The sequence below is a fragment of the Electrona antarctica genome (assembly GCF_951216825.1).
Source record: "Electrona antarctica genome assembly, chromosome: 12".
Taxonomy (NCBI): Eukaryota; Metazoa; Chordata; class Actinopteri; order Myctophiformes; family Myctophidae; genus Electrona; species Electrona antarctica.
In genome coordinates, this window is record NC_136793.1 from 24,270,545 (window position 1) to 24,335,089 (window position 64,545).

Below are 64,545 nucleotides of genomic sequence, written 5' to 3' on the forward strand. Positions count from 1 at the left end.
GCACACGTCCAATGGGATCACCGGAAAAAGTCCTTGCGGTCTTGTTTCCATTCAGGTCCTGGGTATGGGTATGAGATAAACAGATAATGATAATCCAGTGACGGCGGTATGGCTGATTAAGTAAACAGCTGATGAATTGACATTTCAATAAGCTAGTTCAATTAAGCTATTATTAAATGTTTCAATGTTTCAATTCATCGTCCTCTTCATCTTTCTTTAAATATCGTGGTTGATTCTTTTGTGATGTTTGTTTTTATTTCATACCTCAAGGATGGGATGATAAGTACCTTTTTTATATAGTACAGCCAAGCCCTGGGGATAGCAGTGAATATGAAGAGAGCATACACGTGTCTCCACATGTGGAAGACATTAGTATACAGAACTGAAACCAGTGTTTTCTATGAACAGGAGCAATGATGAATGTGACAGGTGAATTTGAAATATTGTGTGTGTGTGTGTGTGTGTGTGTGTGTGTGTGTGTGTGTGTGTGTGTGTGTGTGTGTGTGTGTGTGTGTGTGTGTGTGTGTGTGTGTGTGTGTGTGTGTGTGTGTGTGTGTGTGTGTGTGTGTGTGTGTGTGTGTGTGTGTGTGGCGCGCCGGAGGGGGGATTATTTGGGTCTGAATGTCCCCACACTATTGGGGGATGCCTTGTCTATTTTTATTTATTTTTTCCCGACCGGCACTGGTGGACTAGCACAGTTTCCATTTTGCTGCGCAATAGTCGTTGTGTATTGGCTGCATACATGCAGTAACTCGATCAAGGTGAAAGACAAGCTAATACACAATCTGAGTCATGACTCCCAAATAATGTCACTTTTTACGTCCTGGGTAAAATGTTCGTCAAATGTTTGCCTATTTTCAGTTCAAATGTTTTCTTATTATGACATGCAGGGATGGATTCATGAGGTTAATGCACAGACCACATGGTCCTCGAGTTGCGAGGACCCGAGTTCGAATCCGACTCGCATCCTCTGTTTCCCATACTATCTAATAATACAAAGAATAAAATGGCCAAGATAAAGATAATAATCTTACAGAAAAGAAAAATGAAAAAGAAGACTTCGCTCCACTTCTGCAGTGCCTTAGATCCTGACGTCTTTGGTTTACTTTCCTCGCCGCAAGAACACTTAGAGGTGACATCTGATATAGTGTGTGTGAGTAATATTCCTTGTTCTCTATTCCCAGTCCCCTGGTAAAGCACTCACATTCATGTTGATCCATGCCACTGCCAATTAGGGGCCCTGGTCTGTGCAGTGGAAACAAGGCTGGTGTCTCATTGGCTCTGCAAAAGGATGAGGAACTGAACGAGAGCATCGCCACAGGACGCAACCGCAGATGGAGAGGGGGTGTCTTAAAATGTCAAAATGGTCAAATATAGTATACAATACAGACTCATAATATAAAGACTTGCACCCACGCACACGCACGCACGCACGCACGCACGCAGGCACACACACACACACACACGTTAAATAGCATGCAAACTATTGGTGCTTGCTTGGAAGCCAATTTCATCATTATATGCAGAGAAACTAAATGTTCTCATTAGTTCCTAGCTTGTGGCCTCACATGAAGTCTGAAACCATGTCAGATGATTTAGGACCTGTCGTTTGTGTTTATTTTGCTTGTCAAAGTGACCCCGCCACTAGATCATGTTTCTCCAATATACAGTAGGTTTTCCAGTGGACAGTAATGATTCCCACGCTTGATTCACAGGCTCAGAATCATACCTGACAAGATAGTCCATTAATTAACCACATGAACCCTAGCTAGCGTCCATGTTTCGGGCATGTCATACTATAGCCGAACATTCACTAAGAATGCTGATTCACAAGCTCACAACACGTTGGGTTGTGAATGCATTTTGAGTTTGTAGATATAGTATAGACCTCGGTCAACAGGTTTAAGTGGTTAAGAACATAGTTACTCAAAAAACAAATACATCTTATAGCCCACATAATTTCTTCTTATGATGAGATACCATTTTCAGAGAGCACTGATCTTGTTATGGACAAATCCACAGAGGGGTGCCCTGGGTGCCGCCATTACTGAGGTGTACCATTAACTGATTAGCTACACCTGGCCTACAGGGCACTGCTCCATAGATTCGTGCCTTGGAAATCAGTTAATGCCTCGACAACCTTACAGGCGTATTAAAGGCTCAACTTATGTAATTTAGATAGCATTTGATGTAGACATAGCACTCTATATATACTATGTATACGCATAGTTTCATTATATAGATATTCCACTGTTAGGTTCTTAGCTTACGTATTTGATATTTATTTATGTATTTTACCATGTTTTGTTCTTTCTTACTGTAAATCGCTATGGATTAAGAGCGTCTGCTAAATGCCTAAATTGTAAATTGTAAAATGAATGGTACATCTTAGTCATGTCCGATTGTCCGTGCCCAGGGCATCCCTCTGTGGATTGTCTATACAGGATCCAATGAAGCAGTAGCATTTGACTACCCTTTCTACTTATTGAACTATTACTGAGTTGATGGGGTCACCCTCATTTATGTTATCAACACTGTTTTAGAATAGCATTTCCGGTGCGCTGCACAGCTGTTGCACTCTGACTCAGCGTGCCTTGTATGCCTTAATGTGTTTAGTCTATGTGTGTATACCGGTATGTGTTGCATACAAGGCCACTGGGTCGCAAGACAAATTACAGTGCAAACTGACAAAGTACTATCGTACTATCGTACTTCAGTGAGTTAAGCAACCTATTAACCTGCTTTTGTGTTTAATGATGTGCAACCCAAAAGTAAATTATGGCCGTTATGTGATAATGTGATAGGTAATCTGTATGGATAATACCATTTTTTTATTAGGCAGCTATAAAACTCTTCTGACTTCTCCAAAACAAATCAGTGAAGGGGCACCAGAGTTGGCCAGTAGAGTGGTGTAGGTTGGGAAATGTTTTATCATTTCCAGTATCCTTGGACACATGACTTTCAGTTGCTGTGCCTCTCCTCAGACCTGAATCAACACTGGGAATCTGTTTACTACAGCACTACATTGCTCATCTGCCTGATCCTGATGTAGAGATTATAATGGCAATCGAGGCAAGTGCCATTAACAGGTCAGGGAGCGTGTCTATTTGCATACATGGTATTGATAGAAAATAGTTAGGGGCTACTGCTAATGGTACATTTTGAAAATTGTTTAAAAGTAGCGTCTTAGGAGGTCTGAGATCTACAGTACATAGAGTTGGAGATTTATGGAGATTTTTTATTAAGAATGACTGAACACTGAACACTCTGGCTTCCCTTCCGCAATTATATGACCTAGATTATGGGAAATGGTTTCACAGTATAAATCTGACACTCATACATAAGTGCATGCACGCGCACACACACCACCACCAGATGCTTTTATGCTTTAATTTGTAATGGATAGCCATACCTGTCCATCTTGGTCTTTCACAACTCTGGACAGATGACATACTTCTTGGCAGTAAAGTCCTCCATACCCTGGAGTCTCATCAAAATGCCACCCCTTTCTTCATCTCTCATCTCTTCATCTCTCAGCACTTTGCAAGAAAAGGTGTTTTGACGTGTTTGTAAGTAAATTATTCTCAAAAGAAATGGAAAAATTGGCAAATGCCATTTGAATGTATTTCTACTCACGTATTTCTACTCGTACATAAGTATGCGCACTTACAGGTATGTATGAGTAAGTTATGTAAAATTTCAGTTTAGTTTTTGGTTTCACATTTATAATGGCAGAAAGTGATCAAATTTAATGTAGTCTAAAGTTTAAAACTGTAAAATTAAAATGAGTAAAATTAATTAATAAAATATGAAATATTAGTTTTGTAAAACAATGGCAATAACAGATTAAAATATTCTCAGATTGGCTTGTCATCTAAACTCTGTGGGCGATCTCATTTGGCTATTTCCTACTGGCTTTACCTAGAATTGTGTAGCAATGAAGATCAAAGTTATTAATTCATTGTTTTTCTTGTGGGAACAAGTTGGTATGTAATGCCACTTGAATTTCAAATAATTGCGACCAAAGGTCGCAGTTAACTATGGAATCGTGCATTTCCTGTGTGTTGGTCGGGCACCATGGTGCCCAGGTCTCGTGACATCATGTGACATCATCAGGGATGGAGATGTGGAGACCCTGATGTCATAGTAAATGCGACCTGCTGTCGCAGGCCCATATATGGAGATCCCTGATGTCATCAATATTGGCCATAGCAACTCTACAGTACATCTGACCTCAAACCTCAACACTTATAGATCTCCATATATGGATATATATCAGAACCTGTTCTGACATTCAATATGTTGATCCTTCCCCATCCATCCTTCCTCTCCGATGTCTCCCTTTTGACTTATACCTGTCCATTCAAATTTCAAACTCTAGACGGGCCTGCCCCAAAGTTATTAGTGCAGCCGCGCCCGGCAGCCGGCGAAAACTAGAGTTCTCAAAAGGCCCGGAAATTAACGTCCGGCCCTACCTGGGCCCTCATCAAACCCTGTACACTCAAGAGAATGTCCCCGCTACCACCCTTAGATCTCCATATACTGTATGGAGCTCACCTGTTCTGACATTCCATATGATCTGACCTCATCAAACCCTGTACACTCAAGACATGCCAGTGCAGAATTCATTCCATGTTGATCTGACCCCCCATTCCAAAGCACCAGCGCTCGTCCAGCAGTCTGCCGTCAACGAGGCGGATGCGTGCACGCTTCTCGCCCTCAGGTGTCTTAATGGTATATAGATTGTGTTTACTGTATATTTGTTTGAAATTAAAAAGAGTCATATACAGTAAAGGTTGACTAATTCTAGCTAGTCTGGAGCAGTTATCATGACCACATGCCTATCAGAGTGAATGTATATGGCTTGGAATAAGATGGGTTGCATCAAAACAGGGCAGAATACAGTAAACCAATAATCCTCCCACAAAACACCACCACAACAACATTAGGGCCTTGGGTTTACTCAAGTGGTGGAGCAGTAGATCACTGAACCTCTGAGTTATGCCGCGTTAAAAAAGGAAAAGGAAGCCAGGGCGCCTGATGGAGGGGAAAGGAACTGGTTGGAATAACATGTTCCACACGCTGCGTCCAATAGGGGAAACTCCCCCCTCTCAGGTGAAAAGAAGCGGCTTGGACTCCTCATGCATTGAAGGAAGCATGAGGTCAGTCCGTTGCTCTCCCCAGGTTGGCAGAGGGAGTGTAGAGCCCAGGATTTCATTAGATAATTGACACTGGGTGAAAAAATGGGTTACAAATTCGTGGGATAAAAATGATAAGAAAGAAAAAGGAACCCATTTAACCAGGTTATTGGAGGGATGGATAGATGCTTTTCTCCATACAGTGACAGACAAATGGGAATACATGAGTTAGTGGTAAGGATATGCACTGCTGATCAGATCAGTGGGTCAACATCCCTTGTTTGATTGTGGCTGAAGACTTGTGTTGCATGTTTTCCCCCTCTTGTCCCTCAGTGACCTATACTGACAGTGAGTACACTTGTCAAAACAAAAAATAAAAAATACCTAAAAATTGTCTTGAGGTAAGAAATTGTGTTAACATCGACATAAAACAATATATATTATCATAATCTAATACAGTACAGACAGTGGCCTTGTGGAGAGTGTCCCTGAAACTGCATGGTTGGGTCCCCGGCTGGGTCATACCAAACACTGTAAAAAAGGGACCAAATGGATCCCTGCTTGGCACTCTGCATCAATGGGCTGGATTGGGGGGTCAAATCAACTAATGAAATGATTCCCGAGCGCAGCACGGCTGCAGCTCACGGCTCCTTGGCTGCGGCTCGCCGCTCCAAGAGATGGGTCAAATGAGGGGATTGGTCCACCTCCTCAAGCCACTGAATGTTCAGTCTCATGTTCAGTCTCTACTGCCTCCCCTACCAGGGGACCCCTGGTAATAGTGCTCAGGAAGAAAAGTAAGAAAATAAATTCACAATAAGGCCTGAAAACATGGGTCAATTGCTAAACTATACTGTACACCTGTTCACACCTACAGTAATCACAGCTGTCAAATACAAACTTAAAGCCAATCCAAGTCTGACAAATGAAAGGCTGTTTTCTGAGAACTGGTGTTTAATGGTAGAGCCTAGGCCATAGGTCAATCTACACACTACGGTTCATTCAGAACTGGTGTTTAATGGTAGAGCCTAGGCCCTAGGTCAATCTACACACTACGGTTCATTCGGGTAAACAAAATTAAAACAGAGGTCTCATGTTTCTTGACCTTATTTGGTTTCCATCACCCTGAATTACGTCTCAGCATTTACTTCATCACTTTCAGGGCAATAACACATGCACTTACGTCACTCTGAGACCTTAATCACTGTTCCCTCCATACGCTCTGTTCTGGCTCATTCACATTGACATATTGGGATTGGCTTTTGTCCTTTACTCTCAAGCATGTCGGCAGATGCAGCGTAGCAGCAGGTGCACTCTGTTGTTTATCACTGTCAGTGCCGATGTCACAGCCCACAGGCGACAGAGTGCAGAGTGACAGGGTGATATAAATGTATAAATCTGGTTCTTATGTTTCGTCCATTACTTGTGATGCACATAGATCTGCATCATAATGTTGTCTCTTCCTAATTGTAAGTAGATAGTTATGTTATATTGTTGTATGTTATATCCCCTTGGGGAAACTTGTCCATTACATTTGGCCCATCCTAACTCATTGTAAGTTGATATGAAGCACAGAAAGCTGTGACCTGATTATCTGATTAGCCTTCAACACACTCCATAACATACAAAAACATAACACTCATCACTCTATTTGCTGTTTAGAATGGACCAATTTCCAATGGAGGACAGAGGTCACTGAGGCTACTGTCCGGAGCATTTGTGAATGGACACTTCTTCACACACAGTCTGTAAATGTCATCATGTCTCATTGGTTGGCCATTTGCACATCTAATGAGGCACAGCTTTCTGGTAAGAGGAGAGAATATTGAATTGCTCTGAGGTAAAGAGAGCTTGTTCCATGCAACACGGCGCCTTGCAAATTCAACACTTTTTGCAGTTTAATTTAATTTATGTGGTACTTTCCAGTGTCTGGAGATTACTGTGTTTAAAGCCTTCTCCACAGTGTTTGCCCACACCACTGCATTGCTTGTTTAAGCTTAATCACATTGAATTGGAGCCATAAACGGTGTTTATTGTTTAACGAGAGGAGCTTTTTTTTCTCAGTTTAGCTCCTTGGGAATTTTGCTCTTGCTCTTGCTTGTTTTCACACATTACTTTCGTCTCAATATTACAATGCAAAGATTTTCCTCTAAAGTATTTATTTCACATAACCTCAGCCCAGCGTGTTAATAAACCCTAGAGATCTTGCCCCTGTCTTTTTCCCCTCATAAATCTGCTCTCTGAAAATAGCCGATCTCTACAAGCTTACAGTGCATCACAACTCTTGTGACTTGTGAGCTTGTACTGTAGAAGCTTGTGGATCTTCTTTTTGCTAAATGTTCGCCTATTTTTGACAAATGCTTGCCTATTTTATGCCATGTCCAGAATAAGGACACTCGGGTTCATGCATAGTTAACTTTCATTCACTCACTTTTGCTTGTGTCAACTGGAAAGTGGTGGCCTGCACCTCCAAGGGGCTGTTTGTTTGCGTAAATGGGGGTCATGAGATGATCTCAGTACAGTTGGAAAAGGGCAGCGAGTGTGAGAACATTATGTCATCAATTTCCATATTATATTGATAACAGTGGTGGAAAGTATAAAGTACTCAAGTAGGACTGTACTTTTTTTTTTAGGTTTCTTTGTTTTCTACTTTACTGGAGCATTTCCAATTTTAAATACTTTTACTTCTACTCCACTACCTCTCAGAGGCAAATGTTGTCCTTTATTCCACTGCAATTATTTAAAAAAATAAATACAAATAAATTGTGGTTACATTGTAGATTTCAATTATCATTACCGTAACATACATTAACACTTCAGCCCTATAATGGCTACAGTATACTGCGGCTATTATATCCCTAACCCAAGATCACAACGCATCACAAAGCCTTGTGAGCTTGTATATCTGCTCTTTTCAAAAGATTTGTTTAAAGGACAACTTTGTTTTTTTTCCCCAACCAAGGTTCATGTTTAGGTTGTTATTAGAGAAAGTAAAAGATAAGTGTTAATTTTTTTTTTTTTCATTTGCTGCTTTATTTTGTTTTAGCAATTTTAGCTGTTTTTGACAGGGGGCGAGGGTATGTATTTTTTGACAAAGAATTATGGCGATGTCAAAAATAGCAAAAATCGCTAAAACGAAAGAAAGCAGCAAATGAAAAGACCACCCATCTTTTACTTTCTCTAATAACAACCTTTAAGTATATTTTGATGCCAATACTTTTGTACTTTTACTAGAGTCAATTTGGAATAGCAGATTTTTACTTTACTTTATTTTACTTTTACTATTAAACAGAGCATTTATATTGTGGTATTGACACTTTTACTTTAAAAATGTGAGTTCATGATAATAATAACATGCAAAAGGTTCTACTGATTATGCTACACATCCTATGTGAAGCTGACAAAACATGACATTATTCCATGGTTGGTAATTTGCCATATTATAATTAATATAATATATACACTTGCATCATGTATGCATGCTCATAAACACATGCACAAATAAATACACACTATGTTTTTTACTCCTAATGCCGGTGATGCCAGAGGTGTCAGAGATGATTTGTAACATAATGACACAGATAAAACAGTAAAACAAATAAATAAATATACATCCTTATGACTCATAATAACTTTAATACACTCCAATCACGTGTAAGTTCATGTAGAAAGAATGCAATAAAAGCACATACAATTTATGAAGTGATTTAAAGTGTTTTCAGTATATCAGAACACAATATTCTTATTCATAAAAACACTATTTATCATAATGTCACCATTTTCATTACAGCATAAAGTCTACGTATAAACTGAATTCATATACATTCTATTTTTTATTTTATTTCTGGTGCCAGGCTAGTCCAGATTTATGTAGCCTATGAGTTAACACCATCAAGACAAACCAGAAGGGCTAGACTGTAATCTGCTATAACACTAAACACTTTCAAAACAGAATTCATGTGTCGGGACTGTTGGCCTAATACATTGATATAAAGTTCAGTTAAAATATTCTATGAAGCCAAAGGTTCAGTCTCTCACAACATGCGAGGGACTGAACAGTATCTGAACAGCATCGGTGTAGCTAAATAACAATATACCTGTATTGTCGCTGTTGGTGGAAGCCTTGCATGTCCAAAAACTGGAAAAGATAACCTGTGTTCCAATGAATCTAATGTAGTTTTTTGTCACAAGCTCTTATTAAAAATAGGTTTATTATCTATAAAACCTCACAGCATGGATGTACACACTTTCACTTTAATTTTCAACATGTTTCAAAAATAGCGAAGATCGATATGCTGTGAGCTTGTAGATCAGATATTTTTGCTACTTTTGTATGACACCGTGTATGATGAAGTAGGACATTTCAACAAAAAGGTTGAATGCAAGGTTTCTGCTCTACAGCAACAATGCATTTATTGACAGGGCTGCATATCTTCATTATTATAGAAGAAAACAAAAGCCGAAACTCTGTTTTAGGATGGATTTTCCCGCCATGTGGTGAGATTTATTATTTATTTACCTTCTCATAGAGAAGAATATTCTTTATTAATCTATACACATTGATTTTGTGAACATTTTCTATTCTAAAATTGACTCTTAAGTCTTAAAAGTGCTATTTGTAAAGATGCAGAATAGACATTCAAGCATTAACGTCTAGACTCTAAACTTTCAAACCACCCAGTAACTGTCCACCAAACTGATAACACTCTGTAGCAGTGGAAAGATGTTAATACTTTAGCACTTGTGTTGCGAACAGACATATGATAGTCTTTTTATAAATATGGCACTGGTAATAATTGTACACTTGGAAGATGGAAAAGGGAACATGTTCAATGGAGATTACATATTTTGTATGCACTCCAAGTCCGTGGAACAATAACACTCTCTTCAGAGACACATCATGGTACCACACTGTACAGTACATTAGTCATGGAACTATAAATGAACATACGGTAGGTTATGTGCTTCAAAACTACTGTAAAACAGAGTGCAGTATGAATTGATGCTTAGCTAGCAAGCAATACAAAGGCAGCACAAATACCAGTGCTTACTCATCAAGATTCAATGATTTTCTATTTACCATAAAGACCACAAGCATACTGACTCAGGCATTCTAGTTTACTGGACATATGGACTTTCACATTCAAGTTTTCCACGGTGTTTGAGCAGTTATTTAAAGTTAAGGCGACAGCTCTGCCGTCATTGACATGTGAATCATGAGATGTATCATCTCTGTCCTTAACATCTGCTGTGGTCGAAATAAAAGAAGACACTTGCGTTATAGTTGCGAACGCAGTGAGCATTTACTATGAGACCCAGCAGATCATGTCTGTCTGTCTGTGTGTCTGTCACGCTGTAACACCACCCGCCCACCACCAGAGGGCGCAGCTGTATCACACACAAAAACACACCCACACACACACACAACTTAACTTTAAAAAAAAAAACGTAAAAAGGAAAAACTTTAAAAGGAAAAACTTTAAAAAAAAAAAACTTAAAAAAAAATTAACACAAAAAAAAGAGAACTTAAAATTACATAATTTATTCTAATTGTTGTTTTTGCAATTTACGAGCTGCGTTCGCTTCCCGCGTTCGCGCGTCTTACTTGTTATCCATCATTGTACTAAATTTGCTATATGCTTTACTCTGTTTTTAAGCCTTAAGTGGTTTTCAATGAAATTACAGTCTTGTTTGACAAGTTAGCTTTGACCAGTCTTTAGGAGTCTCACCAACAATTCAGTTCAAACAATAACAAGGATCGGATGTCAGATTAATTTCTCTTCCACTGTCTCTGTGCTGAGCGACACTTGAAGTGCTTGGTCTTTTGCGCATGTCTGCATAACAGTCACAGCCGAGATGTCCTTGGTCACATATGTACCCTCTCTACTCTCTTTTTCCATTTTCTCATCATCACTGACCTGTTCTGTCGAGTAAGAGCACTGGGAGTCTCTGACTGAAGGCTGTTCTGTCGAGTAAGAGCACTGGGAGTCTCTGACTGAAGGCGGTCTAGAGTCAAACTGTCCATCTAAATGATGGAAGCCAGTGTACATTTCACCTGCTTTGGGCAGGTAGAGAAGGGTCTGAGAGGTACTGGATATGGATCCATCTCTCAGATCGCGGGACATCAGGATGTGAATGTCCTTAGTAGAGATGATGGAGGACAGCCGATTAGTGTCCATGCAGTGGAAGTGTCCCTGTCTTTGTTGTCTCCGTGCTCCAATCTTGCAAGAGACGCATTTGATTTTCTCCAGCAGCTTTAGAAACACAGCCTTGCGAAGCAGGATGTAGATCCAGGGATCGAGGATAGGATTGAAGGAGGCGAAACGAATCGCTCGCAGATCGGGATTCTTTTCCAGCCGTAGCTCCACTGGAGTCTTATACAGCTGGTTCCAAAACACCTGAGCCTGAAAGACAATATATAAATTAAATATATAATAGGGCAAAAGCAGGATAGTTAAGTATATATGTGCAATGCTCGTGCAGCAATCTGGGAACCCATTTGCAAAAAGGGGGGGGGGGGGGGGGGGGGGGTGGCTGCTTTTGAGAGATTAGAATCAAAGTGACTCAAAAGAAAAACACAATTGAATACTCAAATCTCTCAACAGCACCAGACATCAATGACACAATCAGCTACATTTTTGATAGCTCTTTTGAAAGCCTGGAAGTCTTAGGCCTACTGAATTGAAAAGAAAAATCACACCCGTGTGAAGTGAGGGGCACTAATATATTAAAGTTTAACTCATGTTGATTAGGTGATGTAAAACAAACGGTGCCAAGACAAACATTAAATTCTCTTTATTGTTAATGGCTTAATGTTTGTGTTAGGGACAAGATGACGTAAATTTCCCTTCATTGTCAATCACGTTTTTAAAACAAACATTGAACTAAAAACAAACATTAAACCTATAGGAGGGGCTAGCGCGGCAGCGCCCCTCAAAAATAACAATAATCAGGAGGCCCAATTTGTCTTCTCTCTCAGGGGGGTCCAAAATGTGAAGACCCCTAGATTAAAGCATTGATTGATGATTCAATTGACTGACATTTGTATTGAACTTAAAATTCCAAGGGAAAAAAGGTACACAAGGCTTGTTTCCACTGTGGTCCTTAGCAGAATTAAGAAAACTCAATTACACACAAAAAGTGTTAATACAATGTATTAATGATAAAATATGTGCATACGCTTTTGTGCGTAAAATACGCGCGCAATTTAATGACAAGAAAACAAACTTACTACAAGTGGAATGGAACAGACGAGCACCACTACCGACGTGCCGATGAGCAGAATAACCATCTGGATCTCTGCACCATTTAGGCAGCCGAAGCTGCGTCCTCCTCTCCTCCTCAGATCCACAACATTCCGCCCCACGTCGGTGCCCAGCGACATCCTGCGAACAAAGCGCAGGTGCATCCGAATCAAAGCTCCGCACACCAGCACGTTACAGATCACGGTGGCGAGGATAAGAACGGAGCTGAAGCCAGCATATATGAAGGAAAAAGCGGCGCCGCTGGTGTGGTTGCTCCTCCAGTCTATGAAGCACCAGGTCTTCGGATACTGCTGTTTGACTTGTCCAAAGCCCATGCTGGGCAGCGCGCAGAAGAGCGCGTTGGAGATGTATATTGCTAGGAGCGTCAAGCCCGCCAGTCTCTTGTCAACGAAGTCGTTATAGAAATATGCATGATTTATGGCCATGTATCTCTCTACTGACATCGCACATATGATGCTCAGTCCCGCCAGAGAGAAGAAGAGCAAGGTGAATCCAAAGTACTGACAGAGCGAATCTCCTCCCGGCCACGATCCTTTCACGTAAGTGGCGATGGTGACTGGACTGGCGAGCAGTGTCCCCAATAGGTCTGTGACTGCCAGTCCACAGACCAGTGTGTAAAACGTGGTCTCTTTCTGCTCTTTTCGCGATTTACACAGAACCACTATAGCGATGACATTCCCGACTACACCGAAAATAAACATAATAGACGGTATGGTCGGGACCATGATCCTACCTGTCATTGAGTGATTGCTCATTTTAGTGACCTTTAAGCACAGCTCAAGAAGTAAAAACATATATAATGTATCGCCAGTATTTCCATTCTGCAGTCAACAGGTGCCTTAATGGCACCAGTGCAAAAACACCTGACAAACATTGTTGTTATAGTCACAACAATTTGTTTCTTCAAACTAACTTTTATCCAAGTTGACTTGTTAGTTGATTACTGACAACTCCTCCCTAGAAAAGTTTGCCACACATAAAGCCTTCTCGCCGACGCCGAGACATTATACCTGGAGGCTACATCAAGTCAGTCAGAGCCAGAGGTCCACAATACGAGTGAGTTCAGTTCATTGAAATTTGTCTAAATTCTCCTCTGTAGAATGTCGTCCCGCCCCTTTATTTCACTGCCCCCCGCACGCACGCACACACACCGTACACGCACGCACACACTGCGCGCGCACGCACACACACACACACAGTGCCTGTCACCTCTTGTCAGAAAAAGCCTCGACTGCACTCATTCACATCCTGTCTCTGACTCCCATATAGGCTACTGATTACAACAATCATGTCAAGCTTTATTAAAAACTATCCCTAAAACATATGCCAAGAGTAATGATTTAGATAGAAGCTACCGGTATAAAAGTAATGAAAGGAAAAGAAAAGAAAGCAAATGGGACAAATGCATTGTGTGAGAGGGAGGATGACTGATTTAAGCAGTCACACCTGGCCTGAGTCAAACTAGAACTGGACTCAGAGCTGGGTGTGGCTGCGCACCTGTTGTGCATGGACTTGATCAAGGCACAACAGGATAAATCAGTCATCTCCACAAACAGTCAGAAAAGAGGCTCTGTCCGGACAGTGCCTCTTTTCTGACAAAGATAGGCTCAGCACAGAAATGCAAAAACTATCAGTACGGTATAACATATTTGGTAGTAAATTAAAATAAGCATATAGGAAATGTCCATATTGGCTCCATTGCACGGTCATGATAAGGAGCATGCTGACTTGAATCGGCTGATAACATCCGAAGTGGGTGATATTATACATGTGAGTCACGACTCACCACATAAACATAATACCGGTAGTCATTGTTTAATTTACCTCCATAGCTCTCTACTCACAGAGACAAGAATAATACTACAGTAATAATTCTGCCTGCCTCTGTCCTCACTATCACCCAGAGTAAATAAACACAGTGTACGACAGAGGGTCAGCTATGATACCCCTGGCCCAGGTCTGATGCAATGTGTGTAGACCACAGGTTCACAAACACTGGTTTCAGGACCCATTTGTGGGGCGCGGACACATTTTCATTTTGTTTTCATGGTTTTCATGGTTGTAGATCAGCTATTTTCACTAGGGACTTTGGGTCCCGGGCAAACGTCTAATTTCTCTTTTGGATCTTGAGCTAAAAAGTTTGGGAATCGCTGAAGACTTTAAGGTCCCAATTACAGCTACTGAATTTGCTGAAATACTCAAACCATAATTATCAGATCGCAGTGCAGTATTTGAAATGTATCTATACAGTACCTTTATCTATCCTTTCCCTTAAAGCAGTGGTTCCCAAACCTTTCTGGCCATGCAACCCCTGTTACCTCCCGACCTTTATCCACATATATGCACATATATGAACCTAAATATTCCATATATATGCAGGATAGGCTATATTCTGCATATACTTGCCATATATTGGCATATGTTAATATATTTAAAAAAATAAAAAAACCATAGCACAACCATTAGCCTTTTCATGTCGCTCACCCCCTAGAAGGCGTTCACGCACCACGCAGCACAAGGGGTGCACGCACCACAGTTTGATTGTATTTGAGTCTTTTGTTTAATGTAATGTTGTTTAACCGTTAAACAACATTACATTAAACAAAAGACTCAAATACAATCAATTATGGCTCTTGAAATCACTAATTTGTTGATTGAAGTATACTACCAGTAAGACGCCCTGAGGGTGAGAAGCGACCTCGCCCTAAAACAACAGAGCTTCTTAATACGGCACAGTTAATAGGAGTTATACTATTAATCTTGTGTCAGTGAGGTCAGATGTAAAGTTGCTGGCCGGCTCCATATGCAGATGTAGGTGATGATCCAGTCTTCTCCATGTGTGGTTATCCAGGGTTTGATTAGGTCAGTGTCGTGATCTTCATATACAGTATGGGGACGGCCATATGGAGCCGTCCATATTTTCTCTATTTAGTTTCAAATATCTTTATTGTGAAGCACAAAAATGGGAAATGTGTGATTTAAATAATTTCGTTATAATATTATGTTGTTATGTTGATATTATTTAATGACATTCCCAAAATAGGGACATCAGGTTGAAAGTGGTTAAGTTATCCTAGCAGTAGCCTCGGTACCCAGGCTTTTCCCCCCGGTTTAGCAGAGGTTATGGCATATGGGATTATTCACATCAGTTCTTTTGTTCACAAACTACCTACTGCACAGTACCTTGGCTGGAGTGAAACAGCCACATGTGTTGAACTCCCAGGAACACAAACCTTGAGTCCCCACGTCATGTGTGACGTCATTAGACTAGACTGACCCCGCTGGCTCAAACAACACATGCATGCTGCTTTCTCTGTTCACAAGGTAGGCCTACTGCATGTGAGTTTTTTCTTACTATGGAATATTACATAACGGTCGCTTTTGATTATGAAAATGCCCGTTTTTATGTGTGTGATATTGGCCATATTACGTCACCCAATGAAATTGTGCCACAATAACTCCAGTGTTATTGTGTTGTTGTTATTGTGTGTGTGTGTGTGTGTGTGTGTGTGTGTGTGTGTGTGTGTGTGTGTGTGTGTGTGTGTGTGTGTGTGTGTGTGTGTGTGTGTGTGTGTGTGTGTGTGTGTGTGTGTGTGTGTGTGTGTGTGTGTGTGTGTGTGTGTGTGTGTGTGTGTGTTGGGCCTTGGTAGAATGTTCTGTAAGTAGATTTGAAAGATTACACCTCTCATGAATGTGCTTTTCCTGGATTTGTTTGTGGAAGTCAGATAACCTGCAGCGTGGTCCTATGACCACCAGTGTACAGCTCAAAGAATGTAGCTGTGACTTCACAGACATAATCGTGCAGTCAAGTGGGACTTGTAGCGAGACTTGTTTATCCAAATGCTGACAGGAGACAACATGGTCTGTATAGATACAGACAGAAAAAAAGAAAAAAGCCAGTGCTTTAATTCCTGCACCAAACAATCCCAACATTGTTTGTGAGGTCTATGTGTAGGTCTACGTAAACTGAACGTAAGCAGCCTCTAAGCCTTTCCACTTGGAGGAAAACACACTGATGACTTTTCTCCATTTGTAGTTGTTTTGGGCCTGACTACCTTGCCTCTAAGGACAAGATGGAAGATGAGAGGGGAGAGAACAACTAGAACCACAAATATGTGGCACACTGTGTGTGCCGCAGCAGATAGGCATAGCTCTGGGTGATTCCTTCACAACAGTGCCTCTGTTTTTGCCTTTAATGTTAGGGTTGAGACTTTTGATTTATAGGCATGCTGTAGGTCTGGGCTTGTCATGGGCCTTCCTATTTAAAAACACAACAGCCTGTAGAGCAGAACGCCACAGTTATTACTCCATTTCTATGGACAGTTACAGACACATGTACAGACACATTCACTTGTTTGTGGGATGGCTGAGAGAGCTACCTGTCCTCATTCCAAGCCTGCAATATGGCTCTGGGTATTTTCAAAGTGGTTCTTTAATCACTGTGAAGTGTGAACCAGTCGATTCTGCAGCGCATTATATACATGTTTGTTGCTCAAGGCTGATTTGTGTGTGATGGTAGTTTAGGTTGTGAGTATAGTAGTGGCAGCCAAACTCTCAGTCTGTTGAATAATTGTTGTATAATTAGTCTACTCTAGGGTTACTTAAACTATGCATTGAGACTCAAAATACAGTACAATGCAGGTCTGTCTCTGATGGGTCCACACCTAAGATGTTTTTTTATATAATAGTTTATTATATAAATGAGAAAAAGAGGTTGCGCATCAGCAATGGTTTTCAGTGGAGTGCTAGACCCAAACTATAACAAAAAACATTGCATGGATGCACCTGGGACGTATCCTCAGTGATGTATCCCAAGGTCTTTGGGGTTTCGGGTCTCTCGAACATCATACCTCTCACTCAGGCGACCCAGCCGGGGTGATCAAGTCCCGACTTACGTCCCAGTAGCTACCCTCGATCAGTCCCATTAGGGAAAGACAGGGCCACACAATCCGGCTGGGAGGTACGCTTCTGGCGCATGGAAGGACTAGGCTCTGTGGGTTGACTCCTGTCCGGGCCCCTCCTACGTCTCACCAGGACCACTCCTGCTCTAACCAGGCCCAGGACCTGTGCGTTGCACCAGAGTCCCAGCACCAGACACTTCATTTAGGAGTGGTGGATTCCTAAGCTGCAATGGTTCCGCAGACTCCACCCGAGCGAGAAGTTGGTGCTGCAGGCTACGCTTGCGGCTTGAATGGCCCTCCTAAAGGCCTCACCGATGGTTGTTTGGGCTTCCTCCTCACGGAGGACACAGGCTGGGGCGCTAACCCATACTGCTCACCCGGTTGCCGTCTACATTCCGGCTGTCACCCGTCTCTCCGGTGGTCACCAGACTATACCTGGTTGCCACATAGTCTATTCCTATGAGTCACTATAAATAGAAGAACTATAACAAAAAACATCGCATGGATGCACCGGACGTATCCTTAGTGATGTATCCCAAGGTCATCAGGGTTTCAGGTCTCTCGAACATCATACCCCTCACTCAGGCGACCCAGCCCGACTTACTTCCCAGTAGCTACACTCGATCAGTCCCATTAGGGAAAGACAGGGCCACACAATCCATTGGAACTACTCCAGAACTACTCTGCCAGGGCTGGGAGGTACGCTTCTGGCGCATGGAAGGACTAGGTTCTGTGGGTTGACTCCTGTCCACTCCTGCTCTCACCAGGCCCAGGACCTGTGCCATTGCACCAGAGTCCCAGCACCAGACACTTCATTCAGGAGTGGTGGATTCCTAAGCTGCAATGGTTCCGCAGACTTGACCCGAGCGAGAAGGTGGTGCTGCAGGCTCTGCTTGCGGCTTGAATGGCCCTCCTAAAGGCCTCAGCGATGGTTTGTTTGGTTTTGACACAGGCTGGGGCGCTAACCCATCTCCAATATACCGGGTTCATCAAAAAGTAGGAATGAATAAAATCCCAAAAAGGTAGCACATCCAAACTTTAAAATAAATGGAGGACAAAATCCTTTTTGGGATTTTTTTTTAAATTCGGCTGGGCACACTGTAGCAGCTTTACACATGCAGAACTGGGAGATTCCCAGTACAAAGACTGTTTTGGCCTGTTTATTAGCCACTTTCTCAACTCGAAAACCCTGGATTAAAAACCTTTTTCGTTTTTTGTTTGTTCTTTTATTATTTTCATATTAAACAGGATACGGTCTAAGCCCTTTGTCAACCGTCTGCAAACCGAACCACGTGTCCACCTGTTGAAGAAGAAAAAGAGGGGTGAAATGAAGTATTGGAAAATAAAAAAGGTGCACTGCAATGTTTTCACACTTTGCATAGACTGGCAGCCCTGAGTGATGGCAAGAGGTAGTGTAACTGTTCTGACACCTGCAGTGTGTGTGCCAGACCAGTGCGGTACAGTGCGGTACAGTGCGGTACATTGATAGGATTCTAATTGGGGACGAGGGGCTGATCTTAAACAAGAAAGGTTCTACGGGATAACCTGTCTGTCTGTCAGCGGCCAAAGATCCCCCCCCCCCCCCCCCCCCCCCCCCCCCGCAGAGGATTTCATGCTGTTATTTAAACCTTATAGGCCTACTTTGTACATTCAATTCAACCATAATGATTCTATTAATTTATGCCATCATAAATGCATTGGAAGTACAATATTGTTGATAAGCCCAATCTGTCCACATATTTTCAATTGAAAATAGAAGGAGGGCTTTTGTGTACGTTTACAAGGAGCTTTGGTAAACTACTAGATAGGCCTAACATCCGTATGCTATCTCATACAACATGACAAAACTGCAGCACCAACAATGAGATGTAAACTGTTTGCATTGGCAGCTAGGACAGTTTGAGATATCGTGCCAGCAAGGAAATAGTAACCCTAGCTGTGTCTCAAATGTGTTATCAGACCATGACATGAGTAGTATTTGTTTCTAAATGCCAATGAGGTAATCAGATTATCCCATCTCTCATTGGCATCTGTGATTTTGTACATGAAACGGCATACTTTTAACAACCACGTTTCATCTTTTTCATTATGATGAAAAACCCTCCTCAACACACAGGGACCCCAGAAAGGACACTTTATTCCCCAGGGCCCAGGGTGTGCATCCGAAGGGGGTTACACATAGTATATGGACGTACACGTACACATAAGCTTATCAAATTTCAATATGACATTGAGGAATCTCATTCATTAACCAACTGTTCCATCTCATAAGGTCAGTTTTCCCCTGAGGAGGGAATGAACTACCCAGGTGGCCACGCTTAATTGGCACCAAATAGCACCCTTACAGGAAGTGCTCAATCCAGTGTTATTCTGTCAAAACAAACAGTTTATATTCCATGGAGAAACCTAAGCACTCTATGTTGTTGTACAAGTGAACCATTGGATAAAGCCTCCTGCTAATCATTAACAGGGACAATGCTGTAGTAGAGTTACCTTACGGACAGTTATGGCTAATCTTTACAAGGACACGGAGGTGCGACCGCCCAGAAGGACATGATGGGAACAAGTGTGCAGGCTGCAGGGTATTATGCTGATGATGCATGAATTAACCAGATGAACCCTAGCGTCCCGATTCTGGAAATAGGCGAACATTTGGCGAAAATGTGCAAACATTCCAGAAAAATAGCAGAGCGCTACAAGCCAGTGTTGATTACGTCAACCAAAACTAAGGTAAAAATTACTACCCTTTTTCACTAAGGAAAACTAAACATAAACGAAATAAAAACTAAGTTATGGTGACTAAAACTAAGACTAAATATATTGACAATTGTGTCAACAAATTAAAAACTAGACTAAAATGTTAGGTAGGGACTAGGAGAAGAGATCCAGTAGAACTAAAAGACAAGTCATTTTATGCTTGGTTGCATGCTGAAAATTGCAGATCTACAAGCTCACAACTTGCAATCTGCTATCGTTGAACATTTTTTGAAAAATGTTGAAAGTGTTTGAAAACCTTTGAATAATTCTCTTCTGGGGGTGCCTGGCACAAAAGATTTTAAGATGCGGGGTCCGTGGGCAAATACATAGCATTTTTGGGCGGTCCAATGGAATTAAATAATTTGAGGACCAACCACTGATTTAGACGGCATTTGTAGAACCGGCCTCGGGTCTTAAAAGGTCCAGAACATTCAAAGAAGCAAACCAAAGCACATTAACCAAACCAAATGAAACTCATTGTTACGCATGCTGATGTGGACTCCTGATTAATCAACTAATTTATATTCCATGTAACGAGTACAGGAAGTGGTTCTGTGCGGACACTGAATGTGTGCTTACAGTTGGATGCTAACCTGCTGATGACAGCATGTGAATCATCATGTTTGATTATCCTGTTTAGTTTTGCTCTTATCTGGTAGTTCCACTATTATCCTGCTGGCAATTACTTATATGTTTCACCAGCACATACACTTTATGCCATATGATATTCAATGGATGTCATGTGTAAGCCAGATGGTAGACATTTATTAATTTGTGGGAAATGGAATTTGAGCTTCACCCCACTGATACGAAAATGAAAGCCTGGGTATCGAGGCTACCCCACTGATGGCTGCTCAGAGGCAGGGAGAGGCAGGGAGCTTTTTTGGGGGGGGTTCGTATCTTGCTCAGGGACACATCAACACATGCAGTATACTACTGGGCAGACTAGGAGGCCAATTGCATGACTTTGTTATTACCAGATGGCCAATGTACCCACTAAGCTATGTGTTTACTTGATGCTTAATGTGAGGGTTCTGTTCTGTTCTGATGAGGATTATGTGATTAGGTTACGACAACTTGATTTGCATCACTACTGAGACAGCAGGGGCAGGACTGTTCTGTTCTGAGGGGTGCAGTAGCCAACTGTAGCACACCTGAGCCATGAGTCCATACAACAGTACATACTTACATACAAAATCTGGAGTGTTCATTTGAACCACTTTCAACCCTGATACCCTGAAGAAGGGATTTTTTTACCGAAACGTTGGTAACCTAATAAAAGGTTTTTTTGCATCGTGACTACGAGCTGTGCGACCTCTCCTTCCTATTTCTTTTTTTTTTCAAGTTACGTTTTATTGAATTTTAATCAAACATACATGAAAACGAAACGACTGACAATTGACAATACATACAACCGAAAACAAAACAAGACAATATACGTACAATACACACAATACACACAAGGGGAGATGTCTGCCTCTCTTCTCTATCGATGATCATTCATAATACATAAGTACCTCAAACAGGTGCATATACAGGTTTAACTGAAACTATACAAAATCAGGTCTTATGGTAGAAACATGAGCAATCCATCTAAACCAGTTATCTGTGAAGACTTCAACTTGACCTCTGAAGCTGAATGTAATTCTCTCCATAATAAATATACTATAGATTAAATCAATCCATTCATTTATAGTTGGTATTACATTTGTAAGCCACTTTTTTGTTAAGGCTTTTTTGGATGCCACCAGCAATACCCTCAATAGATACTGATCCTGCTTTACAAATTGAAGTCCCTCCAGATCTGCAAGATACATGGTTTTAAAATCAAAAGGAATGTCAACACCAAAAACTGCTTCCAGGACACTGTGGACACTTCTCCAAAATGGAACCACAGAAGGGCAACTCCAGAACACATGAAAATGATTTGCCAATGTTTTCTCTCCTTCCTATTTCAAGTGATACTGTAGCTTAGTGTAACTAAATATAAATGATGACTTAAGTGGGTAACTCTGAGTTCAGCTAACAATCTCTGTTTTCACTGTGTATCATCACAGTTTGGGGGAAGTATAGTGGTCTTCCATCAGTGTCAACTCAGGGTTGAGTCAACACTATTTCCCAAAGTGTATTATTATTCTATTTATAGTGACTCATAGGAATAGACTACGTGACAACCAGGAATAGTCTGGTGACCACCGGAGAGACGGGTGGCAGCCGGAAAGTAGACGGCACCTGGGAGCAGTATGGGTTGGCGCCCCAGCCTGTGTCTTCCGTGAGGAAGAAGCCCAACAAACCCACGGTGAGGCCTTTAGGAGGGCCATTCAAGCCTCAAGCGGAGCCTGCGGCACCACCAAGGGCAAGGTGGAGCCTGTGGAACCGTTGCGGCTCGAGAATCCACCATTCCTGAATAAAGTGCCTGGTGCTGGGAGTCTGGTGCAACGCACAGGGCCTGACCTGGTGAGAGCAGGAGTGGACCTGGTGAGACGTAGGAGGGGCCCGGACAGGAGTCAACCCACAGAGCCTAGTCCTTCCACGCGCCAGAATGGTACCTCCCAGTCCCGGCAGAGTAGTTCAGGAGGAACGGATTGTGTGGCCCTGGTTTTTCCCTAATGGGACTGATCGAGGGTAGCTACTGGGACGTAAGTCGGGACTTGATCACCCCGGCTGGGTCACCTGAGTGAGGGGTATGATGTTGGGAGACCCGAAACCCTGATGACCTTGGGATACATCACTGAGGATACGTCCCAGGTACATCCATGTATGTATGTATTTTGTTATTATAATTCTTCTTCTTCTTTTTCGTTTTCTTATTATATTCTTTTTTTTAAAGCGTTTAGTGAGTAATTTTTCTCAGGAGGTAGAGGTCCCTGAGCTACTGAGCACATGGAATTAACCATGCTTTGTGTCGCCCTGAGCAGGAACCTCAAATTGCCCCCCATGCCCTCACCCTGAACAAGCCACTAACTTGCCTTGGGGACTACAAATTCTCCTTTAGATCATAGTTTTGTGACCCCTCACCCTCGGGTAGCATATCAATGCTCAATGTTTTGCTGCAGCCAGCCCAGGTCCGAGGCCTTAAGGCTTTTGTTGCATGTCATTCCATTTGTATCTCCTGCCATCCCTGTGTCTCTACGCAAAACTGACGGGTGGAAAACAGAACGCACATACATTTCGTTGCGGAGAACATTATTAGCCAAATCTCAGCTGGAGGTGTGGATGCGATGCATTGTTGTGAGCTTATAGGTCTGATATTTTTAACGCATGACGGAGCATAAATAAGACATACAGTAGGGCCTACAGTTTTCTCTAATGACTTACTATCTTTGTTTATAATAGGCTATACAGTGTATAGCCTATTATAAACAAAGATAGTAAGTAATTTGTGTGTTGATTCAGCATAATAAAGAGAGAAGGTACAGTTATCAGTGAGTAGACGGTCACTGTCGCCTCCCAGACCCCGGTCGAAATGTCCGACATTTTACTAAACTGCTAAATAAATGTTAGTGTATAGTATACACTAACATTTATTTAGCAGTTTAGTAAAATGTTTAAAATTTGCAAATGGTTATAAAGATTATACATTACTGTCACTTAGGAGAAGATAAACAAATTAATCAGACAGCAAAGTTATCTGATTTCTAATTATTCCCCTATGACTGTGCTCTTTATTTATGAATAACAAAAGGAAGTAATATGCCCGTGTCAGAACACATACAAATCATCCATATCCTCAAGCTAAATAGCAGAGAAATTAGACCTTATTTGTTTTCACTTAAATCACTATGAGAGGTTTAAAATGTTAAACATGTTGTGATGTCATCCTTGATGAATAATGAAAGATTAATCAACATTGTCTTCCTCTAGAGTTGGGCTGTGCACAGGCCAGCCAAGAACAAGACAGCCAGCAACATCTTGGGCTCTTAGTTATATGACTCACACCTATAAATACTAAATAGACAACTCTGTTCCTGTTGACTTTAGTTGAAACAGAAGAGGAGAAATATATGAAAGGCTACATTTACATACTGAAGCAGAAGAAAAGTACGTTTTGTATCCCATTGCGTTACAGAACAATCCTTTTCTTCGTAAAACGATGCACCATCCTGTATATTCTGACAAATACAACAATGAGAATGTCAATTGTTCCACAAAGGGTTGTGTGTGTGTGTGTGTGTGTGTGTGTGTTGTGTGTGTGTGTGTGTATTTGAAATCTAGGCAAAATGATAATTGTTTCATTAATCACTTTAGAACATACTGTTCAGAATGGAGAGTAGGGTAGTCATTGTAGCTAACAATTTGATGGAAAAGTGCTGACTTTATTAGACGCATTGGTTTCTTGAGAGCAAACCAATGCCTTTGAGCAAGCATATTCCACCAACAAGCATGTTCAGTATAGCACAAGTGGTCTGTATGTCTAGGGTCAGTAACATACCGTATATACCGTATAGATGATAAGAAAAAAGCCATTAGCCACATTGGACAAAGTCAACAGATATAAATATCCCCCTTACTTGAGCCACTGATTTGGAAAAAGTGCTTGTATGGGTGAAAGGAAGTCAAAGAATAATGCTATATCAGTGATTTTATCTGCGTAAATGACTACTGTCTTTATTTTACCAAGGTAAACATTGCATCATCAATACAGTACATATTTTCATACTATAGTATATAGAGCAGCGGCTCCCAAACCTTTTTGGCCATGCACCCCATTACCTCCCGACCTAGCTGACGCACCCCCCACATGGACACATATGGAGACATATATTTCCTATATATCCACATATATGAACCTGAATATGACATATATACAGCATAGGCTATATTCTGCATATACTTTCCATATATTGGCATAATATGTTAATATATTTAAAACTAGAAAAAGTGCCCCTCAGGGCACAGGTCTCCACCCGGCCAGGTCAGGTTGTGGCCTCCTGGTGGCGCTATAATAGGCCAATGTGAAAAGGGTGCCATTTGTTCTTACACCATTAATGGCAATTGGATGATTTGAGGCATTTTGTTCCAAAAATGTATTTGGAAAAGTCCACCTGTTGGTGGCACTATAACAGGCCAATGTGAAAAGGGTGGGATATATTCCTCAGCCTAGTAGGAAAGTCTGTGAAAGATTTCACGTAAATTGCATGTGCATTTGAGGCATTTTGTTTCAAAAGGGCCAATCCTGCAAACTTTGAAAACCTATGTTAGCCAATTAGGATGGACTATGAAATTTCGGACAGATCCATCTTGAAGATAGTGTGTAACGATTTGCGGGATTTTTGGACAGAATCTGGAGGAGTAATATAAAAAAAAATGTGTTTTTCAAAGGTTGGCCTCCTGGTGGTGCTATAACAGGCCGTTCTGGAAATTTTGGGGCAGAGGTTCATCGTTGGCATCCAGGGAGTGTGTGCGCGAAATTTGGCATCGACCGGGTTAACGGTGCCGGAGATTAGCTATTCACAGTCGGACGGACGGAGTGCAAAACATACTCTCTCCCCATGCCTTCGACCTGGTGGAGACAATAAAACCATAGCACCACCATTAGCCTTTTCATGGCACACACCCCCTAGAAGGCGCTCGCGCACCACAAGGGGTGCACACTGCACTGCGAACCACTGGTATAGAGTATTTAGCTTATAAGTATTTTTCAAGTGGAACACAAACAGATATGTCAATGTGTCTCGCCAATACTATATCTACGTACCCCCCCCCCCCGGTCATAAGCGAGTAATAAACCACACCATTTAAGAACTTATGTTCCCCTTTGGTCAGGGACAGTCCATTCAGTTCTAAGTTCATTCATTTCCTTTGAAGGGACATTTCGACCAGGGTCTGGGAGGCGACAGTGACCTTCTGTCACGTCTACTCACTGATAACTGTACCTTCTGTCTTTATTATGCTGAATCAACACACAAACATCACTGTGAGCAAAAGCATCTCAGCTCTCAGGGAAGCAGTCGGCAAGCAGTCTATGGATTACAATGGCTCTTGTTTGTGGGTATATTCATCCTGCTCTGCATACCAGGCTGTTTCCTAAGATCATGCCATGAATACTGAATACGTAGCTACAACATAATGTGGAATTAACACATTATGTTAGGTAGGTTAGGTACGTATGGGCCATTTTCTCTCCACTGATAACTTATATATGTACAGTACATACAGTGGAGACACCGTTCATTCATACGTCATCACACAACCGTTTCTCATTCTTCAGTTGAAGAATGTTGATTTTTCTTCCCCGCCCCCCGTCAGCAACTAATCAAATACAAGTCCATGGTAATGTACGCACATCCAACACAAACTTGACAGGTGTAGATGAATAGGCTACTAAAGTTTAAGTCAAAACATTCATTATATGCACACTTCTCTAAATACACCCACAGCGCCATTTTATTTAAGGTACGTATGGTTCGTCCGGAACAGATGTGTGTTGAGTATTACCTTCCTTAATGACCGGAACATCCAGAAAACTGACTGGATTCTAAGGAAAACCTCAAATAGTTAGCAGATACTGGTGGAACTCATCCAGTGTTCATCCAAGTTGAAATATGGAGATACGAGCAACGATTATGAATACATTCAGGTGGGTTACAGCTTTTATTTTGGGACTGGCCCATTTCCTGATCCATACTGTACACTTGCATGTCATTTACAGTATGTACATGAAGGCCTGGCGGTTGAAACATTGTACCTCCAATAGAATGGAGTCTGGGAGCATTTAGATTGATGTGCAGATAATGCTTCAGGGTTTCCTGCAGACCCTTTTTACCCCGGGGCTGCATCTTTGGCACCGTGCCAAGACAAGCCAAGAAAGAAAGAAAACATGGAGTGAAATCTTTATTATACTACAGGCAATTGGTTGAAATAAGCTCGCAAGCTGTGCTGAAATAGGCATGGCATGACATGACAGCACACCTATAGACGTTAATAGATTTGAGAACCGATTTATCAAAAATTTAGATAAAGTGTTAAGAAACTTCTCTTTTTTTGAGGGCAATGATAATGAATCCAAATTAATTAATTTTAAAAAATCTGCAAGATTCTCCTGCCGGCCAGCAAAGCTTTTTCCTGCAGGAAACACTTGTCAATTAGACCCACTGTACAATTTGTTGCCGTCTTGTAGAAAACTTGTATTTTAATAAAATAAATAGCTGATCTACAAGCTGTTTTCTCTCGACCGGCAAGCAGCAGTTCTACTTTGTGGTTGTGTAACATGGCTTTCATTCTCCTGGGAGAAAACGTTCAAAGATGCTTTTGAGATAAAATCCCAGTTCCACACACACCTTCTAGGACAGAGGGGAGGAAAAGGAGTGGGAGGATGTGATGCTAAGATATTTTCCCTGGCTTGTTCATAGCTTTCTTTTTGCTTACATGAGGTCATAGCGACCACTAGACTTCACAATTGATGTGTGTACATTCCACTAAAACTGTCCACAACACATCAAATACTGTAGATGTGCCACAAAATCCAATGAGAATGAACTGTTGAGGACACCATGCTAATTTGTCAACATCCATGAATTTTGTATTTATTTAAGCCTTCATTTGTACCAGAAGCACACCGTAACAGGAAATAAAAAAGAACAAAATCTCCAAAGGTGATTTGACAGACAAAATCACGTATTAACTATTACACAGTTGTACAGCTTTGCAGAGATAAAGCAATACTCTGCAAATACAATACAATGCAGACAGTGTGAACAATAAGTGCCAGTGGTCAGTGATGTCAACCTTCAGAGGCCTGCTGTTCTGCAGCTCTGGCAGCCACCCTCTTCTGTCTCTCCTCCTCGGCCCTCTGCATGGACTCCTTCTCCCTCTGGATCAGACCACTCTTCTCGACCTCCCAGTCCTGCAGCCTGCTCTGGTACTGGTCCAGATCCGGCTGCTCAGCTGTAGCCAGGGCCTGGCGGGCCATTGCAGACACTAGAGCATGCAGGGAAGCCGGATCCACCTTACCCTGCGACTCCAGCTGGCCACTGAGTTCCTAGAGAGAGGGTGGAGGCATAGCTCACTTAGCATAGATGCACAGCTCCACAACATCACTGAGCCATTGTTTCATATGGAAATCAACAAACACATTTAGCAGTGGGGACAATAAGGGATCACTGTTATTCGGCTGCTTATTGTAATGGGCCAATATCCAAATCAAATAACATGAGCAGTATAAATACAATAAACACCTACTGTACCTTGAATCTGCTGACATAGAGAGGAAGCTTTGTCCGCTCCTCTTCATCCTCCGCATCTAGCTTGGCCTCCTCCTGTCGCTCCTCACCTCCCGATTCCTCTTCTCCAGAAGAGGAGTCTCCAGAAGAGGAGTCAGAATCTGAGACAGAGGACAGCTCCTGCAGCCAACTATTCAGGGTGCCCAGCTGTAAGAAAAAGAAAACGGGAATGAAAGACTGTCAAGGGAGGCACAAAGCATTGACTTGGGTTTGTGCTCAGCTCACCTGAATTCAATCAATTTCACAATTTTATAAAGTAAACTGTAAACTGCTTTGCTATTTTGGGGGGAAATATTTTACTTCCTTCATCATTAACCACTTAAGCCCTATTGCATACTTCCCCAGGACTTTGTGTGTTATCCTTTTTAACCCAAATGCTTTACTGTACCTTTGTGCTATTTACATTGTTTGATGAATAAAGTAATCAATCTGTAGGAGCCATTATGATGATGGCATATTAGGGGCTTTAGATTGACAGCACCTGGGTGTGTATTTACCATTTAAAAAGGGTCACAGCAGCAGGTGCAGTTATGAGGGAGGATACAGGTAGTGGGGAGCCAAAATGTTCTTACCAGACAGAACAGAGAATAACTACAGAAACCACATTACAACTGCAACCTCAATAAATACAACTAAAATGACAATATCGACTGGACAGCCATAAGTTCGTTTCTATGTCTATTCTGCGTATTATTTCTATGTCCCTTACCCTACCTGTAAAGCAAGACAAAACAGGACAGTGGAAGGTGAAAATACCTCATATTGTCAGCTTGCAGATTTGCCATTTATTTTTTAAACACGTTGAACCCCAAGTGCACATGCCCGATTCGTTCACACAGGCATGCACCAAAGGTTTCCAACTACGACTTAGTGAACGGGCAATGCAGACAAAACAGGGAAAGCTGGGACGCCAATATAACAGACCAGGACACAGAACCAGGACAGCTTCAGACACAACCATGTCCCTGGGGTACTCATCATCACCACCAGCATGCTCATTTGCGCTTTAATATTTCCTCTCTGTCCTGCACAGGTTTATCAGTTCTACATTATTGCCGCGCTGCTATGTGACAGCTAGAGTTTAGCTTCCATTGTGGTGATTCTCACAGACGTTTGACTCTCCTCCAGGCTCCTCCAAATTTCATTAGATGCTAACTGAACTATTGAATTGGACAGGACAGACAGGATTAGAGGTGCTACGTGCATGTGTGTGCAAATGCTGCAGCTGTCGTGACAGCGCATGTGGTCCGTCTCAGCAGATGAGCACTCTGTCTGCGTCACATGCCCCACCTGGAGAGTAACAATGGACTGTCTATGCTATATATCTTTGCTGTCGGGAAGAAACCACCATATATTTTGAAAACAAAGCCATACTGCCTCATCAAAGTTGGTGTTGTGACTTTATATATTGTCAATTACTTGCATGAGAGGGGGAGAGGTGGTGGTGTTAGCTGCTTTAGCACACAGTTTGAGGGTCCAATGGAGTTAAGAGGTTTTGTCCGAAGCATTTAGTACTTCTCATTGGTTCAATGTTTTCGACACACAGACATAAAGGGTCTTCAATAGCACTGATTTATGAAAAGAAAAATAAATAAATCAAAAACCTCGAAAATGAAGTTAGGTGGTTTCCTCCCGACAGCAACGATATATGCAATGTTTAAGGGCTACAACTACAATTATCGATTATTTTCTTAACGATTATTCTATTGATTACTTTTTTGATTAATTAATAACGATGTGATTTGTTTTGTGGAATAAACTCAAAATTAAATTGTAATTAATCTTATATTAAATCGATTAGTAGGATTAACCTTTTGAGTCCTATTCTATCATTGTACGACAGTTGTACAAAACTTGCGGAAATGGACGATCACCCCTTAACGTTGTACATTTTATTTCCACAGCCTCATCTCCATGTCTAAGATATATCTTCACTAAAAAGGCATTTCAGTTCAGAGTGAGTTTACGTTTAGGACAATACTGATAATAACTGTAGGGATGCCTTAATGGTAACATGATCTGTAATTTTGCACATCTGAAAGCCACACACCCCTAAAAGGACATCGTTACTTTGTCCTCGCTCTAAATAAACACATGGTTTAGGCGCCACCCACGGCAAGATATGTTCCTCTTCTTCCTGAGGTGATCATGACCCATACATGGTGGAGGAAATATTGTCTTTGGCCGTGAAGGCTGAAATCCGAGTTGCATTTCAAGGCCTTACCGTGTCCTGGGACAGTCTGATATCTCCTGGCGTGGCAGCCACTCTCTCCATGACAGCCAGGGCTCTGCCCAGATAACCATTGGTCCAGATGAGAGGCATGCCTTTGAAAACAGCGTTAATTCCCTTTGTCATCTCCAACTTGCCTGCACAGGAACAAAGGTAAAAAGAGAACAATAGCAGCATTTTAGACTAGGCCTTAACTATCGATTATTTCTTAAGTGATTATCCTACCAACTCCTTTATTTAACTAGACCGGTGCCCAACACTGGAATGACGTTTCCAAAACACACTGGCTGTGAAGCTTTCTGGAACTGTCATCGGCAATGTGTTGATTATATTGTGAATAGGATGGGAGGGTGTTGGGTGTGTTTTAAGTTCAATTTTGTATGTTGTAAAATTATTATACTCCGTTTTGCTTGATCAGAAAATGAATAAAAATGTAATGAAAAAAAAATCTATAAATTGTATTATCAATTAAAGTTAAATTAATCTTTGCATGACTATTTTAAACAAATCAGCTCAAACGCCCATCAGGAGAGAAGGACATGAAACAGAATGTACACACCCAGGAGTAGAGCATGAGAGAAGGACATGAAGCAGAATGTACACACCCAGGAGTAGAGCATGAGAGAAGGACATGAAGCAGAATCCCAGGAGTAGAGCATGAGAGAAGGACATGAAGCAGAATGTACACACCCAGGAGGGAATGAGAGAAGGACATGGAGCAGAATGTACACACCCAGGAGTAGCGCATGAGAGAAGGACATGGAGCAGAATGTACACACCCAGGAGTAGAGCATGAGAGAAGGACATGAAGCAGAATGTACACACCCAGGAGGGAATGAGAGAAGGACATGGAGCAGAATGTACACACCCAGGAGGTAGAGCATGAGAGAAGGACATGGAGCAGAATGTACACACCCAGGAGTAGAGCATGAGAGAAGGACATGAAGCAGAATGTACACACCCAGGAGGGAAGGACATGAAGCAGAATGTACACACTCAGGAGGGAATGAGAGAAGGACATGAAGCAGAATGTACACACCCAGGAGTAGAGCATGAGAGAAGGACATGAAGCAGAATGTACACACCCAGGAGGGAATGAGAGAAGGACATGGAGCAGAATGTACACACCCAGGAGTAGAGCATGAGAAGGACATGGAGCAGAATGTACACACCCAGGAGTAGAGCATGAGAGAAGGACATGAAGCAGAATGTACACACCCAGGAGGGAATGAGAGAAGGACATGGAGCAGAATGTACACACCCAGGAGTAGAGCATGAGATAAGGACATGGAGCAGAATGTACACACCCAGGAGGGAATGAGAGAAGGACATGGAGCAGAATGTACACACCCAGGAGTAGAGCATGAGAGAAGGACATGAAGCAGAATGTACACACCCAGGAGGGAATGAGAGAAGGACATGAAGCAGAATGTACACACCCAGGAGGGAATGAGAGTAGGACATGGAGCAGAATGTACACACCCAGGAGGGAATGAGAGTAGGACATGGAGCAGAATGTACACACCCAAGAGGGAATGAGAGAAGGACATGAAGCAGAATGTACACACCCAGGAGGGAATGAGAGAAGGACATGGAGCAGAATGTACACACCCAGGAGTAGAGCATGAGAGAAGGACATGAAGCAGAATGTACACACCCAGGAGTAGAGCATGAGAGAAGGACATGAAGCAGAATGTACACACCCAGGAGGGAATGAGAGAAGGACATGAAGCAGAATGTACACACCCAGGAGGGAATGAGAGAAGGACATGGAGCAGAATGTACACACCCAGGAGGGAAGGACATGAAGCAGAATGTACACACCCAGGAGGGAATGAGAGAAGGACATGAAGCAGAATGTACACACCCAGGAGGGAATGAGAGAAGGACATGGAGCAGAATGTACACACCCAGGAGGGAAGGACATGGAGCAGAATGTACACACCCAGGAGGGAAGGACATGAAGCAGAATGTACACACTACACACCCAGGAGGGAATTGCCGAGAAGTTGAGCACTCAAGCCCACAGTGTTGTTTTGCTTGAGTCCAGCGATCAGCAGCGCAGCGCCCAGCATCCGCTCTTCTGCCACCTGAACATTAGAGGACACACCTTGATTAACACAATGACATTTATGCCTTTTCATCAGATGTACATATGTCTAATGGCAAACAATTATAGAGATATTCAAGTGATGCCTCCTATGGAGCGTGGTTAAACCAAATTAATATTTAATGCACAAAATGTTTAATTAGAAGAAAGAATATATATACACACTCCTTTCATTGCCACTCAATGAATGCAACGCCTTTTCATAATATTTTGTTATATAATAGTAATAATAATGACTTAATAATGATGTCTTATTTTAAACTGTAAATGCTGCAAAGTACACACATGGTGCAGGGGGCAGGCCCTTGGTTAACCAATGTCACACAGCCAGCAATCATTAGTTCATACATATTTTTCACGTGGAACCTAACAGTGAGGAATTATCCAGATGAAAGTTAAAGTGCATTGAGACTATAAATATACAGACTATAAATACACAGGTGTAGGAAGGATAGTACAAAAATAGAACATCATATTTGGTTTAAGAGACAACTATCAAGTTCATATTTAAGTAAAGTGTCAAGTACAAAAATAGAACAACATTTTTAGTTAAGAGAAAGCTGTCAAGTTCATATTAAAGTAAGGTGTCAAATACAAAAATAGAACAACATTTTTGGATTAAGAGACAACTGTCAAGTTCATATTTGAAGTACATACATTAAGATATATATATGAGATTAAAACCAAAATTGAGGCAGAAGACCAAATCTAGTTTGGGGATAGACTGCTTTGGGGGCCAAAAACCCAGGTAAATGGCCAAGGACATACAGCACAAATAATAATAGGGCCCCAGTAGGGGGCGGTAAAAATGTAGAAATGTCCTTACAGTGAGTTGTGGCTTGGTTGCTAGGTAACTGGACAAAGCATACATGGATAGGATCTGTGTGGATGGAAGGTCAAAGGCCTCCTGAAGCATCACCTCTTCAACAACTGAGCACGCACCTTAGAATAATAAAAGGAATAAACAAACCAGTGATTCTCAACCTTTGATATGCATTAAACCTGAGGGCCGGGGACCACTTGTAACTTCAAACTCCATTTTAACCATGATAGATTCATCAAAAACATCCATCCTTGTTTCTGGTTACGGATATTGTCCTAATACGTGAGGTGACCGTGTTATTAATAAATATTATACTTTATAAAAACAAATTTTAAAAAACTGTCTTGAGTTGTTCACAAAAGCCAGAGTACATAAAATTACCAAAAGGTTTTTTGAAAGTGAAATATCGCTTTAACAAGTTGAACAAAAACAGTTCAATGTCCTTACTCCTTACAGTAACAGTCATTGGTTTTTTTATGTCACCAGTTGGAAAATAATCCATCTGTTAATATTCTATTATAATCATAGGAAAACATTACGGCAACAAATAGTAAATACAATGTACCGTATTACCTTTGAAGTCTTCTTCCTTAATGTATGAATCTATCAGTAGGTTAAAAGTGAAGTCATCTGGGAACATTCCATATTGAACCTACACACACGCACACACACACACAATGAATTATACAGAAATAATATTTCATAGTGTGGTCCAGCACCTCTTGTGAATTATTAAGTGTTGGTTTATTGTGTGGAGTGAGTGTACCTTGTTTTTTAGTGTGTGTAGTGCTTTGTCCCTTGCTCCATATTTGAGACACTGTCTGAACCATCCATGCATAGTCCAGTCTCTCAGGTACCAACAGTTAGGGCTATGACGGAACCTACAGGGGGAAGAATTTAACTTATTAAGACCTGAGGCCGATTTAAATTTCAAAAAACAGTTTTCTGAATAACGTATGTTGCTATATCAGTGGTGCCCAAACCTTTTCATGTCAAGGAGCCCCCAAAATGATATGCATTTGGCCACCGATCACAATCTCAATATATTTTGTACCAGGGACCCCCAGAAGCAAAGATTTGATCTCAATGGGATTTTACAAACTTCATGTCACAAATAACAAAAAAAAAAACTGGTTGCAACTGAAGCTGGCATGTGAAAGAAACAGAAAGTTTGATACTCCTCATCATGTGTTTCCACTCACTTAAAAAGGTAATACTCTGCTTGCTCAACTTCTTCTCTTGACGTTATATTGTCAATAAACTGAAAAGGAAACAAAAGAAAAACATCATTATATAATATATATTAGTAAAATGTCATTCCATTTGTGTTAACTTTTGTTGGTTGGATGATTATGAAAGACTTGAATTATGTTTTTTATTATACACCTATGCAATGAGTTATATGTTGTGTCCTGTAAGTCAATGTGGACTGGGCACCTTTGGTGCATGACACAGAAATAAAGAATCTATCCATTATTATTAATTATGCATTTCCATCTAATTCCTGAACTGAAATATATTTCAGCATACACATCTTACCCGTGATATAGTCAGCGAGCTAACGGGCAACTTCCTCTCATACGTCTTGTCCATGGATACAGCTAAAAGAGCTGTCAAGACAAAGAAATATACTGTATATAATACATATAATACCATGACATTTTACAGGCTGTTGTTGAATACTCATGGAGAAAAGACATTGTGACACTGCCACCCTGTGTTCATCAAGCGCACACACATGAACACTTTGCATCTGAAGAACATATAATGACATTAATTCAAGTGTGCACACTCTCATCAGTTGTCAAGGTGACTGCAGCCGACGAGCGCCGATATGGATATTTATCTCTGTCAGCCCATAATGTAACCACACAGTATATTCCATTACATCACTGAGGATACGTCCCAGGTGCATCCATGCGATGTATATTTGTTTTAGTTATTCTATTTATAGTGACTCATAGGAATAGACTACGTGACAACCAGCAATAGTCTGGTGACCACTGGAGAGACGGGTGGCAGCCGGAATGTAGACAGCACCTGGGAGCAGTATGGCCCAGCCTGTGTCTTCCGTGAGGAAGAAGCCCAACAAACCCATGGTGAGGCCTTTAAGAGGGCCATTCAAGCCGCAAGCAGAGCCTGCGGCACCACCATGGGCTAGCTAGGAGCCTGCGGAACCATTGCGGCTCGAGAATCCACTATTCCTGAATGAAGTGCCTGGTGCTGGGAGTCTGGTGCAATGCACAGGGGCTGGACCTGGTGAGAGTAGGAGTGGACCTGGTGAGACATAGGACGGGCCCGGACAGGAGTCAACCCACAGAGCCTAGTCCTTCCACGCACCGGAATAGTGCCTCCCAGTCCCGGCAGAGTAGTTCAGGAGGAACAGATTGCGTGGCCCTGGATTTTCCCTAATGGGACGCAAATCGGGACTTGATTATCCCGGCTGGGTCACCTGAGTGAGGGGTATGATGTTGGGAGACCCGAAACCCAGATCAACTTGGGATACATCACTGAGGTGTGAGGATACGTCCCAGGTGCATCCATGCGATGTAGTTTTGTTTTAGCACAGTGCTAATTTATCCATTTGTACACTCCCAGAGTTAAAATATGATATACAGTACATATGTAGATGGAGGGTAGTGGGTACACAAAAACAAAATAGAGCACACACAAAAGAGCTCCCCTGACTACTACTGTAACCCAAATCCTGAGAGACTCCCATGGATGGAGGTTCCATCAATATGCATACAGTTGTAATTGCTGTCGGTAATAAAGTGCAGTATATTGGAGAGATCAATATGAATCACTTACCCAAGTTCTGGGGGTCTTTCTCTCTCGACTCCCATAGTGTGGTGTCTGTGTATGCTGCGGAGAGCAAACACCTCCTAGCTGTAATCAAGACAACATAATTGCATGATTTAAACACTATGTGTAAGAGAAATAGTAATACTTCGTTTAACAGATTAGTAATGAGTTAAACGGCCTTAAAGTGCCAGTCAAAAATAATTCTAATTATGAGGACCTTGAAACAGATGATCACAACAGTATAGCTGGCATGCTAAGGTTAGCTTAATAACTTAATTGTAAACAGCTTAGAGCAATCAAGGGCAAGCTATTTGAAACTTTGCCCAAATGTGAAGTGCTGCCACAGAGGTCCTCAGTTAATTGTAAGAAGACTTACCAGTAAAAGTGGGAGTTATACTTTTAACTTTGACAGCTGCAGTGAAACAGCGTTGCAACACGGAGGCTGCCATCTTGTTCTTCTTATTCTTTCTTTGGTGTCGTGTATGGCGTTTATCGTTCGTATTTGTTGCATTACCGCCACCTACTGAGGGAAAGTAATTTTTGTGGACAAGATGAAGACTTGTTGTTTGTTTATTTTATTTCTTGGTAGTTAGAAACCCAATTGTGCCCAAGTTGATACGTCTAACGATATGACTCGGTTCATCGGTTATATAGGACTACTTTTCAGGCTGAGAATTAAATGTACACATTACAATAATGGGTGGACTGGACATATCGGTTCTGTAACAGTTGAGGGCGCCATTTGGACGAAGAGAAGACAGTCCAGTTGAAGCATGCATGGAGGTAAATAAACATTAATAAAGAACATCTTGTTACTGTTCCTCGACGACAACTTTCCGTTCAAGGGCCCGAATTTAAAAGTGTGTGTGTGTGTGTGTGTGTGTGTGTGTGTGTGTGTGTGTGTGTGTAGGAGGGGGTGATAACTGTTATTAGCAGTTGTGGACAGTAATGAAGTTGAGTACTGCAATTTACTTGAGTATTTTTTGGATACTTGACTATCCCTGCTACATTTCAAATGAAATATTGTACGTTAGACTCCACTACATTCCTATAGGTCCCTAGCTATTTCAAATTGTAGCAGATCTACAAGCTCACACTTTATTTATTTATTACTACTAGAGCGGTGCCCGTTGGGCACTGGCCTACTTGGAACGATGCAAATTGGAAATGCATGCACCACCCAGATATTATGTCTGTGTCCCTTTTATGCTCATATATGGAGTTCTTTGTCAGGCAGCCAGCTCCATATATGGACACTGGGCAGGGGCCCTGTCCAGAGCCCGGGCAGAGGCCTTTTTGGGGCAGTTCTGGACAACCGTGGGTCCGACCGACTCGACACTGGGCACTGCACTCCCTGTGGTGGGGTGGAACGCGTGTTTGAAGTCGGTGGGGCGAACGGTGCTCGATTTACGTGGATTACAACAGTACACACACACAGACAGACAGAGACTTGGTGCATTTGTCCAGAGTAGGCCTATTTGTGCTATTGAAATGCTCTGTGTCTTTTAATGTATGTCAGCCGTCATCATTTTTGTTTTGTTTTTTAAGGGACAGCCTAATTTGGCTGTAATTAGCCTATACTGAACAGTAAATATAGACTTCTTGTCAAAAGGCCAAATAAGGTTACAGGTTGAGTCTGGGTGGGACTGTGTTGTTAAACAAAAGCGGGAAGAATTGTTTGCACCGTTTCGTTCACTCACTGACTACCAAAACAGGAAGTGAATATTACCTGAGGGCCACGTTCCCACGTCAACTGGAACTAGTGGACAAATAAACTATTATATACTATAGATAACCTAGATAGATAGATAGATAGATAGATAGATAGATAGATAGATAGATAGATAGATAGATAGATAGATAGATAGATAGATAGATAGATAGATAGATAGATAGATAGATCAAATAAACTATTATATACTATAGATAACCTAGATAGAACGACATGAGACATTTTCCCACCAGAGCAAACTTTACTGTCCCCTGTGTCACATGCCTGTACATGATACAATTGTGTGTGTGTGTGTGTGTGTGTGTGTGTGTGTGTGTGTGTGTGTGTGTGTGTGTGTGTGTGTGTGTGTGTGTGTGTGTGTGTGTGTGTGGTGCGTGCGTGCGTGCGTGTGTGCATGTGCGTGCGTGGGTCTGTCTGTGGGGGTCCGTGGGTCTGTGGGTCTGTGTGTGTGTCTGTGTGCATGCAATCCGTTCATCCTGTCATGGGTCTAAAAGTTTCAGTTCACCAAAACATGAGAGATTCCATTCCAGCCTGAAAAAAAGGCACAGATATGAGATCAGTTTTTCGTGTTTTACACGAACAACAAGGATATATACCAGACGATAGAGCTGAGCTGATTCTAGGTCTGAGGCTTCAGTTTCCACTGTCTTTGCATGATGAGCCAGTGGTTGGGATTGAAATGTGAAGGTGAGGAGAAGGAAAGGAGAGGAGGATGTGAGAACTTCCTCAAAACATTTGCAGTTTCATCCTCAGGGTAAGGTGGTAGTCCCCCTTGGTAAAAATAGAGAAGCTTGTGTTCTGCAATTTACCTGAAAAGAAATTGCTTAACGTTTATGTGAAATGCTCTGAGTCTCATTGCTATATAAAATTAATTGTCATACAAATAATTGTGATTACATTTGTTTTTGTGTTTTTGGCACATTGGAACATATTTAGAAATTGCCTAGAAATGGGCAAGTTATGACAAATAACTTCGCTATTTGTGGAAAACATTTGTAAATAATAGTATGTACAATAGTATGTACAATCATTGATTATGTTTTTAAATTCCTTAACCAAATGAGGAGAAAATAGCTCTTCACAACATGTCACACTATTGCGGGTATATATTTGGTGTAGTTGGAAAAAAGGAGTGGACCATTTTAAATCACATATTTATTTTTCATAGTTATAGTAGCTATCGTTATGGTATGGACGGGCTAATTCGAAAACATCTAGAGTAATTTGAACATAACACACGTCACGTACACACACGCACGCACGCACGCACGCACGCACACACACACACACACACACACTGGTGGTTAAAGACCCCTGTCACTAAAAATAACAGGTACAAATTCTCCTTCATACCTGCCTCCATCCGGGCCATCAATGGGGGAAGTAGGAGGTAGCTGCCGTACAAGTTTCAGGGGTGGGTGGTGAGGATAGATATAGTTACCCTTGGTGCACTTTAACTTTAGCTCTAGTTGCACTTTATATTTAAAGGTAATGATCTGTATCTTGTGATATTGTTGTATGTCTGTTGTTGTTGTTCTTGTTGTTGTATGTTTACTGTATTGTGTCTTTTAGAGCTTTTTTATCTGCTGTAAAATGAATTGCCCAGCTTGGGACATATAAATTAACTTGACCTTGACCTTACATCACTGTAAAATCCTGGAACATGTGATGCGTTTAAAACCAAAACACCAGTGTGTAATAATTAAATGCCAAATGTTTATTTAGCCTATGTTTTATTAAAATACACTAGAAAACGAGTACACTTCAAACATCATGACTGACTTGATTGTATACCTAAACACATACATTAATGTGTTTTAGTATTTAAAAAGTGATACCGGCGATTAAACATGTTCTTCTGTTTATAATCTAAACACTGCGACACGCTTAATGTTATAAATAAGTGTTCAGATCCTACACCATTTGATTTGCACACACACACACACACACACACACACACACACACACACACACACACACACACACACACACACACACACACACACACACACACACACACACACACACACACACACAGCTTTGGTGATCAATGTGCTTTCTACACAGTCACATAGACACATGGAAGCCTTTTGTCTGGGACACCCACTGTGTTCTTCTCGTCTGTTTGATCACAACCTGAAAGAGAGAAGAGGGAGAGAGAGGTGTTTTCTCTTCCCCTTCCTCTCTTTGGTAAAAACAGTAAATAAGAAAGGCCAGCCTTTGAACTTCACAGCGACAGTCTCTGGCTCTATAATAATGGTAGATTGGATTTCAGAGAATGCTGCAGGTGGATAATATAGTACAGTATAATTTGGCTACAGGATTCCATTAAAGTTCTGTATGAATCATCATTAGAAGGATGTTTATGAGACATTTTGATATATATGAGTATATATAAGTATTCACTTCATACTTCCCCCTTCATACTTCCCACTCCCAAACAGTGGCGTATCCAGGAATTACGTTTTGGCCATGCAAGATATGTTAATTGTCGCCTCCCCGCTAAACTAAAGGTTTTCAAAGAGATATACCTGCCAGACGAGTGGAATACAAAGGCTGAAAGGCATGCATTTTCATTCCAATGGGTGATTGAGGGTCACGCTCTACCGCAACGGCCAATCAGCTGTCCATTTTAATAGCTCTCAGGTCTTGTTTTTGTCCTCTTTTTTCTCATTGTATGGATTTTGGCCAGGCCAGAAATGGATTTGGACAGGCGGACGCCTGCCCTCGCCTTATTGTAGATATGCCTCTGCTCCCAAACAGGGCGAAGACGATTATGTAAAAAAAAGTCAGTAGTCAGTTGCAGATTTCTATAGTAATTACCTGCATGTAACCAATGCATATTGCATATAATGACTAGTGATGTTGGAAAGCAATTGGTAACAGATTAATACTGTAATTGCTGTAATTGTACAGTATTTGTAAGCAATGATGCAATCTGATTACTTTTTGACCACTTGCTATTTGTTCGGCCATTGTAACATGCCCAGAATAGAGACTAGTTTTCATGAATTTATTTAATTTAACAGTGTATTGAAGTAAGTATTGAAATCAATCAGAGGCTTACAATTCATGTGCATGTAGTTATTTTGTAATATTGTTAGGCTCATAGCATAATTCCTATGTCACATTTTTAAGGCTTTCAGGAAAGAAGAAATTGAAAATTGACTTGAAAAACATTTTGACTTAAGCAAAAAACAACTAAAAACTCAAGGTCATCTGACTTTATTTACCTTATATCTGCCTATAACTCTACTCTACACTGCTCGTTCATCGTGCCTTATTGCCTAATGCCTATGATATGTTGTCAATCACATTTTGTGAATATAACCTTCTCAATTCTGCTCCACACATATTGAAATAGACTTGTCATTATGCAAGCATACACACAGTATATCTTCTTATTTTGTAATAAATCAAACAGAGGTTCATTCTTTCAAAATCACAGTTTATTCCATAAATAGGCTCACAGTTAGATTTTATCTATTTATTTATGTCATTGTCAATAACTATCTATCAAAAAATATTATTGCTGCTCCCAAAAAACAAATGTAGGCTAAAATGTCCCACAGAGGAATAGCAAAATGGACATATCAGTGATGTATTAGTAATCAGATCTTTAAGTTTGAGATCCTGTATTACAAAAAAAATACAATTTGAACAAGATGTAGATTGTAAAAATTAAATTATAAACTCATGTGATCAGTTAATATTGAAAAATATATTTATTAAAACATCTAAATAATTATTTGTATTCTTAATATTTCTACATTTACAGCTATAACCCAATAAGCCACAACATACTGTACATAAACATTATGTCAGTGTTTGCCATTTGTAATGTAATTGTTCATATGTACAGTACAATAAACTTCACAGCATCTTATCCTCAAATTTCATGTTAATTTGCGTTACTTTGACCCTTCCATGTTGCCATTGGATACACACACCTCTTAATATAAACGTACACCATGCATGTTCTGTTCATGTCGTCACATCCTTCAGAAACAACATTTACCTTAACTGACCAGTAAAATCTTACACACTTTCCTCCCTCACGTCTCTGACTGTCTGCATGCCTATACGGTATGATCAGTATTCTCCAATCCCTGCATCTTCTTCCTCTTTCTTATCCTCATCCCGGGGCTCGGTAGCGCCGAATAAATGGCCTGAGAGTGAGTGACCCCCTCTCTCACCTGGCACTAACCCGCTCTGTTTCCCTCCTGCTTCAGGGTGCTTCATACTGCTGATACCGTAGCTCTCCCTCTCCTGTTGACCTTGCCCTGCGTCCAGCTGCTGCTGCTGGTAAGTCTCTTCTCCCAGTTCTGAATCTGAATGATAGCCGTACAACTGCCTGCTGCCTAACTCACGCTGGTACATCTGGTCGCCTAGCTCTGAGTCGGACTCATAGGACCGCTCAGGTGTCTCCCCCGACTGGGGCTGACGCAGCTGGCCGGCTGCAGTATCTATGTAGTGCTCGCCTTGTTCTTCTGACTCAGTCTCAGACTGATGGGCATTGTGGCGCTCCTGGTCACCTGCCTCATGATGCCGGTATGCCTGATTTTGTTTATCTCCTGCCTTAAGTTCAGGCGGGTAGCCTGCGCCTCCTTGCTCTAGTTCTGCGATGTATTGGCCGCGGCCCGCTGCTTCGTGCTGGTCCACCTCCGGGCTGTACTGGCTCCTCCTGTAAAAACTCTCCTCGTCCTCCTCGTCGTGACATGAGCTTCCAGGCACGCTCTCGCCGTCCGACTGGGAGAGACGGAGGCTGGGCAGGCCCGGAGGCTTCTGGGAAAGATCGAAGGGCTCCTCTTGGCTGAAGCGGGTCAAGAGGCCCAGTGGGCCGGCCAGGCAGAATCGTCCTCTTCGCCTGAAAACTGGCATGAGATAAAAACAGACAGACATTGATTTTGGCAGGTAATAGTATAGTGGAAACAACATACAGTATCAGACAGTGCTCCATTTGATCAAATGAGAATCCTTACATCTTGCGTCCAGCCCTCTGTCCATTATGCCATGCTTAACCTTCATGTGCCTGGTGAGGTTTCCTTTCAGGGTGAACTTGCTTGGACAGTAGAGGCATTTGAAGGGCTTGCTGTCTGAGTGGAGGTGCATGTGGCCCATTAGGTTATGCATCCTGTTGAACTCCTTGCCACAAAGCTGAAAGACACAGGAGACACAATCCAACTGCTGAGAGAGGAGTGCAGGACATTTCCCCCCCACGCACACACTGCATCAGACAGTTTAATCAACATGCTATAAGAATTATATTTCATATGAATCCAATGTGAGCTGCACATGCAAGAAAAATATTAAGCAAATGAGACACCATCAGCGTGTGTACAAACATCCACATCTGTGCACATCATCTGCTGATTGTCAACAATAAGGGTGGCTGTCCAAGTTCTGAATGATTGGATTTGCATTCTTTGAAACACAGTAACATTCCATTCTGTAGTAAACACTATTTAAAGCCACCAAAACAATAGGCGAACAATGTTCATTTTTATTAAACTTCCCCTTCTGTCCGACAACTACAGAAGACTAATTTTCTCAGCAAAGTCGTACAACAATACGTAATCATGAATGAATGTCCAGGCACTCATTCAGATACACAAACACGCCCTCTCTTTTCTCCCTGTCTTCCTCTAGCTCTCTCTTTTGCTTCCCCCCATCTCTCGCTCTCTCTCTCTCACACACGCACACGCACACGCACACACACACACACACACACACACACACACACACCCACACACACGTGCGCAGGCATGCACGAGAGAGAGGAAGCCACAGCGAGACAGGGACTGGAGGAGAACAGGGAAGGGCAACTCCTGCGCTGTCCTTCCTCTCACATTCTTTTTTATTAGGGTGGTCCTTTCCTTCAGGAGGAGAGAGGGACTGTAAACTGTCCAAGAGGACCGTGAGAAAACAGGAAGCTCCCTCCAGCAGCAGAGAAAGCGAGATGAAATCTATTTGCGGGCCCTGTTCTCCGGGGAGGCTGGGAGCCATTGTTAGAGAGGCAGTTTGTGCAGCGATATCCTTCCTATGGACAAGGAGGCTTCCACTGCCAAAAGCCTCTCTCTCTGCTATCTGGTCATCACTGCAGTCGTCCTAGCGTGCTCCAAGGTCACGCAGACACATCCAAAACAGTGCAGAGAGACCCTTTCATAGTATAACTACTTTTGGATATTAACCACTATTTCATGCTTTGTCATGCGTTGGTGTAGCGCTGCGGGAAAAAAAAGACTACTGCAAGGCAAGCTCACAATCCGTCACATTCTTTTAGCCACATGTCACCAAACAGACATTTGTGTGTGGTTCATATCGTTAAAATACTGTTGGGGGTGCAACAGTTAATTAAAATAATTAATTTAATTGATTATAAAAAAATGCGATAAATTGTAATAAAATAATAATTTTCAAATATATAAAAAAGATTATGTGAGCTTGCAAATCTGCTATTTTCCTGAAACCGTTGTACAACAAAGACTTAAATAGGACTTAAGTAGTTAATCTACTAATTGATTTAGTTGATTGTAAAACAATAAATCTATAAAAAAAATATTTAGTGTAAATTCGTTGATGGAAAAAACAATTAATCGAAAAGGCAATCAATATAATAATTGCCAAAATGATAATCGATAGCTGGAGTCCTATTAGCACTGTGGGTTTTGGCAGGCCAGGCATTGGGTTAATTTGGCATGCAACAACACGAATGCAGCCCCGTGACCCACCTTGCACTTATAGGGTTTGATGTCTGAATGGACGATCATGTGGGCCTTGAGGGTTTGTTTTTGGACAAAGCTCTTGAAGCACATGTGGCACTGGTAGGCTCTGATGTTGGTGTGTATCAGCACGTGGCGCTTCATGTTGGCCAGCAGTGTGAACTCGCGGCCGCAGATACGACACTTGTGCTCCTTCACTCCCTGACAGAGAAAGAGAGAGCGGAGACGGCAGTGCGTTATGATGCCAGTGGTTCTCAAAGCGGTCCTTGAGGGGGTTCCAGGGGGTTCCAGGGGGTTCCAGGGGGTCCCCGGCCAAAATTACAGTTAGGAACCAAATTGACCCTTATGTGTCTGTAACTCAGTGTGTGCAAATGGAACCAAATGGACCCGTTCCATTTGTACACTCAGAGTTAATTGAACAATGATGATACTACAGTGTAGATTGGGACCCCGGAGATGAAAATGGTATAAAATCTGTGGCCTAATGCATATCAAGCTAGGGGTCCTTGAAATTAAAATGGTTGAGAATCGCTGCTAAAGATCTTCATTTGGGAGGGTTCAAACGGGGGTCCATGGGATAATATGTGTAAATTTGGGGGTCCTTAAAATGAAAAAGTTTGAGAAGCACTGCGTTATGCATTCTCTTTTGCAAAAAATAAAAAAGGAGGGGGAAAAAGTACTTGTCTGGACTGGAAGAAATGGTTTTGAATCATTTGACATGTCTGACTAGTGTCCTGAATCTTTCAGTTGTTCCCATCAGCGGCTGTTGTTCAGCCAGAATGTGAATGAGGATTAAAAGGACAAAGGCAGCCTATACAGTAACGACACCTCAGGATAGTGCCCGGCGACCTGAATAGTTCCCTTTCTCGTCATACCATTTTCTAGGACAAATTGCCGTTCCTCACGACGTGGCATCTCACCTTATGTGTGAGTGTGTGCTGCTTTAAGTGGTGCGACTGGATGAACTCCATCCCACACTCAGTGCAGATGAAGGGCCTGATGTCTTTGTGTTTCATCATGTGGTTCTGGAGCTGGCTGGGGTACTGGAAGGTCTTCTGGCACTCCCCACACCTGCATGAACACCAGCTTTCATCTCAGTAGTGGAAAGTAATTGGCCCGGCCCAAAACACACTGTTGTTTTACTGAGGTTAAGTTTCTGGTTTGTAGACTTTACTTAGGAATAAAGGTTTAGGCAGTGGTGGAAAAAGTACTCAAATGTTTTACTTAAGTAAAAGTATCAACACTGCAATATAGAAATACTCTCTGAGAAGTAAAAGTCTAGAATTCAAAATGCAATGGGGGAAGTTTTCAAATAATTGTAGTTGAGTAAAAGTACAATATTTGCCACTGAGATGTAACGGAGTAGAAGTAAAAGTACTGGATATTGAAATTACTCAAGTAAAGTACAAATACCTCAAAATTGTACTTAAGTAAATGTACTTAATTACTTTCCACCACTGGGTTTAAGCGTAGTTTTACTGGGGTTAAGACTAGGAATAAGGTTAGTTTTAGGCATAGTTTTATTGGAGTGTAAGACTAGGAATAAGGTTAGGTTTAGGCATAGTTTTACTGGGGTTAAGACTAGGAATAAGGTTAGGTTTAGGCATAGTTTTACTGGGGTTAAGACTAGGAATAAGGTTAGGTTTAGGCATAGTTTTAATGAGGAGCATTCTTGAACTCGGTGTACTCAAGTACTGTACTTAAGTACAATTTTGAGTTTATTTTATTTTATTGGAGTATTTGCCATTTTAAATACTTTTACTTCTACTCCTCTACACTGTACATCTCACAGGCAAATAGCCTATTGTACTTTTACTCCGCTACAATTATTAACTATTGCTATTACTATTACTATTTACTTTGTAGATTTTTATTATCTCAGGGACCCCCAGGGGACCGTCAGGGCTTCCCCAGCTAAATGATTCCTATAGGAACCAAATGGACCATTACCCAACTTTACGAGTCCCTTTGGTTCTATTGTATTTTCACACTCTCGAAGCTATGGTAAAATCATCTGAAAGGCTGTGAGTACAAATTATTATGTGTATCTCCACACCAGTGTCAATTCATGCCTGTACAGGCTCTTACCTGTACAGGGTGGGACCACGGTGGGCAGTCAGGTGCCTCTTAAGCTGAGCCAGCGTGGGGAAGTCCAGACCGCACTCAACACAAACATTCTCCTGGCCTTTCTCGTGCTTCAGCTCATGAGCACGAAGCTCACTGGGGTAAGCGAAGCCCCGACCGCACACGCTACAGCTGGAAGAGAAAAGGGTAAAGGTGGAGAGGGTAGAGGAAAGGAGATAAGGCACAAAAAAAGGAGAGCAGCAATTTAAAAACAGGAAGAGAAGAGAAGAGAAGAGAAGAGAAGAGAAGAGAAGAGAAGAGAAGAGAAAGAGAAGAGAAGAGAAGAGAAGAGAAGAGAAGAGAAGAGAAGGAAAAGGAGAAGAGAATAGACGAAAGGAGAAGATAAGAGAGAAGAGAATAATAGAAAAAAATATGTTTTTTTTATAAATAGACACAGATTGTCTCGAACAAATGTCTGAGACAATATGTTGTCACATTAATCTTTTACCTGTATGGCTTCACATCGCTGTGCTGCATCATGTGTCTCTTTAGGTGGCTGGTCTGGGTGAAGGCCTTGTGACACACCTGACACTTGTGCGGACGCATGCCCTGGTGGGTGAGTAGGTGTGTGTGCAGGTGGCTCAGCTGCTTGAACAGCTTCCCACACAGGTGGCATCCGTGTGGTTTGATCCCACTGTGGCCCAGGATGTGTGTGACCAGGTTGTACTTGGAGGTGTACGACTTCTCGCACATGCGGCACTTCCACCGCTTCTGATCGCCGCCCACGTCCACATAGTAGCTGTCATCCACGTGAACGCTGAGGCCCAGCTTCTCAGTTCCGGTCATCCCACCGCGGGGAGCTCCCTCCGGGCAGCGGCGGGCAGGTCGGAGGGCCTCCCTGTGGTAGAAAGCTCCGGGCGGAAGGTGCATGATGGGCCCAGGCATGAAAAAGGGGTACGGGAGCAGGTTGGGGTGAAAGGAGGTAAAGTATGGAGGCGGAGGGTGGAGGAGCAGAGGGGGCGGAGGCCATACAGGGGAGGGACTGAGCGGCTCCTGTTTCACCTGCACAGGTATGGACATACCAGGTGGGTCGCTCCTGGACAGAGTTCTGGGATACAGCTGCAATCTGCTGAGGTCGATCATGCCTGGGATGGGTTTTGGAGACGGAGAGAGAACGGGACGATTTGGAAAGGAGAAGCGGATATGGGAGAGATCCACCGTCCTGTTCCCAGTGCTTTCCTCCTTTTCCCCTGCCCCCCCGTTGGGAGACTCGTCTTCTTCCGCGTCCATTTTGAGAGGTGTTCTTTTACGCTTTTGAGATCCCTCCCTCTGGGTGTAATCTTCGCTCTTGGGGCTAACGCTGCGCAAAGTGGCAGGGGGGCTGAATGCACTGCAGTAGGCCTCTCTGGTGGGAGATATGCCGGGGTATCGTGGAGGTGAGAATTTGGGGGGCTTGATGTAGAGTGGAGGTGGGCTTAGGTAGAAGTTGTGCTGAGACGCTGGCCTCCACTCATCTCTTAAAGGAGGACTCCTCGCCAGCGAGAAACCAGTCATGTCTGTCTCCATCCTCTGCTTGAATTAGAGTTATAGACAGAGCAACAAGGTGATTCATGTGGCAGTGTTCGTAAAACCTGGGCCCCAAATGCATTTATTAAATTAAATGAACACTCGTGATTTTACAGTGCAATGTTTGCAGCACAGCCACACCTCTCAGTGTCCAACCTGAAACCTATCACTTCTCTCTTTCTCAACCATCTCTTTTATCCTACCTCCTTTCCTGAAATCAGGAAGTTAGCTGTGACATGTCGCTCACCTCCGCCTCATGCACACTTTTCGCTTCTCCCTCTCTCTTCCTCTCGGCTCTGTTCGACTTTTGTTTTTACCCAGATGACTGTACAGATACTTCCACTTTTTGCCCACCACTGATCTGAATGTTTAGGTTTTGTATACCTCAGTCATTTTTTATTGACACAAATGCATACAGTATATCTGTCAAAAGGATAAAACACAGAAAAGCTTGAGGGTTTTTTCCCCCATTGTGATCCTTTGAGTGTATATGTGTTAACCACTTAACCTCTCGAACGCCAAAATTATTTTTTGGCAGAAATGTGGTGTTGATGGGAAAAAGAGACTCAGAGTGTCCAAGGTCCTTTGAGTCAATGCACACGGACGCCAAGTTATTGTTTGATAGTAACATTTATTTTTTTCAAATATTAATTATGTCTTTTGGTATAGGAGCTGGTATAGGAAGCTGAGAGAGATGGCTTCGGAGGAGCACCTGTAACCCTGAACATTTGTATTCTTATCTCCAAAGCCACCTCTGCACCTTTTGTCATTTCTATCATCTTTCCTATTTCCAAATTTTCAAAAAAAAGAAAGAAATAATTATAATTATAATTAAAGCCATCAGGAAAACCTTTCTTCCACATCTTTGCTCTTTCTAAATTGCCTCTTGGTGGCTTTGAACTTTTCATTGGTTTCAGACCGGCAGTGCACTGACCCACCCTCCGTACCATGTTGGCACTAGATACTATGTTGTGCTTTTTGGGGAGGTTGCCCAATGCCTACCGCTATACCTAGAAACATGGCTGCATATTGTATTCTCTGTGCAGAGGTTGCTGCACATTTCAGTGACCATGCCTGGGTCACAACATTGGTAAATGTAAATGTTGCATTTATATAGCGCCTTTCTCCAAGGCGCTTTTCATAGATTGTGCATTACATTCACCCATTCACACACACAGGGACGGATTAACCCCCATGAGGGCCCCTGGGCCGGTAATGTTTTTGGGGACCCCATAGCGCGCAAGCACACAACATTTTTGTTTTTTTAAAGTTAACTAAATCAATGGCCAATTTCAGGGCCTCAAACCCAGTTCCGCGCGGTCCAGGTTCCAGCGGCTAATTTGGCCCTGCACACACACATTCATACACTGATGGCGGTGGAAACCATGCAAGGCACCAACCAGCACACCGGGAGCAATTAGGGGTTCAGTGTCTTGCTCAAGGACACTTCGACACTAACTCTGGGGGTTTGAACTGGCAACCTTGCGGTTACCATCCGGCCACTCTACCCCTGAGCCACTGCCACCCCCATTCACATTCACATATCTGTCAGAAATAGTTTCTGAGATGAACAAACTTGACAATTCTATGCAAGACCATACGATACACATACCATCCAGCTGTATGATCTAAAAACATTTGTAAAAATCTGAACTTTGATGGACCCAGGTCCTAGTTTAATCATCCCTTTTCATGTCTTGAAACACCCGTCCAGGACAGGTTTCAGACACGCCTCCTCAGGAGACTTGGCTCAGATCTGAACCCATTTTATTTGCCGTTAGGAACCTGTTGCATGCCCGTGCTATGTTGCCCCATGCAGGGTTCGAACCCATGTCCACTCGCACAAGAACCCATGTCCACTCGCACAAGGCGTGTGCTCTAACTGCTACACTAGGGCGGCCATTAGTTTAATCTGCAAAACAATATTACTGTATGTAGTAGGGGCCGGGGGTCCCTGCTTCGTCTATATCACCCAAGGGATCCATGGCCTGAAAAACGTTGAAAACCCCTTGTCTTGAGGGTTAAAGCTGGTTAAAGCTGCAATCCGTAATGTCCGAACCCCGAAGTCGCCTGAACTGTAACAGAGGGCATGTTTGCAACGTCGCATCGCAATGCAGGCGTGTACTGTAGATCGGCTATTTTATCTATTTTTTAAATAAAGCATTCCAGAACATTAGAAAATGATTATAACAATAATAATAATGATGATGATGATGATAATAATAATAATTATAATAATATCTGGTTAAAGTGCAATTAGTCATATAGTACATAATAGAAAAGCACTGTGCAGCTGAGATGTTGGTGCTGTATATATGACGTACTGTAGAAGGGAGGGGGAAGTCAATAATGATGCATAATGATCAGTGATAGAGTGACAGATAAACGGGGAACTGTATCACTTCTGCACTACAGTCAAAATCACACTCAACAACGCAATAAATTCTATTCTATTACTGTAAATAGTAGTGTTTTTTCCCTTTTGTGAGAAACCACCACTATTCGAGACCAGTATATTATAAGAGAACAGTATTCAAATAAGTGATTTATCTATAAATTATTCTGCTAAAGATGACAAGGAGTAGGAAGGACAATGAAAGTGAGGAGAAAAGTGATTTTAGATAAAGCACATGATATACCTGCTTTCTCTTCAGTTTTGAAATTAAGTAAATAAATAACAAATTGGTCAGAAATAAAGTAATGCCACATCTACTCCTGGAGATATGAGTTGCAGAACACATTTACAATTATGTTTAGCTTTTGCACTCACTCTGATAAAGCACTGGAATAGTGCTTTAATAGAAAATGCCCAGGCTGTGCATGTTATATTAAATAACCATTTGTGCAGAGAGTTTTGCCTGTCATTCTCCCATTTCCATGAGATTTGAAGCAGCTTTGCAATACAATAACTGCAATAGCACAACCCATAAATAGCAGATATACAAGTCCATGGTGAGCTTGTAGATCTGTTATTTACTGAGCACAACAACACCGGCACACTAAAGTATAACTGAGGCTTTTGTGTGCCAAGAAGACCCCAGCAGCGCATTCCTCACCTCACCGTGTATTCCACTACAACCTAGGCACTTAACAGAAGCCCCTCCTTATCCTTATGCCAATCAGTGCCATGCAAGTGTGTGTGTGTGTGTGTGTGTGTGTGTGTGTGTGTGTGTGTGTGTGTGTGTGTGTGTGTGTGTGTGTGTGTGTGTGTGTGTGTGTGTGTGTGTGTGTGTGTGTGTGTGTGTGTGTGTGTGTGTTTGTCTGTGAGTGTAACCTACCAGTTCAATGTGGCACAGTGTATGTCTGTGATGCTGTGCGTGCTGCAGCTGTGTGCCTGTCTCAGCGTTCTCGCTCCTGTGTTGGCCGTGCACCTCTCCTGACAATGAGCCGTCTGTCTGCGGAGAGCATTTGAAGTGACTTAAGAAAGAGAACAGGAACAATCACTTTGTTCTCATTTTTCAGATGAGTACCTTCGGAGAGAAGGAAGGAAGGGAGGGGAGAGGAAGTCAACAGCCTATGTGCCTTCCTGCAGAAAAATAAGGAAACACTAGATACACATCTACATTTCTCTATGAAAAAGGGATTTACACATGCTTTGGGAAGAACTAGAGATAGTGAACAATCATCCAGAAGAGCCACACTGCTTGAATATTTGCTGCAATTTATTTATTTATGGAGGATGTGTTTTGGACCATGATAACCGATTGGCATGCATGCTTTTGTCTTTTTTTATGCTCAGAACATTTTTAACAGTTAGACTACTACAAACTCATTTGACATTCCAAATGAGGAAAAACAACAATGTATCAGAAATGTGAAAGAATGTCAAGTCATTAAATATGGTAAATATTATGTAGGATTCACATATTTCAAATCGTTTTAGATCTATCTAGGGCACCAGAGCAGAGTGACAGCCAGTGTACATGGACTTCCACTGCTCAGATGTAAGTGAGTTTTATCAAATTCCATAAGAGAGACTTGACATGGCATAGGCAAAAGCACAGCAGATGATCTTAATGTAATGCATCCCCTTCATGAACAAAAACATACAGTAGGCATCTCTTGACTACAGATGCAAAACTTAATCAAACTAATTCATGTAACCTTTTGTAAAAATAATGTAATATAATCATTGATTTATTATTATTTAAATAAATACAAGTGGTTAACTAATTGACTAAATTGATTATAAAATATCAATTAGAATTCTTTCACTTTGATTTGTTTATGTACCAAACAAATCGCTCTTCTCAATTATTAAATTAGGTTCTGATAGAATAATCGCTAAGAAAACAATATGTAGTTGCAGCCCTACTGTAGTGTTATTATTTCATGTGGATAGGCCTACTGACAGATGCTACAGAACATTTCACACTAACATGACACATGCCATGTGTGAACACAGCCACCGGGGGGCAAGAAAGGCCCAATGCTGAAAGGGCTTCTTTGCCCCCACATGCTTCACCTGTAAGAAAAAAACAAGAATAACTAGGTGTTCACAGACAGGAGGTAAAAAGATGACTATAGTAAAACATTTAAAAGGTGCTCACACGGATTAAAAGGGATCAAGACATAGAAAAACAACAGACACGATCTGGACACTCAGGACTGGAGTAAAAAGAGGAATAGCCTTTATTCACTTCAAATATTACTTGTTCATCCTGTATCCTGTATGAGTTATCTCTCCTGATTGGATGAAATTGGTATCCCGACCTGAAAATGTATTTTCTGTTTACTAAAGAGCGCTGGAGAGACTGAGAGACTCCTTTTATTGAATGAACAGTCTATTGCAATGACAACTAGCTTTGAACAAAAAAAAGATCACTTGCAGCACCTTTAACTTAAATACAGAAGTTATCTAAAGTTATCTAAACATATCATCAGATACATTTTTGTTTTTCATCAAGTCAGATGACGTAGCCTATTGTAAAGCCCAATTCATATACTATTCATGCTTTGGCGTGCGACACCGCCGTGCGGTGGAGCATAAATTAGGTAGCGGAAGCTTCAGTAATTGAGCTCATCTCATTGAAACAATGAAGCGGTCTCTTCTAGACTGTGGCTAATCCTTATCTCTGTTAATTGGCTTGTTACGTCAATTAACCTAAGACCTGGACAAGATGTGTATATCAATCCCTGTGAGTAATTAGTTTCTTTATTAATACGTAAGACACTCACACCACCATGACGAACACCACCATGACGCGTGTGGATGTGGCAATGAGTTGCTTGAAGTTAAGGGACATGCTTTTGTTTACAAAATGAATATGCATTCTCTACTAAGCCGAGCTCTGACATGATGTGTCGCACACACACACACACACACACACACACACACACACACACACACACACACACACACACACACACACACACACACACACACACACACACACACACACACACCCACACACACACACACACACACACACACACAGTATGTTCAATACCCGGCCCCCTGGGTTCGTGTCGAAGTGTCCTTGAGCAAGGTTCTCCACCGTTGCTGTTTGAGTGTGTGTGTGTGTGTGTGTGTGTGTGTGTGTGTGTGTGTGTGTGTGTGTGTGTGTGTGTTGTGAATGGGTGAATGTAATGCACATTGTAAAGTACTTTGGATGAACGTACAGCGCTATATAAATGCACCATTTTATCAATAGCATACTGCCACCGTCTGTGGCCCTACTGCATAATCCAGTGGACTATGTTTTGGAACCATCTCATGCCCCCATTGTCTCATATTCACCTTTGACCTTCTGTCCTTCTCTCCTCTCTAACATGCATGGTCACGGACCACTAGACCTTCGCTAATGATTCGCAATAGCAAGATCCTAAGCAGGCTGCAGCACTGTCTAGGCCTCTGACCCCCCCCGCACAAAGGCCAGCCTCATTAATGGAGCTGGCAATAACTAAAATAGCTTCATTAATGATCGCTAAGTGACTCTTTAGCGTTCCGTGTCACTTCTCAAAAGAAGGTGACAAGGTATATAAAGGATGTCCAGAACAGAGGAGTTCACAAAGCATCTTGGACCGCTCTGAAACACTTTTGAACTGTACTGTACATCAAAGGAACAAGCAACAAGTGAGTATGCTGTGGTTTTTGCAGGTATCTGATTATTATTAAGCGTTCTATAATATGTTGTCTGTCCTCCGGGTACTTTCAGTTTTTGTCAGGGTTCAATTTGCTGGGGTGGTCATTCTCTGGTCATTCATTTTATCGCTGGTAGGGATATGTTTTAATCCCTGCTTCTGGCCAGGCTGAATTAAATACATGCATTTCCTTTTAGGACATTTGACAGTCTGATATGCTTGATATTTATGTTTGCTAATTTAACAATTTAATTACACATTTAACCCTGGCGTCTCCATTTTCTAATTTAAATTTAAAAGAAACCCAAATTCAGAGCTACAATCTCACAAAGTGCTGCGATGTGATTGCGATGCTATACTTTCTCTATATGACGAACAGTCTTTTTTTAAACAACTCAAACCATGGTTTTGCTCTCTGTGTTCATCTTCTAAACATATAGAGATGACTGGTGCGGCTGTGTCTATGTGCCTACTCTTCCTCCTGTCGCTGTGCTCAGCCTGCTACATCTCCAACTGCCCTATCGGAGGGAAAAGATCCATCATGGACGCCCCACAGCGAAAGGTGAGCTGCCATCAACAATCTCTAATTGAATATCGTCTCGGTCGGGTGGAAACCTCATATGTCCAAAACTGTTACTTTTCAGGATTCAAATTCCAAAACGTCAAAAGTAGCAGATCTACAAGCTTTGCGCCTTTATTAGAGCCTGTCGACCTTTTTTTAAGATTTGTTTTTGGGCTTTTATGCCTTCATTTGTAGGACAGTTAGACTGACAAGAAATGGGGAGAGAGATGGGTAGTGACACGCAGAAAAGGTTGTCGGGATCAGGATTCGAACCCGCAACATGCTAGGTGCCCAGACTGCTACGCCAGCGGCCCAGGCCAGGATCTGCTGCTACTTTTGATTATGATGTGTGACGCTATAGTATGATCAAGTAGGGCATTCATTTATGGAAAATAAAGTTAAAATAATGGAGATAAGAGGTTTCTGTCCTACAGCAACGATATCCCAAAGTAAATGATGGTGTTATTTGTGGGGTAGCAGTGGCTCAGGATGTAGAGAGGGTATAGAGAGGGCGGCTGTGAGCTGGAGGGTTTCTTATGGTGTTATTTGTGTGGTGGCACTGCTGTGGCAGTGGCTCAGGAGGTAGAGACTAGAGAGGGCGGCTGTGAGCTGGAGGGTTTCTTATGGTGTTATTTGTGTGGTGGCACTGCTGTGGCAGTGGCTCAGGAGGTAGAGACTAGAGAGGGTGGCTGTGAGCTGGAGGGTTTCTTATGGTGTTATTTGTGTGGTGGCACTGCTGTGGCAGTGGCTCAGGAGGTAGAGACTAGAGAGGGTGGCTGTGAGCTGGAGGGTTTCTTATGGTGTTATTTGTGTGGTGGCACTGCTGTGGCAGTGGCTCAGGAGGTAGAGACTAGAGAGGGTGGCTGTGAGCTGGAGGGTTTCTTATGGTGTTATTTGTGTGGTGGCACTGTGGCAGTGGCTCAGGAGGTAGAGACTAGAGAGGGTTAGGGTATAGGGTATTTCTTATGGTGTTATGTGTGTGGTGGCACTGTGGCAGTGGCTCAGGAGGTAGAGACTAGAGAGGGTTAGGGTATAGGGTATAGGGTATAGGGTATAGGGTATTTCTTATGGTGTTATTTGTGTGGTGGCACTGTGGCAGTGGCTCAGGAGGTAGAGACTAGAGAGGGTGGCTGTGAGCTGGAGGGTTTCTTATGGTGTTATGTGTGTGGTGGCACTGTGGCAGTGGCTCAGGAGGTAGAGACTAGAGAGGGTTAGGGTATAGGGTATATTGTATTTCTTATGGTGTTATGTGTGTGGTGGCACTGTGGCAGTGGCTCAGCACGTAGAGACTAGAGAGGGTTAGGGTATAGGGTATAGGGTATTTCTTATGGTGTTATTTGTGTGGTGGCGCTGTGGCAGTGGCTCAGGAGGTAGAGACTAGAGAGGGTGGCTGGGAGCCGGGGGGGTTTCTTCTCCTGGCAGTGGGTGGGTCATATATCGTCGTTGAGCAAGACACTGAGCCCCAGCTGATGAGCAGGTTGGCAGTGCCTTCCTTGTGAATGTACAGCATGTAATGTATTGCATTGTATTTTTCATAAAGACTCGAACAAGTGTTACAAATACACTGTGAATTTGGATAACCATGGCAGTGTTGATTTTGACAGCAAATTTTGATTTAGTTTTAGTCAAGTCTTTTGAACAAAATGTAATTTAGTATAGTCATATTTTAGTCATCTGAAAAGTTTTAGTCTAATCTACAGTTGATTTTGTTTTGTCGACTAAATTGTATTTTGGCTGGCCTTGATGGCATTGTAATGGCAGATGTAATTTTACACTTGGTTTGCGTGCTGAAAATGTTCACTTGGATCTAGTGTCACACACAGCCCCGGGCTCAAGGAGCATTTTCCCTGTGGCTGTCAGAGACCTGAATACAGACGTGGAAAAAAACAAACAAAGGGGAAAATAAACTGTCATTCATCTATAAATAACCATGCTTGTTTTTCTCATGCTTACCTTCACTTCTAGTACATAATAATATGCCCCCCCCCCCCCCCCAATTCTACACATTTTCCATGGAACATTCTGCTGCTAGAGGCAGGTCTTAAGACCTTTTAAGACCTTATGACAGTTAAACCTTTTTTAACCTTATTTTTAATTTGCACCTCATGTAATAATATGATTTTATTTCATTTCATTTGCAGGCATGTTTTTGTTAACGCAGTCTTGTACAACATGCCACACCATCATTTCACGAAATGAAAAAAATAAATGAATCTGAAATGTTTTTTGTCACTTGAAAGAGCGTAAAAACTTTGAACAAACAGATGAAAGAGTAGAGTAAATAAAACCTGTCAGACCTGGAGAAATGTGCCAGCAAACATTTGCAGCGGGAAAATCAATAATGTAAATATTCTTATATTACCTGTGGAATATCACGTTTAAATCTGGCAATTAAATCATTATAGATTTTTGCAGCTATACACGCAGCTATACATGCAGATATACATGCTCATTGCTCACAACACATCACTTCGTGGTGCACTGCAAGCTTGTACATCTGCCTATTTTTGTGTGAGAACTCCTGATTTAAAAGGCATTTGTAGAATCTGCCTCGCAGGTCTTAATGGGTTAAAATAAACAGCTATTCCCTGTCTCCATCTCCAGTGCATGTCATGTGGCCCTGGCGACAGGGGTCGTTGCTTTGGCCCCAATATCTGTTGTGGGGATGGACTGGGCTGTTTGCTGGGCTCCCCTGAGACAGCCAGCTGTTTAGAGGAGAATTACCTGCTCACTCCCTGCCAGACAGGAGGGAAACCCTGTGGATCTGAGGGGGGACGCTGTGCTGTCTCAGGACTCTGCTGTGATACAGGTAAGGGAAATGTCTTCAAGGATCACAGTCATCATTTTGGAACCAGAGAAGCTAAACCGTCTAGACTCAGTCAAGAAAAGATTAAATAAATTATATTATTAGTGAAATTATGAACATAATGATTATAATAAGTCCTAAGACATTTGATTGAAACCCGATAGTTGACTGGCGTTGTGAGATGTGAATTTTTCGCAAAATGTTCGTCCCCCAGAATAGGGACACTGGGGTTCAGGTGATTAATCAATTAACCACATAAAGCCGATCATTCTGCGAAAATAGCAATCTAACTGTAATAATAATATAATTTTGATAATTCACTCTAAAAACTCCTGTTCTAGAGAGCTGCAGCACAGACCCCAGCTGTCTAAGTGAGGAAGAAGGTGACGATCAAACCGGCCAATATGAAGACACTAGTGACATCATCCTGAGGCTCCTGCGTTTGGCTAGCCGCACCGCTCCTCATCGAATCCATCAATGAGCTACCTCCACGAACAGGGGTCCATGGGAGATTGTTCAGGTGTAGCGATGGAATGGTTGTAATTCATCCCAACCATTCCCTTATTCTTTGTGTCTCTTTTCTTTTCTCACCTGGCAACCTCACCAAATAGGACCCCGAGTTCAGTCTGTGTAGAGTGCCTTTGTTATAGTAATATATTTTTATTGTATAGAAATAGTGATGAATACCAACAAAGGTGTGTGTCGTATTGATATCTGTATGTGGGAATAAAAGCTTGAGAGAGTACAGTATATAAAATGCAGCATTATTTTTCTCCAGAGGTTCCCGAACCTTTTCAGCTTGAGACCCAGAAGAGAAATGTGGTGTCTCCCCGGGACCCAAATGTACAGAAATACATTATGATTATGAATGAATCACTTCAAAAATAGTGAAAATAACAATCTAGATTGTAGAAGATCATGTAATAGTCGGGTGGCATAGCTGAACAGTGACAGAGCTTGCCTGGGGAACAGCAGTCCCCAGTTGTCCCAAGTACGATTCCAAGCCTGACCAGCAATGTGTCACATATGACTGGTCAAAGTGTCCTTGATCAAGGCACCTAACTGCTCCTCACCTTTTAAATGTGAGCATTGATCAGCTAGTTTGAGCTGAAACCGAATTTCCTGTGCGGGACAGCGGGAGCAAGTAGGTCAATGTGAGGTGTTTGAAGTATATAAATGTATTTAATTTCTGAAACTCTTCTGAAAACATTTTCTTTCTTTTTTTAACTCGTGACCCATGAAAATGGGTTCACGATGGGTCGCCACTCACCACCTATGTTTGGGAAATACTGCTATAACAGCTGGGCAGCATGCAATTGTAGAACTTCAACTCTAATTCAAAGCTATAAAACTTGTAAATCATGTTTTATATCAAAACAACGCTATGTGAAACCTAGCATATGGCTGTAAGTTGTATGTGAAATATGTGAAACTGTGGGAAAGTTAATGGTAGTGTCTTGTGCAGTAAAATGGTCTATCACACATTATGACTCTGTTCTTTTTGACATTTACAGTGAGAGTCATAACAAATATTTCAATGTGTATTATGTTGATCCTTGAGCAGCTTTTTCCAGATTGAATACTTTATTAGTCAGAAATGTAAACAGCATGTGTTACAGTAAGACATTATTACTTTAGATAGGACTCCTATGGCAAATGCAGACTTTCCATACTCGGCTCACTACATCCCATAGTCTGGAGTTTTGATCAATCTGTCCTTAGTTAACGGGATGATTGCTCTGTGGTTGGCTAGTCCATTGTTAGGCCAACCGGACGTAACTTCAGTCAGTCAGTCAGTCAGTCAGTAACACGACAATCGATTAGTCTGGCCCAGCCAAAGCCAAAACGCTGTACCAACCAAAGCCTTATCAGATTGTAGTATGAGGTTGTAAAATGTTTCTGTGTGACAGAACTCTCTAAACTCAGAATCCTTACATGACTTTTGCATCATGTCCTTGAACCCGACACGATTGGTTCGTTGCATCACCATTGCAGCAGTTATCGTTGTTATCATAAGCAGCAGTCACCTTTGAATCATGACCCCCTAGTTGGTCACTCCCAACCTGTCACAGGTTTAACTGTCTTGTGATAAGCCATAAGCCTCTTGTCATTGATGAATGAAATGTTTTGTAATCAAAACACACTAAAACACAAAACACATTAAAAGAATATATGTATAGTATATGGTCAGATATGCTGTATAGCACTGTATCAATATTATAATATATAGAGCTTAATATTCTGCATGATTGTAGTATTATCTTATATGTGCATGACTGTGCAAGCTGCAAGTAGATTTTTTTTCTTCTTGTTTCCCCCCAGGAGGCTTATCACAGTGACATTCACTTTAGATGTAGTATCATCACCTGAGTTGCAGTCCATGATGTCAGCAAAGTTTCAGAGAGTTGCTCCTCCTTATCGTGACTGCATCTGCTGTATGCTGCTCTGGTTACTAGAAAGGGGACATTTCTTTAGGCAGGAGTTTCCTTTTATAGGTGACCCTTGGCTTGACATGGCGCAAGCACTGCAAAGTAAGTTAAAAGTTTTCAGAAAGGCCTTATAGATATACAGCTGCTCCATATAGTTTAAAGGGGTGGGAGAGAGAGAGATGGGGAGTGAAACGCAGCAAAGGTCGTTGTGAGTCAAACCCGCAACACTGTCAGGTGGCATTGTGCCCAGACTACTACACCGGTTCAATAAAACTCGGCTCTCTTCTGTTCTCGAACTCAAGCAGTTCTTATCTGTTCACACGGTTTTACAGTCTATGGTTCACATACAGCACACAAAGATAAAAGAACAGATTCTGTGCTGCGCTACCGAACAAACAGCAGAGGGTGCTGTTTTTTTTCTTTTTTTGCCGATGGGTTCCCAGATTGATTCTATCTAAACTGAATTTTCCTTAAGTACCGGAAGATAGTTGCATTTTTGGTTTAATTGATTTGACACAAGCTGTAAAACAGTATATTGAGTTGTTTTAATAAAAAATATAAGGATGATCCAAAGGTATAACAGAACTCCTATAGAACAGCTCAAATGTCCACGACCTAAGTTAAGTTTATTCATAGCTTGTGATGACTATTTGAACCCCAACACACCCTAACCCTGGGGGGGAACATTTGCCAAAATAGCAGATCTGCAAATTCACAACGCATTACCTTGCCACCTGTTGTGAGCTTGTAGATCGGCTATTTTGGGATTTGGTGCAGAGTGAAAAGGGAGTGTACCAAATACCAATTGCAGTTGCAAATCATCACACTGCTGCAAGCCTCCAACATGAAATACAAGAGGAAGGACAGAGCAGATGAAAATAGAAAGAGGAAGGAGGAAAGGAAGTTTGAGAAAGAGAAAAGAGCATATGGCGAGAGGCCAAGGTCATCGAAGGGAGGGAGGAGGGAAGGGGATGAAGGAAGGAAAGGACAATGCATGAAGCTTTAGTTACTGTAACTGACTTGTAGTCTGCAGCATGACAACTATCCTCACACAACAGTCTGCTGCTTTGGTGCTACAAATATCTACTAGCCTACTATTTAATCACTTAACCACTGAGCCACTTAACCACAAAAATAGCTGATGAAAATAGGCTACAAGCTGAAACATGTTGTAAGCTTTTGATAAAGTTGAAGTCTGTCTGTCTGTCTCTTGACTGGTGTGTCCGCGGTGGAAACTTCTAAACATTTTATACTTATTTATCTTTTTATTACTTTTAATTCAGTGCAGGCCTTAGCTGAAACCTTGCCCAGAAATGGAGATGACTACTGGTTCCCAAACCCAAAATGTTCCCGACCCACTGTTTAGGAAACAGTGACCATGATGGCATAGACTGGTATCCAAGTACTTTGTGTCTATTACAGCCCTGCAATAAATGATCTGAGCAACACTGGGTAAACGGGATAATATGTGCACTTACATTAATGGGTTCAGGATTGAACCCATTGAACTCAGCAAAATAAGGAATAGTTTGACCCTATTTTATACTTTGGCTAATTGAAAATAGCCAATCTACAAGCTCATAACATTATGGAATAATTTATAAAACATTTAATGTATCAACTTTTTAACAACACCGATGTTCTCTTATGGTTATGGCACAAAATCCTTCCATATGGGGAGCGTGGCCAAATTATCAATTTGGGGGTTGACATGAAAATGTTTCTGAACTACTGACTTAGAATAATTTAGAATATTATATATTATATAATGATTGTCTACAGACACTGTCACATGACATTACCTTTAGGACGGTAACCTTCTATGATGTTCCTTTTATCCATATTATCTATGTACCATACCCTCTTTTGTCCTTATCTTTGAGCTCTGCTAGATGTGGGCTGGCCCAGCCTTAATTGGACACAGCTGTGGTTAATAATTGCAGAGGTGGGAGGAAAGAGTATAAAGTAGGCTGATAAAACCAGATTATCCTACCTTGCTTGCTCATCAGTCAACCACCACCACCATGTCTTTCTCTGGAAAATACCAGCTGGAGTCTCAGGAGAACTTTGAGCCTTTCATGAAGGCCATTGGTAAGACTTGAAATGTTGTGATGTTTGTTTGGAAATTGTATTGCATTGCTTGGCCATGATGAAAATGGACAGATTGATATAGCAGTGAACTGTTGAGACTTGGTCAAATTACTTTAAAGCTACACTGTTTCTTCAAGACTAGAAAATGAATGTGGTTGCATTTATGTCCTTTTGGCATTTCTAGAGGAAATTGTTTATGGCTATATTATCAGTGCCGGCCCTGAGCAAATTGGTGCCTTAGGCAAGATTTTCCTTACTACTGGGCTAAACCAAAAAATGGTGAAGTCAAAGGGGTGTGTAGTGAACCCCCAAACTTAGATTTGTAAAAACTTAAAATTTCAGGGAGCTTTTTCAATTGCATTCAAAATATGTATAATTGTATAAGAGTTAGAAAGAATAAATAAAATGCATGCTTAGTGGGCATCCCTCCCTTCATGGTGCTCTGTATTATAGTGCAGCTGATTGTTGACTCATACATTGATGTATAAAGGCAACGGGATGGTGCACAACATACATGCGTTCTGAAACCTAAACCTCCTTTCCCAGGTCTCCCTGATGAACTCATCCAGAAGGGCAAAGATGTGAAGAGCATTTCTGAGATTGAGGAGACCGGTGACAACTTTAAAGTAACAGTTACTACTGGTTCAAAGGTCCTTGTTAACAACTTCACCATTGGACAGGAGACTGAGCTGGAGACCATCACAGGAGAGAAGTGCAAGGTAATGCAACATTTCGCCTGAATTTGTAGAGCCACTCAAGTTTGGTCACTTTATGTAAAGTAAAGGCTGCATGTCATCCTATGCGAAACAAGAAAGTTGGGTTTCAGACTCCTTGGCAAATGTATTTTGGATTACAGCATGGTTTATGCATTTGACTTATGGTCTGTACTGGCTTTTGTCTCTAAGGGTGTCGTTATGCGTGAGGGCAACAAGCTGAAGGTTACCCTGAAAGGAATTGACTCCGTCACAGAACTGGTGGATGAGAACACGATTGCCCATGTGAGTAATGGCAGGAGGGTCAATTTAACTCATGACCTGAAGCTGATTCTACAAATGCCTTTTTAAATCGGTAGTTCTCACACTTTCAAGATTTCTTTTTGAGGGGCTCCTATGTCAGCTTTCCAGATTTGTGTGAACACAAACATGAATTGGCTTGTGATTTGCTGATCACCTGATAATTATTTGATTGGCTGAGCAAAGTACATTTAGCTAAAAGTGAGGATGCAAATTGTGATTGGCTGGCGTGATTTATGATACTTCACACTGGTGTGATTCTTATTATTTTTTTTTTTAAATGGCAGATGTACAAGTTGGCAAACTCTAAAATGGGTTTTATGATTTGTATGCGTTTCCTCAAATGACGGCTTTCACTTCTTCCTTTTCAGATTATGACATTGGCTGGCATTGTATACAAGAGGATAAGCAAGCGAATGTAAACCTCCACTACTTGGATAATAAAAGTTGTAAAGGCAGAACTTTGATTCTTTTATTTGGGGGGGGGGGGGGGGGGGGGATGGGTATAATATGCTTTCAAAGGTAGAGGCAGACCTGTGCTGTAAAGAGCCAAGTGTTCTACTGTAGGTCAGGGGTTCTCAACCCATGGGTTGTGACCCCTCAGGGGGTCGCCATTTTTTTTAATTTGTGGCTGGAAAATGGAAATGAAGAGTTTACATATAGTACATGCATACACCTTCCCTAATGATTATATCTGGTTTCAGTATTTATGGTGTATTGTCAATATTATTAAGGTTATTGTAGCAGTCAATTTATATTGGGGGTCGGGAGGGGGCGGGGCAGGGGTCCCGAGACATTGCCAAAGCATTTCCGGGGGTCCCCGGCCAAAAACGTTGAGAACCCCTGCTGTAGGTGACACTGGAGCCATGTAAACGGAAGTGGATTCTACTTATAAAGCCCTCTAAATGTGCTGCTATATTCATGGCTGTAAAAGAACTGCACTCAAGGTTGTGTTGGCCCTTTTATTTAATCAAATGTTTACAAAAACAAAACATCCTTATATAACTTATAACTGGTATTCTCCAGGGGGAGCTACTGGGATTTCTTCTAGGCAGTAGAGGGTTTTGATTGATTGAACATTTTTATTAACAGTTTGCAGAATTGCAGTACATTTCAAGCACAAACTCAATACAAAGGCTGTTAACTGTGTGGACGACCCAATTAAGCATTACACTTGTTTACAACAGGGTCCACCATGTTCAATTCATCAAAACATTTAGAGACGTAC

General features: G+C 41.8%; 5 protein-coding genes across 6 annotated transcripts; 2 read left to right on the forward strand and 3 right to left on the reverse strand.

Annotated features, from left to right (window-relative positions):
* Positions 1–9,487: 9,487 nt before the first annotated feature.
* Positions 9,488–13,499, reverse strand: ptger4a (prostaglandin E receptor 4 (subtype EP4) a). The gene is made up of 2 exons (XM_079515677.1): positions 12,367–13,499; positions 9,488–11,539 (listed from the first exon to the last, which is right to left on the reverse strand). The coding sequence occupies exons 1-2, from the start codon at positions 13,192–13,194 to the stop codon at positions 10,901–10,903; spliced, it is 1,467 nt and encodes a 488-aa protein (XP_079371803.1). The 5' UTR covers positions 13,195–13,499; the 3' UTR covers positions 9,488–10,900.
* Positions 13,500–27,554: 14,055 nt separating this feature from the next.
* mrps27 (mitochondrial ribosomal protein S27) lies at positions 27,555–36,747 on the reverse strand. The gene is made up of 11 exons (XM_079517194.1): positions 36,625–36,747; positions 36,255–36,332; positions 34,983–35,053; positions 34,646–34,704; positions 34,210–34,324; positions 34,017–34,095; positions 33,447–33,562; positions 32,498–32,600; positions 30,505–30,647; positions 28,245–28,427; positions 27,555–28,039 (listed from the first exon to the last, which is right to left on the reverse strand). The coding sequence occupies exons 1-11, from the start codon at positions 36,695–36,697 to the stop codon at positions 27,782–27,784; spliced, it is 1,278 nt and encodes a 425-aa protein (XP_079373320.1). The 5' UTR covers positions 36,698–36,747; the 3' UTR covers positions 27,555–27,781.
* Positions 36,748–41,498: 4,751 nt separating this feature from the next.
* znf366 (zinc finger protein 366) lies at positions 41,499–51,705 on the reverse strand. 2 transcript variants are annotated; one of them, XM_079517064.1, is made up of 7 exons: positions 51,611–51,705; positions 47,275–48,338; positions 46,791–46,958; positions 45,623–45,773; positions 44,712–44,903; positions 42,963–43,137; positions 41,499–42,854 (listed from the first exon to the last, which is right to left on the reverse strand). In XM_079517064.1, the coding sequence occupies exons 2-7, from the start codon at positions 48,330–48,332 to the stop codon at positions 42,073–42,075; spliced, it is 2,526 nt and encodes an 841-aa protein (XP_079373190.1). In that variant the 5' UTR covers positions 48,333–48,338; positions 51,611–51,705; the 3' UTR covers positions 41,499–42,072. The 2 variants fall into 2 exon arrangements, with proteins under 2 accessions (XP_079373190.1, XP_079373191.1); XM_079517065.1 differs by having other exon boundaries at positions 47,275–48,335; positions 51,611–51,695.
* Positions 51,706–54,858: 3,153 nt separating this feature from the next.
* On the forward strand, positions 54,859–58,265 carry LOC306934147 (isotocin-neurophysin IT 1-like; the record flags this gene model as incomplete). The annotated part of the gene is made up of 3 exons (XM_079516642.1): positions 54,859–54,978; positions 57,583–57,787; positions 58,126–58,265. The coding sequence occupies 3 exons, from the start codon at positions 54,859–54,861 to the stop codon at positions 58,263–58,265; spliced, it is 465 nt and encodes a 154-aa protein (XP_079372768.1).
* Positions 58,266–62,149: 3,884 nt separating this feature from the next.
* On the forward strand, positions 62,150–63,778 carry LOC306934148 (fatty acid-binding protein, liver-type-like). Its single transcript, XM_079516643.1, has 4 exons — positions 62,150–62,304; positions 62,851–63,023; positions 63,210–63,302; positions 63,689–63,778. The coding sequence occupies exons 1-4, from the start codon at positions 62,238–62,240 to the stop codon at positions 63,737–63,739; spliced, it is 384 nt and encodes a 127-aa protein (XP_079372769.1). The 5' UTR covers positions 62,150–62,237; the 3' UTR covers positions 63,740–63,778.
* Positions 63,779–64,545: the final 767 nt, after the last annotated feature.

What these genes read in the sequence shown, in the direction of transcription:
- LOC306934148 (XM_079516643.1), top strand. Translation starts at nt 62,238, where the DNA reads ATGTCTTTCTCTGGAAAATACCAGCTGGAGTCTCAGGAGAACTTTGAG. An exon ending in GCCTTTCATGAAGGCCATTG is followed by an intron (nt 62,305 to 62,850) that starts GTAAGACTTGAA and finishes CTCCTTTCCCAG; the next exon opens with GTCTCCCTGATGAACTCATC. An exon ending in ATGAGAACACGATTGCCCAT is followed by an intron (nt 63,303 to 63,688) that starts GTGAGTAATGGC and finishes CTTCCTTTTCAG; the next exon opens with ATTATGACATTGGCTGGCAT.
- znf366 (XM_079517064.1), bottom strand. Translation starts at nt 48,332, where the DNA reads ATGGAGACAGACATGACTGGTTTCTCGCTGGCGAGGAGTCCTCCTTTA. An exon ending in AGCGATGTGAAGCCATACAG is followed by an intron (nt 46,959 to 47,274) that starts GTAAAAGATTAA and finishes TTTCTCTTCCAG; the next exon opens with CTGTAGCGTGTGCGGTCGGG. An exon ending in AGCACACACTCACACATAAG is followed by an intron (nt 44,904 to 45,622) that starts GTGAGATGCCAC and finishes TTTCTCTGTCAG; the next exon opens with GGAGTGAAGGAGCACAAGTG.
- ptger4a (XM_079515677.1), bottom strand. Translation starts at nt 13,194, where the DNA reads ATGTTTTTACTTCTTGAGCTGTGCTTAAAGGTCACTAAAATGAGCAAT. An exon ending in TCTGTTCCATTCCACTTGTA is followed by an intron (nt 11,540 to 12,366) that starts GTAAGTTTGTTT and finishes ATTGTCTTTCAG; the next exon opens with GCTCAGGTGTTTTGGAACCA.
- mrps27 (XM_079517194.1), bottom strand. Translation starts at nt 36,697, where the DNA reads ATGGCAGCCTCCGTGTTGCAACGCTGTTTCACTGCAGCTGTCAAAGTT. An exon ending in GCAGAGTATTACCTTTTTAA is followed by an intron (nt 34,325 to 34,645) that starts GTGAGTGGAAAC and finishes TTCCCCCTGTAG; the next exon opens with GTTCCGTCATAGCCCTAACT. An exon ending in TCAGACTGTCCCAGGACACG is followed by an intron (nt 28,428 to 30,504) that starts GTAAGGCCTTGA and finishes TTTTTCTTACAG; the next exon opens with CTGGGCACCCTGAATAGTTG.